General features: G+C 36.6%; 1 protein-coding gene across 2 annotated transcripts; it reads right to left on the bottom strand.

Moving 5' to 3' along the window:
• Positions 1–30,111: 30,111 nt before the first annotated feature.
• LOC140156424 (uncharacterized) lies at positions 30,112–66,854 on the bottom strand. Of its 2 annotated transcripts, none has more exons than XM_072179371.1 (4): positions 47,117–47,210; positions 46,317–46,489; positions 32,343–32,427; positions 30,112–30,333 (listed from the first exon to the last, which is right to left on the bottom strand). In XM_072179371.1, the coding sequence occupies exons 1-4, from the start codon at positions 47,156–47,158 to the stop codon at positions 30,145–30,147; spliced, it is 489 nt and encodes a 162-aa protein (XP_072035472.1). In that variant the 5' UTR covers positions 47,159–47,210; the 3' UTR covers positions 30,112–30,144. The 2 variants fall into 2 exon arrangements, with proteins under 2 accessions (XP_072035472.1, XP_072035473.1); XM_072179372.1 differs by lacking the exon at positions 47,117–47,210 and adding an exon at positions 66,670–66,854 and having other exon boundaries at positions 30,117–30,333.
• Positions 66,855–72,089: the final 5,235 nt, after the last annotated feature.

The raw sequence follows: 72,089 nt of genomic DNA, 5'->3' as shown, positions 1-72,089 counted from the left end.
TAAAAATTCATTTGCAATGATACTTTAAATTAACATTTTGTTATCTGGATTAACATGGGAAGAGAAACGGTAAACGGAACAGCCCTCTATTATACCGCGTATACAAAAATGGTGTGGTTTTGGACACACACAATGGCTTAGAGCTATTGTGGTTTGGAATATTACTCCCTTTAAACTCACTTAAAAATGTTTTGTTTCAAATCGTTTTCCTCAAGTGTGCCATTCGTTGTCGACGGAAATAATTTACATGCTTAGAAAGATTAGTATTTCAGCTAAATGGTGGTAGATCTTGATTTTTCAAAAGGCCTATATTTATTGATTTATGAGGGATCTTCAACAATCCATAAAAATAGGTAGTAGCTCTTAAACGAAGCAATATTTATTTTTTTAAAAAACCGATGGTAGTCACAGAAAGGTTTCACACACCATATATCAAAAATTCAAACAATTGTGATAAATAGCACATATGAGGAAATTAATTTTTCGGCATGGATGTTTGCCAAAATTGAACAACTTTCATGCGCGCGCTTTTCAATTTACTGTTATGCTTGCATGCACAGTGTGGCAGAAGTATTGTGCAGCCACTGTGACATGCCTACTATTATGATCCATTTTGTTTGTAACAAATCGTTATAGTAACAGTATCAATTTTTAATCATTTGCCATAAAATTTGTATTTTATCCCGAATTTTAAAAAAAATCAAAATTATTTGATATAAGAAGGACATTCCTCGTATTCAGAATGCAATTTGCTGCTGTGTCGTATGTGCTCTCAGGTCCCACAAAAAATACTGTGCAAACGTTGTTAAACGAATTTGCAACACAATGGCTTATGAAACCTAATATTACATCTAATCATGCATAACTCGCAAACGCACAAACGGAATCAACTGAATTGTTGGGAATACGAATTTTTCGTGGCTATCTTCTGTAAAAAAATGACATAAAAAGAGGATGTTAGAGTCACAAAATACGCCTTTAAAGTCATCATTGTTGTGTCTTTTGTTTTTCTCTTTTCATATTGTTTTAATTTCAGAGAAATTTCTAATTAATTTAAAGAGCCTTCGGCAATTGAAATGAACATCACAAGACCAGCATCTATCTTTAAAATTGAGTATCTTTATTAATAACTCTTAACGACATCTTACAAGAAAACGGGCTGTTCCTTTTGAAATACACACTCCCCTGGGAAAATTGATTGGCATACCAATCAAAATTTACTCATTTGGAGCCAAAAATTTGATTTGGTAAATATTTATGGTTCGCAACTGGAATTTAACGTAAAATGTCCAACTGCATTGAAAACAAAGTGTAACTGGAATTTAACTCTCTTCACGTGGGTGTCGACTGCAGACGACATGTTTCAATTTTTTTTTTATTCAAAAATTTCAGAAATATAAATTTTCATGACCATATTTGGAATCAGCATGAAAAATGCATTAAAATGAGTACAAACAAACCTAGTATTTGGATCAGTAGTTCTTAAGATAGCTCTTGATATTTTGAGAAAAAAATTCAAAACTCAAGATTGTAGTGTAAATCCATGGGGTGTGTGGATTTTAAACGGAATAGCACAATTCAGGGGTTGATGGTAGCTTGATAGGTTTAATAACGTACTTGGTTGCACTTTTCTATTATATCTTCCCAGGTAAAACCACATTATTTGTCAATTAACACTATAGGAGATACCGCCTATTGACTTGGGATGTAGGTGTTGTCTAATCAGTTTGCTTCTTAAGGGTACAGCTTATAGGAATAAAGACCAAACGAACATATTCTTGTTTATGCCATAATATTATAGTATATCAATACTATTACAACTTCAGCTGTATAACTTACCCGCTAAAAAACGATTATTTTTTTTTAAATTAAATTTAATTAATTTTAAATTTCTGAGCTTTTTGTACTGACCTATTATTTATTTATCAAAGCGGGTTACTTTTTTTATATCCACAAGTGACAGGGTGATTGGTCTTGTCAGGAGGTCACTAAAAAAAATAGCTCATTGTGGAGATGACACGTATGTATGGTTGCTAACAGCCCCCCCCCCCACACACACACCCTTCAGCATTGCTATCACCCAACGACCCAATTTGATTCTGAACACCTGGTTTGACACCCAAAGCCCCCCATATTTTTTATCGATGCGTCCATAATCATCCAGATGCCCTTGTTTTTCATTTGAACGGCAACTTTCATTATATTTCTATAGGCCTTAACTTCGGCCGCGAGCTTTTTTCGGAATTCATTTTTTAGCATTTCAAATTATATATAGTTTGCTAAAGAGAGATATTTCCCACCTTTGTAAGGCACATCGTGTGGGTCTATATATTATAGTTTTGTCAGAATATGTTTTGATTTCACCTTTTTCACACGTGACTGCCAAAATGTCTAACCAGCAGAAATAATCGATATTTCTATTGTGGCTTGCAAAATCATCCATCCATGGGTACATTCGCGGGTTAATTCTGACAAAATTGGTAGTCGGAATCAGTGGCGTAACTAGGGGCAAAGGGGCAACGTGCCCCGGGCGTCACTTTAGGGGGCGCCGAATTGATCAATTCAGCATCAATTCTGCCCGCGCGCATTTCAACACAAGTATCAATTTAGATCAATTTATGACCGAAATTCAACTTCATTATAACCAAAATTAATTAGTGGTATTTGTGCAAATTTTCTCGCGCTCCGCGAGCAATTGTTTCATAATTTTTGGGGGTTGAGGGGCTCCACTATGTATCCTTAGACCCGGGCGCCACAACTCCTAGCTACGCCACTGGTCGGAATAGAAAAATGGTGCAATCAAAACCGAAATTCTGACAAAACTATGACATATAGCTTGATATGATGTGCTTTAGAAATTTGGGAAATATCTTTCGTTAATAGCGAATTATGTTACTTTGAAAAGCAAAAAAACGTCGACCCAAATAAAAAGCTCGCGGGCAACTTGAAGCCTGTGAAAAAAAAAATCTTACACTAGAAACATAAAATTTCATAAAGCATTATAGGTTTCTTCTGACATTTACTGAAAAAATTAAAATTATTACTTTTCATTTGGCCGAGAAAATTAATTTTACATTGAAAAGGTGTAACTCGAAGCAGCCAAAAAATCGATTTTCATTATTTAAATCAATATATTATTGAAAAATAACACTTTGAAGTTTGCCAAAAGTTCATTCTACAAATTATATACTTTGAAAATTTGCTTGATTTATTATTGTTAATAAGTGATGTACGCTTTACAAAAGTGTTGTTTTTTCAGCCCTCTTTATAACATACCTCAAGAACCACAGGACCTATATAAGTATATTATTTGAATTTTATACACACTCGCTATAAATTGATCAATGCAATTTTAGCCAAAGCTCACTACCATTCGTAAGATGCTGTGAACTACCATATCGTAACAGTGTAAAATAGTTACTAGCATAAGAGTATGTTTAGCAGGTTTGCTACCATGAAGGTTATTTCCATTGAAATATGCCCATCGCCTCAGAGCCATCACTTCAAAGCTCAGTACGTGCCCTCACAACATGACGTCAAATAAAAAGATTATCAATATTTTATTCGATTTTAATACTTTTAAGCTACTTTTAAAGTAGTTTTAGAGCAACTTTAAAAGTGTGTTTTACTAAAAGCACGTGTTTGAAATAATGCGGTGACGTATAAATCAATAAAACTATAGGACCTGGAACAATATTTTAACGCCTTTGATGTAACCACTCCCGATTCCAAATTTAGACATAATTAAATCATGTGTAGACACGGTAGCGAGCCAAAGAAGCCGTGTCTATCGAAAGAGAACTAATTTACTTTATTTTAGATCCTTTGTACCTGACTTTTGTTATTTGTTTGAAGTATTATACTCTCTAAATGTAAAAGAGTGAAATTTTCACTCCCTGTCAAGAGTGAACTGATTTTCACTCTTATCGAGTAAAGTTGCCTCCTATTCGAGTGACAAGAGAGTAATATAATTCACTCTAAAAAGATTGATTAGTTTTCACTCAATTAAGAGTGAATTACCACTTTTTTTGAGTGAGAGTCATTTCATTTCCACTCTTTTGAGAGTGGGTTTCAGTCTTTAAGAAAGCACTCTTTTGAGAGTGAAATATTTTCACTCTTTACAAAGAATGATTTTCACTCTTAAAGGACTGGTCCCTAGAGTCACTCTTTGTAAGAGTTAAAATTCAATCTAAAAGAGTGAATTTTCACTTTCACTCTTTTAAATTAAGAGAGTAATACAGGGTGTACCTGAAAGAAGTGTATCGTCGGGAACTGATTTTTGGAGGTGAATTTTGACAATTGACCGCTCTGTTTTTGAAATTTTAAGAAACTACCTAATTTTCAATCCATTTTACTAATGCGCGCGAGGGCTTTGAGACGAATTTTTAAATCATCGATTGATATTTGAATCCGTGGAAAGGCTTAAAATGAGGGAGTTTCGTAAAATTCTTATAATTCAAGAACGGTATGGTCAATTGTCAAAATTCAAAACGTTGTGACAGCTGATTTATTCCTCAGCCGCACCAGGTATTTAAGCCATGTTTAGTTGTAGCGTTAAAATACCCAAACAATTTAAGTTTCCGACGATACAGTTCTTTCAGGGACACCCTGCACGTGTAGTACGTGATTCTGTATTGCATGTTTTTTTATTTGGTAATTTATGATTTATATGATTTTGAAGTAATTGTCATAAAAATGTTTTCAAATGTTATTACGTATCATTTAACCTCTCCACGGAGGGTCTGGAGGTTCATCTAGCCTGTGGATGGGTGGGTGATCCTAGCCACTCCCTGGTGGGCCAGGAGGTCCAGCCTGTGGTTGGGCGGGTGGTCCTGGGCGGTACATAGTACCTGTAAAAATAATACAGATATAATTATGCGTTTAAATATAATTCTTATTATGCTAAATTCACACTCGTGTACAGGGTGTCTTAGAATGATTATATTGGTCATATTAGTTTAATGTACTTTCAGCTTTCTTAGGAATTTTGGATTTTAAGAATTTGACCTTTCTTATTTTTAGGTAAGTTTGGCCAAAATTATCTCTATATTGCAATTCTGAAATAACTCTTATCGTCGGTCACATCACATATCGACAGCCTAATATGCTAATTGCCTAAGTAATTTTTACATGTTTCTCATTTGCAATTGTGATTTTCTGAGTAATAAACCCATAATTAATCAAATTTCCAGCCGCATTCTTCATTAACTTGTGGAATACATCAAAAGAGATATTAATTATGGGTTTATTATTTATCAAAATTGCAAATGAGAAACATATTTTTTATGAAGAAGGCACTTGAAAGTTTGAATTTGTGGTGAATTCTACATGCCAATCTTTTGAGTAACCTTTTGTAACATGCATGGTATTAAAGTTATAGCACTGTATGTGAAACGATTTTGTTTAAAATGGTATTAAACTTATAGCTCTGTATGTAATGTAACCGACGTTATGTAACCGTCGCCAATATTGACTTAGAGTACAATTATAGTTATAATTGCTTTTCTATATTTTCCTGGTATGCAATGGTAATGGATTCACCTGATGAAACAAAAAATTACTGAAATGGACCCAAAATTGAGAAAACGGTAATGGGAAGTACATTAGTTTGATGAACTCTGAGTCACAAATCTATTCCAGGCAGACATCAACAAATCAAACATCCTCAAAACGTTTCGAAAACTCATTTTAGGGCAAACTATTGGCAAAAAAGACCCAAAATGTGGAATTATTGATACTAATTTTTGTAAAATGTAATATCTCACATTGGGTTCCCTGAGTACACTAATGTGGTATTTAGCCAGCACGATATACTCGTGCGATACTCTCTTTTCATGTTTATTCCCCTGTGTAGGAACAACAGCGTGAAAACTGTCTCATTTACATAACAAGGCACAGATATTTTTAAAACCAACATCCTTTTGAGCAAGTTAGTTGTTATCTATTTTTTTTTGGCGCCTTTCAGTTTACTTTTTAGAAGTTATGTATAGTTTGATCAGCTCGTAATCGGCTAGACTGTCCCACAGTCTCGGTTCGGTCCGGCCTGGATAATGGAACGATACATAATTACATAATAGCCTACCAAAATATGCCATAGTCCTTCACCCCCCCGATTCTAAATACACAGCCCAAAACCAATTCCTCTCTCTACACAAATTAGCTCAAATTGATGCCACTACACTGATCACACCTCCTATATTGAACGCTAAAATTCAGTGACCGCTCCCCACGCCGAGAAGTGTTAGAGATTTCACTTCCAAATATTCGTTCAACGAAGCCCGGTGATTCTGATGTCAATTACGAAAGCCCCGCCCCAGTTTCAATTCAAATATGGTAGCACAAAGCTATGCCGCGGATGTGACGCAAGATCGGATGGGACACTTGTCATTGCTTGTCAACAACTGAGAGGTATTGAGCTCAAGTGGCACGCGTCTGATAGACCCATGGTACGCGCAATAATAAAAGGCAACCACTCGACTCGGACTTATAGGCCTATTGTCCATATTGCGTATATTATCGCGTGCGGTTTGCAAATATTTGCACATTATTTAGCTAGGGAAGCCTTTTCAAATATCCCCGCGCTGCCAAGCTGCGTTGATTGGTCGGATACAATATCGTTGTTTAGTCGCTTACACAAACGTTAATGTAGTGAAAACATGGACGTGGTATATAGAAAGATTGCGTGACTCCAAATCCGTAAAGTGAACTCCCAGCATTTTGTGGGAACTGGAAGTCAAATTGCTTACAGACTGGGAGGGTCCATGTATTGGGTTGATTTTTAATGCTATGTAATCTACATTACCAGTCGTTCTCCATGGACCCGAGGGAGGGTCTAGTAATCGGCGGGCCTTATAACATCGCGGATTAATATCAATCTATTTTATTTGGAGAATTGTGGTCTGACATCTCGCCAGAAGTATTACAAATTATTAATTGAAGTTCTATACTTTGTCTACTTTCTTTAACGCGTAAAATATAGACCAGACAGATCAACTATATCACTATAAACGTGAGTATACTTTTCAGCGTAGTGATAAAAACCTAATAATTCCCATCGATTTCGAGCTGTTCAAGTTCTATAATTTGTATAATTTTTATGACATTTTACAATGAAAACTTACCATAGCTCGACCCAATACAAGTACAACACAGATCGTAATCCGTGCGTACAATTGCGCCATTTTCAACTGTCGTCTGCTTCAACAACAAATCGCACGATTCTGGAGGCACCATGTACATAGATGATTGACAGCTGTCTTTAGGTAGAATAGCGTAGTCCGATTTATCTAGTTTATGAAAAATAACGGCAAATACATAATTATTTAATAAAGAAATCTGTTTTACATAATTTTATAGTTTTTTTTATAAATATCGTTTGGTCTTCACCTGTTTTGTCTTGTTGGGGTAAAAAATAATTTCTTAAACATATTTAACAGCTTCCATTCGCTTTTTCAGACGAAACATCACTAAGACGCCAAATGTTGTTTTGAATAGTATAGCATTATTCACACTCCCAAAAGACACTGACAAGCAATATGACCATTTCTTGATTATGTATCTAAAATTAGGCATAATACCGTAAAACTCCGTCTACAAGCTACATGAAAGCTAAATAATCCAGACGCCGTCCATCAAAAAACTTATAATATTAAGGAGTATGAGCAATGTACAAAACAAGTGCCTCGTATTAATTTAGCTTTGATCAAAAACACACTATAATGCTTGTAGACGAGGTTTTACGGTATTTCACATCTTTATGGCTATTGTAGCTCTTTACGTATCTATATCTACTTGACTTTTTCAATTAAAAAACGAGGTGATTATTCCAAATTTGCTTCGACTTCTATATCAACTTAATTCATTGCTCATTATTGCGAGAGGATTCGTAGATGGTTTAGAATAGATCATAGATTCTATAGACTGCCAAGTAAACTTCATTTCGCAAACTCTCCATTGCGACGTATTCTGGCAACAAGAGGCGAAACTGGGCGAGGCGGCAGCACAATAGCAGCAAGCACCTTTTGTAACCTGTAAACCCTACGTGCCCAGCGCCCTCTGAATAAGTAAGAATGCATAATACAGGGTGTCCCAAAATAAAAGAGGCCTTTCATTGCGCCCTCTTTTTCTCCTATTTCAGAAAAGTTGATCAAGTATATGTTGGTATGTAAAGAAGCCTTTACCCGTTAGCTTTAATAAACCGAAACAATTATTTCAATCGGCTCATAACTTTTGAAGAAATGTATCCGTTTTTCACTCTGTCCACGAAGGAGGTTTGGCAAAGTGCATATACCATGCATGAATATAAAACATTCCTCGATGATAACTTTATAAAATAACAACTTTATTTAAGGGAATGGGCTTTACCGGTGGGCTTATGGGTTATGGATTTTGTTAAGTGTCATTAATTTGGTCGAAATTGAAGTGGGATGGGACTTCTTTTGCTATAGTTGCAATTACTTATGTTTTTCTCGGTTATTTTATGCCTTTTGTTTTATTATGTTTCTTACTTTCTTACTTTATTGTTTCTTGCTTTTTTTTATTGACAACATAAGTCATTTCTCTTTTTTGGAATAAAAGGTAGCCCTGAAAAGGGCTGTTTAGTTTGTCTTTGGTTCTTTTGAAGTGAGTTTGTTGTCTCCTTGACGAATACAAGTTTCAGCCCTAGTCCTCATTGCATCAATTGCGTTGCGTACCATCCTTGTGCGCCGGATACTTGCGAAAGGTAGCCCTGAAAACATATTTTCTGTAAAATATACCAATTAAATTACGTTTATCACACCAGTGAATGTGTTCCAAGGCCTTATCTTTCCATGTCATTAACTTTTTTTTCATTTAATCTTTGATGTAGCCAAACCTCATCTGTGGACAGAGTGAAAAACGGGTACATTTCTTTAAAAGGGCATATCTTCAAAAGTTATGAGCCGATTGAAATAATTCTTTCGGTTTATTAAAGCTAACGGGTAAAGGCCTCTTTACATACCAACATTTATTTGATCAACTCTTCTGAAATAGGAGAAAAAAGAGGGCGCAATGAGGGGCCTCTTTTTTTTGGGACACCCTGTAGATGCAATTAGCAGGCCTACCCTTCAGAAAAACGCTCCATTCCGATGCCTCCGACATACAACCACCTTCACCAGGTACTGCTACACCTTCGTCAACAAATATCTTATACGGCGTACTCTCGCCGGGTGTGAACGGGAAACTTTGTGGCGGCGGAGTAAACTCGATGGTATCGGAGTTGAAGATTACATCCGGGCTTTTAACATCAACCTCGTACACGAGGTTTTTAGCTTCGTCTCCAATGCGAATAAAGGCCGATTTTCTTGGCCTTTGAATCTGGATAGAATTGAAAAGAGTGTGAAGAAAAATAAGAAAAATACCGTAAACGTTCGCCTAATGGCGCTTTTAGATTCTTAGAAATGTAAGAGCGCCATCCTTGTAAAATCTCAACAGCATTAAGGATACGTGTATGTTAAATTGAGCAACCTGGACATAATGCCTCAGAAAAAAATATCGTGACATGACCCAATACTTTAGGTCACTAGGTTAGTTGCTAGAGCAGCAGATGTTTTGGGGTTTCTTCAGGTATTCTTTCTCAAAGTGCCATTTGACTTAATTTGTAAATCGATTCATACGTTATACCTAACTCATTTTGGTAAATCTTTTTATAACATTGTAATTTCTTCATATTTTTTAATATTCTTCAGTTGAAAATTACACCCTGCTATTGTCTGACCCGTTAGCTCAGCCGGTAGAGGGTGCGCCTTGAATGGTGAATGGTACTTGTTCGAATCTTGATTTCTGCCCCCACTTTTATGTGAAGAAGTGTCAAGAAATGTTTTTGGATTTTGTCCCCATTTTACGAATGAATATTGTGAATTTTTTTAAATTTAATTTTAATTTTCTTATTTTTTTAGATAAATAGGCACTGCGAACAAACGGCAACAAAAACCGCTGACAAAATTTGCTCCACCTGCTACCTATCAATGCGTGATATATTCCACCGTTAAATGACCTTTGAAAAATAGAACGGTCTCAATGTTTCAAATTGTGTAACTACATTACTTTATTCATTTATGCATTATAAATGATCAGCTATTTGTTCTTTTATTAAAAGGAATGAACCCAAGTAGATCAGACCATTGATCATATAACTATCAGACCACGAAGTAGTTACGTAACTCCGTGATGGTATCGGAACCAAGCACTGTTTGTATGGCGATCATTACGATCACGCTATTTTGGTATGCCTTTTTTCTGTTCTGATTGTTTCGATCGTGGTTCATTACTTAAGCGCGTGATCCCGTTGACATAGTAACATTACGTAACTTCGATACCGGGCTTCGATACTGAATAGTTGTTGAGTGCACATAATATGGAAAGCCATTGGGGTATTGTGTGCCTTCCAAAGCGCCTTATAACATGTTCTCATTGTGTTGTGGAATCGTAGCCAGTATTCAATGATAGCTATCTGCGTTTATCGATTGGCTCCAAACAAAGGATTTGAACCGGTTTCTTCCCCGTAATCATGGCGCAGTGCAGTCCATTCAATCAAATGTTGTAATCAACCTATTTGATCGTAGTGCATTTTGTTATGTGTGTGAGACAAACTGTCGCGGTAGATGCAATCATGCTTTTGTTGAATGCATTTGAGTAGTCCGCAAAATTATATTTACGGGATGATACGTCACATGCACAGCCTCTATTCAGTTGGTCGTTGTATGATTTTTCGTTCACTCATTCAAATTTTATTTATATCATTTGAAGACTGAGCCTATTCGCCACTTGCACGGTTCCGCCATTATGCACTATATGCGGGGAGAGCCTCGAACTGGCAGCATACATGAAAGGAAGAATTACGTAACCTTACACAGAATGTTATATGACTGGTTCAATTCCCATTCATGTATGCTGCCAGTTCGAGGCTCTCCCCGCACATAGTGCATAATGGCGGAACCGTGCAAGTGGCGAATTATGATACATCCTCCGTGGAACAGTTTCAAACAAATATAGCTAGGGATTATTGGGGCAGAGGTTATCTTTTGAATCCTCTTAGAGGGCTATCATTTTTTTCTGAAGGGGGGTCCCAAATTTACAAAAATTCTGCGTCAATAAAATTGCGCACCCCCTATTTCGGCAACAAAAATTGTATGATCCCAAACCCCAAAATTGTATTGAAATCAGTCTTTTTGAATAAAATAACACACTTTCTGTGGTCATCGTGTGACTCCCTACATTTTGGTCATAAAACATTTTATGACCCCTCCTATTATTCTTTCCAAGACTGACCCCCGTATATTTGGGACCCCCCTTTCGAATAAAATGATATACCTCTTATGACCACTGATGCATAGGCAAGGACACTCGCGCGAATTGAAAGACTTGTCGCACACGACAGTTCGTCTCACACACATAGCAAATGCTTATACAATCAAATAGGTTCATTACAACATTTGATTAAAATGAAACGATAAAAACAAAGCATGAAAAAAGACACATACAAGATAAAATAATAAAATTATATAAACAATGTTAAAGATAAAATAGAGAATAAAATTTCCTCAAATCAGAAAAAAAACATTGACAGACATCATAATCTGTCAGAAATTACTGCATGAGATTCGAACCATCAATCTTCTCCACAAGTTCACTTTATCCTCGCACTATAGTCTAATGCTCTGCTCACTGGGCCACAACGTATCAAGTGAATGATTACCGCATTATCATGAACAAGTTTGTTCGATCTTGTTCATAATTGTATGTGTCGATAGGTTTCACCCTTTAACTACACGTACCCTTAATGATCAGTGATAATATTCGGCTTTTACAGGGATGGCGCTCTCTCATTTCCATGCACTCCATAGCGCCATTAGGCGAACGTTTACGGTATGAATTTACAGGATTAAAGAACGCCGAACTCAAATTGGGCTATTCAATCTAAAACCCACACTACCCCTGTGAAATATTTAGCTAAAGTCTTCCACAGAGGGAGTATGAGTTTCAAATAGAATAGACATTGGGTAACTTCCATTTGAAATACTCACTTCAGGTGTGGACGATATAGGTAAGCCATAATACAAGGGGAGTATGGGTTTCAAAATGATTAACCCTGACCAATTACATTTGAAAAACATACTCCCCCTGTCATGCCTGTCGAAGATATTTTCAAAATCTTCCACAGGGGTAGTGTGGATTTCAACTGGAATAGCCCATTTGGGTGAAAATCGTTGTTTGATCAAAGAGTCATATAAGAGACGAAACTATTTTATGAGTGCAATCCCCCCAAAGAGATGTCCCCTTAAACCGGCTTTACATAGAGTCGGGGGTTTTCACCCTTATACAGGGTGTCCCAAAAAAAAGAGGCCCCACATTGCGCCCTCTTTTTCTCATATTTCTGAAATATTGATCAAATATATTTTGGTATGTAAAGAAACCTTGAGTCGTTAGCTTTAATAAACCAAAACAATTATTTCAATCGGCTCACAACTTTTGAAGATATGCCCTTTTGAATAAAAGTACCCGTTTTTCACTCTGTCCACGGATAGCAAACAGAGTGGTTGGGATGGCTCATGCTGTGGAGTGGCCTGCACGATCACCAGACCTCACACCACTTGATTTTTTTCCTTTGTGGCAAAATCCAAGATCTTCGCAAACGTATTACTGAATGTATTCGCAAGTACCCGGCGCACAAGGATGGTACGCAACGCAATTGATGCAATGAGGACCAGGGCTGAAACCTGTATTCGCCAAGGAGGCAACCAGGTAGAGGGCAGAGCAGCACAGTAAACTCATTTCAGAAGAACCAAAGACAAACCAAACAGCCTTTTAGGGCTAACTTTTATCCTAAAAGAGAAATGACTTATGTTGTAAAAAAAAAAAAAAAAAAGCAAGAAAAAACAACGTAAGAAAGGAAGAAACATAATAAAACAAAAAGGGCATAAATAGCCAAGAAAAAATAAGTAATTGCAAGTAAAGCAAAAGAAGTCCCATTCTATTAACAAAATCCATTGCCCATAAACCCACCGGTAAAGCCCATTCCATTAATAAAGTTATTTTATAAAGTTATCATTGAGAAATGTTTGATATTCATGCATGGTATGTGTACTCCTTTTCAATCTTTGAAGTAGCCAAACCTTCTCCGTGGACAGAGTGAAAAACAGGTACATTTCTTTAAAAGAGCATATCTTCAAAAGTTGTGAGCCGATTGATATAATTGTTTTGGTTTATTAAAGCTAACGACTCAAGGTTTCTTTACATACCAAAATATATTTGATCAATTTTTCAGAAATAGGAGAAAAAGAGGGCGCAATGTGGGGCCTCTTTTTTGGGACACCCTGTATAGATAGATATTTATTTTTGACAATATCGTTATTGGTTATATTTATTGTTGTCGTTTGATGTTGCTCTTGATTATTTTTGTTATTGTTATTATTTACCTTAGTATTGAATCGAATCAACCAGGGCATTCCAATCTCATGTTCTGCGCCTCGTTCTGGTGTGCTTGTTTCTGGATCAGGTTTTAACGCTGGTTCGTCAGTAACTGTAATAAACGTGCAGTATTGTCCACTGGTGTATCTATAACATGTATAATAACGGTAATTTGGCGTTTACGATTAATTTTTGTATGATGCATATAATGTTATTTTGGCAGGCGATATTTTGTCATCATTGGTTCACCGTTTGATCCACCATCGCTTCTATATTAATACGGCGTTCGCCTAACGTTGGTTCAACCGCGTGTAATTTTGTAAGGGGCTAACATTAAGCCGACATTGACTAAAGCCTAACATTGCACCATTATACATGGGCCCATGAGCACGAACGCAATGGACTAATACCGGAATCCAATATTTGGTCAATCAACGCATATTGTGGTCGCATACTGAGCATTGAACGTTAAGAAAATAGCCATCAAGTTTGGATATCCTAACCCTAACCATACATCAGCGGTTTAAGTTGGTCGCAGCCTTTTCCAAAAGGGCCGAGGTACTTGCGGGAAAAAATACATCTCCGTGCATTAAAGTGCAAGGTACCACACGGTTGTTTGATGCGATCATTTATTAATTTTCCTAACAAAACATTATATAATGTTCAATTCTAGACCTGAATGATATACCAATAGCTATCACACTAACAAACTATATAAACACGTATATGCTGTAACATTTTTAACATAGATTTTCGTTTCTATATCAAATAATTCAAAATTTTCTGCCTTTTTCTGGTAATTTTTATTCTATAAACTGTACACTTGTGTGCAAATTGAGGGCGCTATTTACATATATTTTTAATTTAAATTATCCAAATAATATGAGTTATACCTTACATTTCATGATAAAACGCTTTTTGAAAATTCTTTTTTGTCATTTATTAGTCTTTTTGCTGATGTTCGAAAACCAATATACAAGTGTCTACCCCTGGTAAAGATGCAAACAAGATTTAAGATAAATAGCGCCATCATTGTTCAAGTTTTCTTTAAAATGACTCAGTTTTACATGCCATCATACAACCGTGTCGTACCATCGTATTGGTTATGTAACCCCATTTGGACCCATGATATCTTCACGCGCATTTGTCCCCGTAAAGTAATTCGATCATCAGGACGACTTGACGCAATTCACAGCATAATAATAATACAAATGCACCAAACATTTTTTTGTCTGTTACATATGCTGTATGCCACTGATACTTTTCGGTCAGTAAAAGCATTTGTATTATGTTGTGGGTGGCGCCATATTTTTGCATGTTGGTTGCAGAAAAAATTTAAGCGTCCTGGAACAGCCCCCATGATTGATAGAAACTGGTTGTGTACTTACCCATGGGAATCAAGAGCACTAAAACACACCGAGTGTTCCCTCTCCTGATGTAATGATGGTGTCCATGTTAAGGTTATGGCCATCCGGTATGGATATCCCGGAACAGGTTTCATTGGCGATGCTTTCATGCCATATGGCTTCTGAGAATTGATTCTGGAAATGCTGTAACAAAATAATACGAATTTGATGTTAAAATACTTTAAAAGGGCATGGTATTAGTGAGATCTATACTCTCCCCAACCAATTTTAACACATGTCACATACGTGGTCGTATGCACCAGTAACACATTCACGAGTTTCAGCTAAGGTGGGAAGTGGATGTACTATGCGGATGACGTCACATGGTATTGGCCCGCGAAATAATCACAGAATACCGCATCTTAACCTTAAACCTATCCCTAAGTCTAATTACAGCGTGCGGTATGTATTCTATAGATGACTCTCACGCACTGCCTAGAAACAGACAATCATCCACATAATGCGCCCATTCCACCTAGTAACTGAAACTCGTAATACTTTGACTGCAGGTGCAACGCCAACACTTCAAATCCACTCTATTGTGATTGATTTGAAATACCAATAGACAGCACGAGGTGTGCGGATGTAAACACGGAACGTAAATGCGCGGTGTCATGTGATGGTGTTGGATGTTGTCATGGTTGTGACCAATCGACATCCATAACCATAGCAAAATACGTACGGTTTCAAAGGGTCACCCGCTTCCGCCATTACAGTCAATTCAAACGGCTTCTCAGGAGGTGTACTTTTACAAGATGGTGGTATAATGATGGATGGTTTCAAGCATTCCTCACTATCTGCTGCTACGTCTAAAAGGAACAACAAAGGCACCTTGCTGTATGGTGTCTTGCATTTCTTATCGGGACAATCCATGATCATGATATTAACGGCGTGGTACCCCTGAGCTACGTCCTTTGTGTTGAAAATGAGAGAGCAATCTTTCTGTACGAAACAGAAAAGAAAGTAACTATTTTATCATCGGTTTTCACAGTACTGGTGTAGCCGAACCTACGGGAGTGTAAGCTTTCGTCAGATGTGTCTCTAACTTGAAACACATGCATTAAAGCAGCACTGTATTGGTTCTTGATACTGTAAAAACTCGATAGTTAGCATATGTGCTTACTATCGAGCGCTTTTGAAAACATGAAATTGTACCAAAGTCCGGCTCTTTACCAACTGAGCTAATGGGGTTGAGACACAAATTTGTAGGTTTACTAGTTAGTATCTGTGTATCGATGATTTGATCAATCTCCTTATTTTGTGGATGTGACAATTCATGTTAGCATGTTTTAAAAGCACTCGATAGTAAACACATATGCTAACTATCGAATTTTTACGGTATTTTGCGAAAATATCTCAAAGCTAATTGCATTAATCCAACTTACTTTGACGGTCAGTCCACTGGTTTCTATTCCACACGCCCTACTCCATTTCTTATCCGGATCCGGACACTCCTCGTTCTTCATATACCGGCATTTCAATCGGTCATTATCTGGATCAGTTACTATTAAAAAGAAACGAGGTGAAGGTGAAACAACTAACAATGATGCACATAAAGCCCCATTCCAGAAAAACAGAGCACTTCATTTGGGACTAAAAATATTATCATGTTCAACCAAATGTTTTGCCTGGGCCTCGTGGAAAAACATCCACTGATTGAGTAACCCATGCAAAAGAAAAAATAAGTAAAAACAAACAAACCTAACCCAATCATAAACCTTAAGTTGAAACTGGTAATAAAAGTAACATTCTAATAATTTGACAAAATTTTGGAAATACGGGCCAATCTGAAGATTTGACATCCATGTTAGGGATGAAATCAAAACACGACCGGCGGTGTTCCGTTCGGTTGGAGCCGGTCTCTATTGCTCTAAACAATGGAATGCGGTTCAACCACCGGTAACCGCCGATCAACCGGCGGTCGAGTTTTGATTTTATCCCTTACCAAATTTGAGAACACATACATTAGGAATTTTGAACCAAAGATACCTGCGATTCGTAGATCGTAAGAGCAGCCACGGTAGAACTTCTGCAGAGGAATTGGCGCTGACACAGGAGATGAATTGATGCGACCATCAGATTTACGTGGTTGTACGTCTATCTGCGTTACCATGTTCCACCCTCTAGCTCCGCCGCCCGTATCAGGACTCTCTACCTTCAACCAGCAGCAGTTCTCATGACTTCAGGAAATCGATGAAAAATTATCAGAGTAAAACAATGCATCACATTACCTCGAAACTTTTAAAATATTAATTAGATCAATTAATTACGTTAGATTCATGTATAATGTAAACACCACTGCGGATAATCGGCATCAAAGACGGTATTTCTTAATTACTGAACATCTTTTTCTACAACAATAGTGTACAAAAATATGTCTGGTAGACATCGAAACGTCCACAGTGAGTACTGTTTATTGGACTAGAAATAAGAAAATTCTACTATTATGGTATTTCTTAATGGCTTTCGATATATCTTGCTCTTTGGTGTAGCAATAATCAGAATTTGAAACATACCGGTCCTGAAAGTAGTATAACAAGTATAAAGTATATTAAAGCATATATCAATATTCGTCTTCGTATGTTTAAGAAATGATTTCAATTGAATACTGCAGCGGAATAAGTAGCCAAGTGAAATAATCCGAATAATGGATCAGAAAGTTTTTTTGTTTTTACGTCGTGGTGTCCCTTTCATTTATATATACCTACAAAAATGTTTCAAAACATAAATATCTCTAAACATAAAAAAAATAAAAAGATTGGACCATCTAGTACCTGAAAAGTGCTTGTTCCATTTAAATCTTCAACTACGCTTTACTTTCAATTTGATTATTTTTAAACTAAGCAGACACAAAATTTAAACAAATTCTTGATACTTTTCTATCCACACTCTCCTCTAGGGAATATTTTGGAAATATCTTCCACAGACGGAGTAAGAATTTCAAATGGAATTAGCACATTCATCAACACTATTTGACACTCACCCTCACTCCGTGGAAGATTCAGCTTAAATCTTTCTCAGCCGGAGTATGAAATATAAATAGACCTGCCTAATGTGTTTATTCCATTTGAAATTCATACTCCCCCTGAGGATGATATTGCTAAAATCTTCTTCAGTGGAATTTATACGGAATAGCCCCTTGATTCTTACTTGATTTCAAGTTGACTCTGTCCATTAGGCACGTCATAGACCACAATATTACCACCAACAGAAGAGTCTTCTTCCAGATCAAAGTCATCACAAATCCAAGTGAAATCTTTTTTTCTGTCAATGCTGTTACACCTGTGAGAACGTACAATTTTACATGATGTTCTATATAAAGTAATAATTTGTGGATTATTTACTTTTTCGGAAAGAAATTGAAAAAAATACCATTTCTGCAACCAAATTTTCATAAAATTGAGGGCCATCAATAAACCAAAATAGCTGAAAATGCACCCGAGTCTAAACGAAATGTGCCGCACATCGCCTTACACTCATTACCATTAAGACCCCCCCCTCCGTCACATTCCTAAACATGTTTAGCATTTAAGTTTGTTTAGAAACGGGGTTTAATTTAGTGTTTAGTCTAAACACAGTGTACAAAGACTAGAAAACTGGCAGAGAGATGGTCTTACTCATAGGAAGTTTACGTTACCTGTCGCACGTCAAGTACCCATCGGTTTCCAGAACTGTGCGGCTTTGTTGTGCTTCAGCTGTACATGATTCAAACTGGGGCTCAGAGTGATGAAACTTAAAGCCTACACGATATGTCACCTCCACCTGATTAAAAAAAACCGACAACAAAAAACAAAACAATATTCTCATGAGTAAGGATCGTACTCTACAAATTCTTCAAGTCAATATAACACCAAGTGGCTGCCAATGACTATCCCCTAGCTCCCAATGTTACACCTGGGTGGAGTGGGTCAAACGATATACAATATCGTGCCCAATGGACACAACACGTTGGCACTGACGGGGTTCGAACCTAGAACCTTGTGATCGTAAGCCGAATGCACTAACCGTGGCCTTGATTGACTCCTGCACTGTAATTTTTCCTTCTTACTTCGTATTTTACCTTATACACCCTACAATATTTTAGGTGTTCATAACGCATACCAATACTCGGAGTATTTGTTTTCCTATTCGCCAGTGAAGTGGTTACATAACTCCCTGGTAAGTGGATCACGCACCTTTTGGAATTGGTAGTACATGCCATAGACTTTGTGTTGCGATGATTTCGATCGTGGTGCAGAACTCAAAAGCGTGATCCAGTTGACATAGTGATAATCGGATTACATATAACACTTCGCTGGCGAATTGTAACTTTCGATGTTAGCTTGGTCATCTCCATTGATTAGCCCGGTAGGTGAGAAACAGATCAACCTAGGCTGGTTCGTTTCCTTTTATTGGAGGCAAATCCTTTCTCTTGATTGGTTACATGTTGAACTGGGTTTTTTTTGGTTTTTTTTTGGTGTGGAAAACTTTGTATACCCTACGTAGCTTACCTGTTTTCCGTTGTTCAAAGGTTTCCAACTCATAGATCCGCCGCGGAAATGTTTTCCATAACACGGATGCTGGGCAAAAATCACCAAAAGAAACGCAACTTGCAGAATATGTGTAATCGCCATCCGGAGCTATCAATGTCACCTCAAGTTAAGACACTTATACTCCAATTATGGTATCTTATACCAAACAGAACAACTAATTTGGTATGAACGAGACAAACAATTCCACAGTTGGTAATTCTGATGCAATCTTTGATCTTTGAATTTGAGATTACACTACTGTAATGTCGAAGGACTGGACAGATTGTGTTGTGTATTTGAATCAATCTTGACGAAGTATTGAGCTGAGGTTTGGGTGGTGATGTGTTCCTATAAACAATGTTGCAACTGTTTTTTAATTAATATAACATGGTCATGCAGTAGCGTTTTGGTCTACTGAATGTGACAAACAATTTTAAATTACAACATAATTTGTAGCTATACCTTTAATTAGGGCAATATATCATGTACAAAAAGCCGCAGTAGCAGTTGAGATTGGGTTAAGCAATTCCTTTCTTTTGACCCAAAGGCTGACAGTAAAATTGTTCACTTGATTGTTGGGAGTGGCCTTTTATCCTTGTTCTTTCTATTCAAATCTGCTTCTCACTCCTCTTTCTATGTAGTCCAGCATGCTTATAGAATTTTTAGCATGGCTTGAGAATTATTTGTTTGAACCTGGTCATCCAGGAACCAAATGTGTCTCCACATGGAGCAACATTTTTAAAATGTTGTCAAAATGTTATTGTAAAATATTTTTTGCAAATATTTTTGCCAAATATTTCGTCAATACTTAAATAACATTATGTGAACATAATTATTTTGCAGTAAGTTTTCAAACAATATTTTTGAATGTAATGAAAACATTTTATACCTTTTATATAACCTTTATCCTGACATTTTAGACGTTTCCTGGCAACCTTTTCTAACCTTTTGCAAGTAATGTTAAAAACTTTTTGTCTTGGGTGGGTGGGTGTGAATTTGGATAGCATTCATGAAGTTGAAAACTTGTGGTATGACCTTAACAGTAATAACTTTTATTCAACAACTCTTCCTATACCTTTGTACAGGAGCCAACCGGCGTTGTTAATCCGTGATGAACCAACACTTTTACTGTAGCGTATACGCGAACGCGAGCGAGACTACGCGTTACGCGAGAGCGCGTAAAATTCGTCATGCCTGGAACCTTTGTGCGTATGCCAGCTTACAAGTTGAATTCAGTATTTATCAGGAAGCGGCTAAACATTGCCGTTTGATTCTGTAGTTTTATTGCTGATATCACAAGAGAAATCATCGAAGGTTTTGTAAGGCTGAGTGGCAATGATTAACTGACATTCCTCGTAAAATAATCATGAATTATACGATTTTAGCTTCTTTTCGTTGTTGAAAGGGATTCAATCATGTTTCACCGTTGTTCATCACCGATTAACAACTCGCGTCTGGCGCGTCTGCGTGGTTTACATCGCTCGGGCAGCTAAAGCTGCCCTCGCGAAGTAAACCACTCAGACGACGCGGACGCATCGTTGTTAATCGGTGATGAACAACGGTGAAACATGATTGAATCCCTAAACGAATGTGGCCTTACATGTAAAATAATATTTGTAATATGTTATCATCTTAACGAAAATTTAGGATATGGCGGCGGATAGGGGTTTACGAATTAATTACTTTTTCTAATTTTCCAACCGTGTGATTTAGTACAATAATATTTATGCAAGATTATAGGGCACCAGATGGACATTAAAGGAAGTCTCCGGCAATCACAACATTATGCCGTATAGCTTAATATGTTAGGAAAATTATTATCAAGCACGAATCACGTGGTTTTATTTTACGCGATATTCAAAATTCCCGGGTGCCGAATTTGTCTGGTGCAATGACGTGCCAGTAATACAGTGGAGGCTGGCGACAGTTGAGAACAAATGACCATTGCCCTAGACAATTTCGGCGCGGGAATTTTGAATATCGCGTGTTGAGAGCCGACTGTTTTTATTCGGTTTTTTTATGGTCAATATGAGTTGGTTTTAAATAAAACGTGCTTGATTTAAGGCACTAATGTTGTGATTGCCGGAGACTTCTTTTAATTTTAATTACTGCTTAATCCCAACAGGCAAAAATTGTTTTATAACGTTGTAATCATGCTTCGGGTTTGGTCAAAAACGTTGAATTATTATGGGGTAGGCAGGGTCACTGCAGAGGATGATTTAAGGAAGCCCCATCATGCACTGCAAACGTGTTATCACTAGAGTTTCAACTGCCACTTTACTTTTCAAATCCCATTGAATTCTGTGCAAAAGATGTTGTTTAAGAATTGTGCGTGTGTCATTATTACTTGGTCGATTTCAGAACAAAAGTATAAAGGATAATTCACACCTCCTGTAGGTAACATAAAATGTGAAATCGACTAGCATTTTGAATGCGTTTTTATTGTAAATATATCAGTCCAAATACAAATTTAACCATGCCCGTCAATGTGTGTCATGTACACTCACACAGCTAGTCAACACAGTGGCGTGGTGGGAATTGCTTAAATCATCCTCTGGGGTCACTGTAAGAGGGACATTTTAGACATTGTCTTGTATAAGTAAGTACATAAAAGTGTACATTTCAGAAAGGAAATGATGCAAGGAATCAAACTAGCACTAGCAGATTTCTGAGAAAAGCACCAAATTTGATTTTTCAAACCCACTACAATTACGGTCAAAAGTAGTTGGAATTACACTTGTGTAAAAGTAAGACTATTTAAACCTCAGGTTCGATTTTTGATTGTCAAATCCAAAAATACTCACGTAACCGCGGGATGCGAAAATCGCCGGAGGAAGCCATCAGTCAAGATGGCGAAAGTCTTAATTAAATATGTAAGTATTTTTGGATTTGCCAATCAAAAATCTAAGCTGGTTTCAATTGTCAATCCTACAAATGCATCTATTTCATGAGTATCCCATTCCTTTGGTGTGAAGTCGGCAGTAGCGGCGCCAGGATTTTTATCCGGGGGGGGGGGCATTGAGGGGGCAAAGTGAACTTCGGGGGGAATCAAATTTTGCGCAAAATAGCAGCAAAAACTTTTCGTTTATGTTATGGCAGCGCGGAGGTGGTCACGTGTGTATTTATAAATATAACCGAAGTACACTGATAATCAGGAAGAGCAGTCGGACACCGTTGTGGACCTTGCTGAATACTATAATCACTACTCCCGGTCACTACTTAATAAATAATCAAACAAACGAAGCTATATTCTTGTAATTTTGTGCTGATTTAATGAAGAAAAATAACATCAATGATTTATATATGGTGTATAAAATATTTCTTACATAAACATGTACCAAAGGTTACAATTATTGTCATGCAATACTTCTTGTATCGCTCGCTGGAAAGTTGTGGGAGCATTATGAAGACCAAAAGGCAGAACATGAGAGCATCAATAATGCAGTTGTCCGTCTAGAAGTACCCACGACAGCGCCCAAACAAGCACCCAATCTGAGTACCGAGTCTTCCTCATCTTATATAATTATATGGTGTATAAAAAGGTACTAAAGGTTATAATTACTGTTTTGCATATTACATTTAAGAGCATCAACGACGCAGCTGTCCGTCTACAGGTACCCACGACAGCCGCTCCCAAGGGAGCACCCAGTCTGAGTACCGAATCTTCCTCATCTTAGTGCTTTGGGTGTTCAGTTGGGTGGGCTGGCGAGGGTACTTCTGGACGACGGACTATGAGGTAGTCTCCTCCGTAGCCGGTTTGTTCCGCTGACTGCCAATGATAACATCACAAGAGCACACAAGCCCTTTTGATTGGCCGAACTCTCTCCCATGACGTCATCAAGCACAAATTGAAACAAAGCTTTTAATACGATAATCTACTACTTAATATTTATAAGTTGTGACCATGTGACTTCGAACTCGAAGTTCCCGGATGCAGAGCGAACTGGATCAAACTGGCGACGGAGGAGACTATACTTTGATGCAAAAGCTCAAGGTGGACAAACCATCTCTGGCACAATAAAATACTTTACGTTAATTTTAAAATCAATTCTGTACAAAGAGCCAAACTTGATTGCTTTTTTAAACTGTTTTTAAAAGTTGTTTTCATTTTTAATCGCGAATATACATCCCTAGATCCCTGTTATAATAGATATTCGTCGGTAACGGTTAAAACCGTATTGTAACATTTGTTAAGGAGGAGATCCTGTTTTTACACGATTAAAATGTAATTTAGTGAACTAATATACTATTATCCGGAAAAATCGAGGTTATTAAGTGCTGTAGTTGTGATAAAATCTGAGATTTTGAATAAAACGCCGGACGGAAAACGTCGTTTAATCATTACGATCAAAATATCAGTCGAATATAACGGTATGCGGTAGGGTCATAGCAAACCAAAAGGACCGAATTCAGACACGATCGACAGATTGGCACCCACTGGCTACAAATGCCCTGGTATTAAATAACGACTTTCTTTGATTTGTTTAATATGTTCGGTCCAAATTTAATAGGGGACATTTTACAGTGAAAACTAACATTTTTGGGAAAAGAAATACAGATCAATTTTTATGGAAATGTTACAGCATAGCTTTTATAATAATTATTGTCAAATTAAACAACTGGTGTTTTTCTGAGTAGGTAAATTCGATTCAGATCATATGACAGTACCGGTTACTCAACGCAACCACGTAATATGATATATAACAATAATAATAAATGACATAATTTTTATAATGAGCTTTAAAGAAATGAATTTAATATTTAAATGTTTGCATTTGGTGCATTTTTACATAATGAAGAGTTTGGATCGAAAAGGCTAACTCCAAAGGCTGCATTGTGTAAAATTCATTTGAAGAAATTCCTGAGGGCAGGAACATTGCCAATCTAATAACTAGAATAGTTAAAACAATTTTTCGGTTATCTTTAAAAACATAATTGCAAATCTCTTTAACCTCCCATCTGCGAGATTTTTGTTTTTGTTTCAAAAGGAGCTAAATCCAATGGCAGCATTTTTTAAACTTTGCATAGGAGAATTTTTAGGGGACAAAATAATATTGAAAATACTTATAAAATAAGCTAGAGTTACAATTCGTTAAATGTCAATTAAATTTAAAATTGTTAAAATAAACCATATACCAGAAAAATGTGACACAATGCAGCTATTGGGTTTAACGCCTTTTGGAAACAAGCTCTTCATATATATCGTTATTAAATAGTCTTAGAGTAGAATATACAAGCACGTACCTCACGCACATCCAACCCTTGCACACATCCCATCCCTACACCCCACCCCACCCCACACACAAACCCTACACCAGGGGCGTAGCCAGCTTTTTTGGTCAGGGGGCAAAATAAAATTTTTGGGGCACAGACGAAAAAAATGACAGTTGCATCATACAATACATAGAGACAAAAGGCTTTATTGGGACGATGTGCGCGCGTAGCGCGCAAAAAAATGGTATTTTACACTATTTTCGCCCATTATCAGGATGGAAAGGGCTTAATCTTTGCAATATGCGGGCGTAGCGCGGAAAAATTGTGTATTTTCGGGCTGAATTTCGGTAGAAAAGGGCTCCTTGCTCCTTTTCTTTTCCTTTGGCCTCCTGATTTTCCCTTTTTTTTTTGTCAGAGGGCACTTTTTTCTTTCATTTTTTGTTAGGGGGGGCACTCTGCCCCCCCTGCCCCCCCCCCCCGCTGGCTACGCTACTGCCCTACACACCCTACTACGACCCTCCCACCACATCACAGACATGCCTTTTCACACACTAGCACGCAACACCCACACTGACCCACAAATGGACAACCCAAGACAGACACCCTCTCCACACAAGCACAACGGCATAGATACCAACCTCCATGCACACACACCCACACCTATACCCCTACACACAATCCTTTATCAAAAAGCATTTGATAAGAATGATGACTATTAAATCCTTGTTACACACCCCATACGGTACTAATACACCCCAAAGGTAACATACTCGCACGGGCCCGCGCACACCCCCAACCCACCCCTCTCACAACTACACCCTTATACATACACACCCCCACACTCCTCATATATATTTTATCGCAGAGCATGACCCTTTAAAACAGATCGGCATTTATCAAAAATGCAAAAACACCCCTATTTGCAAAGTACACTCCCACAAACACCCCTAACACTCACATCCACTCCAAATAAACACTGAATTGTGCTTTTTTTTACGTTACACTTCACATGTATAGATTAAATATTATTCCTATAACTTATTGTATTTTTCATTTATGTGGTTGTACAGTGTTCACAGTAATTAAGGTACCCGTTTTTCAACATTACCATACAGTCCAATTAAGGGTACATCTCAAACATCACGGTGACCATAATAAACCCAATCGGCATTATAACTTCCGGTTTTTCAGAGCAGTTTTGGGACACTTTGAAGAAGAAAATGTTATTTTGAATTTTCTAAACTTAGTCAAGCAAGGGGAAGAGCATTTTTGGCAGGGCAAAAGGTGGGGTAAGCAATTTTGGGCAAGTCGGAAGGAGGGCAGGCGATTTTTGGGAAGTAAATATGGGGGGGCCAAAATTGTTGGCACACATTCATGGGATACTTTTTAAATAAAAAAGCTCTGAAGAGGCTTAGTAAAATAATACGGAAACGTTCTATGCGACATTTCTCGCTCGCTACGCTCACATTACGTATCTAGACCAAATTCTCAAAATTTCGCATGTGCAAAGGGAAGGATTACTTGGCATGCAGAGAAGAGAGGGGCAAAGGTTTTTGTGGCATGCGACGAGGTGGAAAGCATTGTTGACGACCCCGGGGGACAGATAATTATTGTGCAGCCGTATACGTTTGCAATACAGTATGCGCTTCTTTTAATTTTCTACCCGACTATAATGTTATTCTTTATGCCACGTGTACATGTTGAGCGAACCGGAAGTAAAATTAATTCACAAACTGACTCAGCTATACTACTTACTAGAATAATGAGATAAGACACTCTGTAGCAAATGCCCAAAAAAACTACATGTACGAGGACACAAAATCGCCAGTCCTTCTACTAAATAATACTATTATAATACTATTTAATTAACAATAATATATAGACATGCATTTTTTAAACTAAAATTGACGGAGATATTTTCATCGCATTTCGTCAACACTAGCATAAACTCAAATACATGCGCAGTGTAGACGACTGGTGGATTTAGACTAAAACTCTTCCTTGTAGCAGGGAAATCCCTTCATTAAAAGGAGGACCATGTTGTCCTCTAACTGGCGGATGGAGTATTACGTACTTGACACTCGACTGCATGAGCGTTTAAAGTCATAATATAAGATTTCAGTCGAATCTTAATTTTGTTATTCTTTGCTAAAGTTTATGAAATAATATTAAAAACCACTGTTAGAAGGGTTTTCTTCAAAACAAAATAATGAGGTAAAATGAAAGAAATACGCTTGCTATTTTCATATAGCTGGTGTTAAAATCATGTGGGATTTAATGTCGTAAATAATTGCTCGGCTGTCCTACAAACACATCAAATTTGGCTACTACCAATTAATTAAAGGCATATTCAGTGATCCCAGCGAATATTAAAGTTGTTTATAAATTGCCTAAGAGTGAAGCATTAGTCATTACAATTGTCATTATACGTATTTTTGCTATACTATGAAAAATTTGGCAAAAAAGACGAGGAAAAGAGCAGTACTGACATAGTTGAAGCCCCATTCAATTGCATACATGGCTTTTTTGCAGTTAATTTTTCTACTTAAGTATAGAAATTACAAATTAGTGTAAAATATCTTATTTTGTCTACAACACACAGTTTTCGGCTTAACCCCTAGCAGACTATCTACATGTATGTTAGCATATCTATGACAATGATAAAAGGTGCAAAAATCTGAATTTTGATGATTTTACGATTCTCCGGATAAGCAAATCAATGAATGGGCCTTTAAGTGTAAGTTGGGACATTGGCATACATAAAGAATATGCCAAAAAATCAGGTTTATAAATTTATTTCAAAAGATCATACATTATGGCTTTAAATAACCGTGGGCAAAATAATGACTGAATGATTGCAAATATTCATAAATACGTAGGCAAAAGAAAAATCTCTGAATTAATACAATTATTTACCTTACAATATAAAATATATACTGCGCAACAAAAAGCATCTTTACAATTAAAACGAATGCGATTTCTTAAAGACAATAAAACTAAATTTCAAAATAAAATAGTCGATAGATACAGAATTTTATTCTTTATCCTCCCAACTTATGCCAATTTATTATATGGAAAAAGAGAGCATTTCAAAAATGAAAATATTTACATAGACTCTAGACTTAAACTCGCCATTTTGTCATTCAAATGGATATAACTTGTGGGGAATTAAGGCAAAATATACAAAACAAAATTCTACATGTATCGACCGCTGTAGTTTGTGATTTAGTTTAAATGTATTTAAGGGGGTACTACACCCCTGTGGTAAATGTGTGACTATTTTTGCATTTTTCTCAAAAAATAATAACACAATGGTAACAAAAGTTATGTATATTATTGGGGCAAGGAATCCAGTTACTACACTGAAATTTCAGTGACTCAAGACAAGGGGTTCATTATATATGATAGGAAACAAGGTACATCCTTGCGGTACCTCTTTTCTTATCATAAATAACAAACCGCTTGTCTTGGGTCACTGAAATTCCAGTGTAGTAATTGGATTCCTTGCCCCTATAAAATACGTAGCTTTTGTTACCACTGTGTTATTAGTTTTGAGAAAATGAAAAATAGTCACACATTTACTACAGGGTGTAGTACCCTTAAATACATTTAAACTAAATCACAAACTACAGCGGTCGATACATGTAGAATTTTGTTTTAGAACATTTATCGAGGGGTGTAGTACCCCCTTAAGAAATCGCATTGCTTTTTTAGCGTAAAGATATTTTGATGCGCAGTATAATAGAATATTTATTGTTACAATGTACATGTACTTATTTATACAATATTCTTCATCGGCAGGTATGAAATATACAACAAGCTGTACTCCTCCATACTAAATTCTTTCAAAATCAGCCAAAAATACAGGTACAATAATATGCTTGTATCCTATTGTATCAAAATATGAAGTTGAAAAGAATACCCCAATTAACAATCTACAAAAGACCACATACCCCTTTACCCTTGACACTACATGTATGTATAATATTTTAAATTATGTGATACATCAATTACAGTGCAGTATTTAAGCTTGTTTATAGTGTGAGCTGATGTACGGTACTTTGGCGTATAAATTCTGTGCGGTCACAAATTGTCTGGAAACACTTCACTAAAAACACTCGCCATGTTATGTACCGTACATAGTCTCGGTCCCAGCTGGCTTGTGCTCCTTCGTCATTATGTTTAGTGAATAAGCACAAGCCGGCTGGGACCGAGACTAGTATATAATTATATAAGAACTGTCTTAAACGATGTGCTCAAAACTCGACCTATACGGTATATTTTATCATATACACACTTTATGTTACAATCTTTGAAAATGTGCGCGCGCCACTGGCCCGGCACATTAGAACTAAACTACTACCTACATATATTTTGGACTGATTTGCATATCTTACATTTGCATCAACGTACTCATTGACTTTTTTTAGGAAAAATAACTTTTGTGAATAAAAAATAAATAAAAAGTCATATATTTGTTGCTTACCCTTTAAGAACCTAGTGCATTTGCAAATGTATTTTACGATTCCTTTCAAAGGGTCTTTTTCACTATGATCTGTATGTTTGTACAAATGTATAAACCCCGGTATAGTGCCGTCAAAAGGGCTTGATGACAATTCCAAATTCCGATTGCATTTTCCATTGCAAATTCTAATTGCAAATTCCAATTGCAATTATTTCATTTGCATATTTCCAATTGCAAATTCCAATTGCAAATTCCAATTGCAAATTCCAATAGCGAATTCCAATTACAAATTCCAATTGCAAATTCCAATTAATAATTCCAATTAAAATTCCAATTACAAATTCCAATTGCAAATTCCAACAGCAAATTCCAATGGCACATTTCAATTGCAAATCCCAATTGCAAATTCCAATTGCAAATTCCAATTGTAAATACCAATTGCAAATTCCAGTCAGTCGATCACAAATTCCAACGATTGCGTATACATGTCATTTGCATTGGACAGATATTGTGTGTTTTTACCACTGATTTACACAAATAATTCTACTGAGCGTTTGAACATTAAAGGGGCATTTCGTGATCCACAGCCTCATCTCCCACTTTTCTTATAAAAAGGTTGACATCTTTATACCATCGGAAACCTCTGGCAAAAAAAAAATTGCGGATTCATTCGCTTTGCAAATATATCGTCAAACTTGTATTAATGTTAACAGAGCGAAATTACAACACAGTGGCCTATGGAACCTAAACATGATCATGCAAAACTCGCAAACGTAAAATCGGAATCAACAGTAATTTAGGGAATAAGCTTTTTCGTGGATATCTACTTTAACATACCATAAAAATGGATGATATAATCACAAAATGCTCCTTTAATTAAAACAAATGACTGACAATATGATTTTGCCTTCTTTTCCTATATTTTTTTAATATTTTTTTTTTATTTATTTATTTATTTATTTATTTATTTATTTATTTATTTATTTATTTATTTATTTATTTATTTATTTATTTTGTTAGTTAGTTATTTTATTTATTTATTATTTTTTGTTGTAAGCACGTCACCTCAGAAGTTGAAAAAAATATTTATTTTATGAACGCGACCAAAAATAATTTCGCTTTACTTTCCCCTTGCTTCTTGCTTCGCCCTCTTTTTCTCTTCCTTTGCCTTCTTCTTTTCTTCTTTTTTCCTTTGTTTTTCTTCCTTTTCCCTCTTTCGTTCTGCAAAATATTCTTCTCTCTCCCGTTCTCTGATTGCTTTCTCTTCCTCCTCTGTGTAAATCATCTCATCTCCCTCCTGTTTCAGACACTGCAAAATAACAACACAAGTCAAGGGGTTACCAAGAATGACCCATCCTTAAAGGGAGTCTCCGGCATCGGCAATCCTAACATTATGCCTTATATGTTAGAAAAATAATTATCAAGCACGAATCACATGGTTTTACATGTATTTAAAACAAACTCATATTGACCATAAAAACGAATAAAAACAGTCGGCTCTCAACACGCGATATTCAATAATCCCACGCCGAAATTGTCTAAGTGCACTGACGTAATGGCTATTTGTGCTCAATTGTCGTCAGCCTTCATTGTATTACTGGGAAGTCATTGCACTCGACAATTTCGGCGCCCGGGAATTTTGAATATCGCGTGTTGAGCGACTGATGTTTTTATTTGTTTTTATGGTCACTATGAGTTTGTTTTAAATAAAACCATGTGATTCGTGCTTGATAATTATTTTTCTAACATACAGGGTGAGTCAAAAAAAGTGCAATAGAGAAAAGAATCCATTTTTATTTAAGAACCGAGTTGAACCTTTTAGATTTTAAAACCTTTTATAAATAACATATCCATTAGTGATCTTGTGTGAAAAAATCAAGGACTTAGCATTTAGCGTTTTGTTTTTATGACACATTTTATAGCGATACCCAATTTTAATGTTTGTCCAAGAGACACCTAAAATTTGAATGTCAGCCCACTCTGTGTAAGGTAGATTTGGAACCACTGCCAGTTTCTTAACCTCATTGGCATTGAAATAAAATGAAGCACCCAAAGCCTTATTGTCCTTGATCTTGTTTAAGGAGAAGAAACATTATCTGTTGTTATTTTCATTTTCCCTTTATTTTAAAGATGTTTATTCTCTATCAAAACCATATAAATTTGTAGGCTGGTTTTTCAAATGTCGAAATGAAATACGCGCAAATTGGAGTGAAGTGAATTACAAAACATCCAGTAAGTTGGACATATTGGGATTTATAAAACTGGAGTTGGAGTCGAGTGAGGTATGAAGGACTTAAAGTAATGTTAGAAAGTTTGTTTGAACAGAAAAAAGAAATAAGAATAACGCAAAAATCAACCCTATTTATGGTAAAGTCAGTTTCAGAGCTGGGGCATTTATCGTGCAATGTGTGCTCCCATTCAAAATGCATGGTACCTCGTGGACAAATAATGAAATTGGGTATCGCAGCAAAAGGACTCATAAAAATTAAACGGTAAAAGCCAGTCACTTCATTTTTTTTACAGAAGGTGACTATTGAGTGTGGCATTTATGGAAACTTTCAATAATGGGAAAGTTCAACTTGGTTCTTACATAAATATCGATTCTTTGCTGTATTGCACTTTTTTTGACTCACCCTGTATAAGGCGTAATGTTGTGATTGCCGGATATTTTTTAAATGTGTCCAAAAATAGAATGCAGAAATTGTCAAATATCAACAGGGCAGCTATTGCAGATTGGACCTTGTTTTACTAACCCCACCATACTGAAAAAGTACTGAATAATATTAAGGAATTAGGCTATTCCATTTAAAATCCATACAACCCCTGTGGAAGATTTCGGAAATATCTTCCATATGGGTAGTATGAATTTCAAATGGAATGAACACATAATAGGCATTTCCGATTGAATTTCATACACCCTCTGAGAAATATTTATCCTGACTCTTCCAGACGGGTTAGCCCAAGATAGAGTTGGTTAATTCCATTCGAAATTCGCTGTGTTAGATATTTCCCAAATCTTCCACAGGGGAAATGTGAATTTTAAATGGAACAGCCCATTATCCGTTGGCACCACAGATATTGGAACACAACATTATGTGGTAAGACACACTGCATGTGCAGATCTCTTCGTGTTTTTTTGTTTGTTTGTTTGTTTGTTTGTTTGTTTCTTGGGGTTTTTTTGAGAGAGAGAGAAATTATCATATCATCAAAATAATTTTTTTAAATCACCGTAAAAATGCATACCGCATTTTATTTCCGACTTCAAGTGAGACCCACAGAGACACAATGTTTTTTGACATAAATTGCATTTATACTTACGATCGCCATCCAGACGAACATATAAGGCGGGAAAATGGCGCAACACAAAAAGTGAAAGTTGTGGCATGGGTCCCCACATATACCTCTGAAAAATAAAATGGAAAAATGTACTTGTGTTAAGGGATCTGGAATGAGCGTTTTGAGCGTTTTGACAGTATTTTTTGTGGGACATGAGAGCACATCAGACATATCGAAATGCATTCTGAATACGAAGAATGTCTTTCTGATATGAAATAATTTTCTTTTTTAATTCACGATATAATAAAAATTTTATGACAAATTATTAAAATTTGATATTTTTCAAATTTTTGATATATAATAGTCCTCGAAGTAAATTTTATAAAACTAATGATATATTCTTAAAGTGTATGTAGTTGGGAGGAAAAGCCGACGATCAATTGAAAATTTTGACCTTTCATATTGAAGATATTTTTTTCCCAATTTTTTTTGGTGTTTTGGGAAAAAATCCATATCTTCAATACGAAAGGTCAACATTATCAATTGATCGTCGGCTTTTCATCCCACCTACGTACACTTTAAGTATAAATCATCAGATTTATAAAGTTTACTTCGACTACTGTTAAATATTAAAAATATCAATTTTTAATCATTTGCCATAAAATAATGTATTAGGGCCTATATTTCGAATTTATTTGATATCAGAAGGACATTCTTCGTATTCAGAATGCAATAATTCGATATGTCTGATGTGCTCTAATGTCCCACAATAAATACTGTCCAAACGTTCATACCCCATCCCTTAAAGGGGCATTTCGTGATCCCTCATCCCCCCCACTTTTCCAAAAAAGTTGAGATTTTTACACCACTGGATACCTCTGGCTACATAATGTTTATGTACCAAATATTTCTTGCAGATTAATTCGTTTAGCAAAAATATCGTTAATTTGAATTTCGTTCTGGTGCACCAGAACGAAATTACAACACATTGTCTATGGAGCAGTGTAATACACATAATCATGCATAACTCGCAAACGCAAAATCGGAATCAACTGAAATTTTCGAAATAAGCTTTTTTCGTGGATATCTACTGAAAAATGTCATAAAAAGAGGATGCTAGGATCAGGAAATCCTCCTTTAAGTGTTATATAAATATTTTTAGTTTCCTTACAATATTACCGTATACAAAATGCTATGGTTTGGGCCCAAGTCTTTCGCTTTGCTTTTGCTTTGAAATCAAATAATTTTGATTTTTTTTTTAATTCGCGATATAATACAGATTTTATAGCAAATTATTCAAAATTGATATTTTTGACATTTAATAGTCCTCGAAGTAAAACTTTATAAATCTAATGATATGTACTTTTTGTACAGTCGTGACTATTTTACCGAGGTCACTGACGGACATATCACCCCAAACCCGAAGCGAAGGGTGAGAGGTGATAGACTCGTACACTGTAAATTGGCCAGAACACATGGAACGCGTTCATTAATGTAACAGTTTTTTAACACATGACACGTGTTCAACTTATTTGGAGAACACTAGTGTTAATGTAGAGAACACAGGTGTTATTACCTCAGAACACTAGTGTAACATGTTCTAATCCTTTAAACTCTGGTGTTCAAAATTACTATCTATGAACACCTCGGACACATGAAAGAAATGTACCAGTTTTTTAACACATGACACGTGTTCAAACATTGATTTTCAGAATGCTGGTGTTCAACCTTTATTTATACATTTTCAAAATCTCATTACTCGACAATAAACAAATACATGGTAGTATAAACAAGATAATGGCGGTGTTCCGAAGAATTCCGAGAGATGAAATCAGAGAGTTTTCACCTAAGGCAAGCCCAAGGCTCGAACCCTCGCCGATCGTATCTCCCGGCTGACAGCGCAACGCATTTCAATGCGATTTTCCTGCGATTAAAATCGCTCGGCCATAGTCACCCTCTTGTGTCCCTCCTATGCTTGTTCATCGCTGTCCACAGATATACGGGCTCCGAGTCGCTCCCAAAGTTGCCCTGAATTTCATTCTTCTCTAAATCCTTCGAATTTACTCTCACTATCATCCCATTTGTCTTGGAAAAGACAGTTTGTTATAGCGTTTCCCGGAAGCGTTTCCACGTTTCATCGCCATTGTTGTTGTTACTTATATCCCTCCTTCAAAGGAGCACCGTGTATTTCTCGCTGACACGTCGCAGCTCTCCAACGCCTCTATCTGCTCATCCGTTCCATTTTTGAATACCAGTATTCAATATAATCATTCAGAACACTTGTGACATGTCTGATCAATACGATGTGTTCTACATTATACTAAAAGAACACTAATGTGCAAGGCTTATCATATTTTCAAATACACTAGTGTTCTAAAGAGACAATTATGAACACCTCGGACGCTTCTGAGAGGCGTCACGTGTTCGGGAACATTTGCAGTGTAGCCAGTATCGAGCGAAGATAATGTACCCCCCCGGTACCTATTTTCCCCTCAAACTATACGTAGTAGTATTTTTATGATATCTTCAAAGTAATCATTATAATTGCAGTGACCATGGTGAAACTTAAAGCAATAAAGTGACATAGCAAAAAAAAGTCCCGGGGGGGTCACTCCCATTGTGACCTGTACACCATCCGCGATAATCAACTTTTGAAAAGCACCCTAAACAAGGATTTAACCCTTGGTTAAAACGATATCCTTTTTACACCCTAAACAGGGATTTTATTCCTTGTATTAAATTTCATACCCTAAATTTCATTTCCGCGTATTAGCAAATGCAATTTTGCTACCCTTTTTTCCAATTTTTCATGTTTTTGACACCCTAAACACGGTACGCGTGTATCGTGCCTACCCACGAAAAACTACCCTTTTACGCGTTTTCATTATCGCGGATGGTGTACAGGCCACAATGGGAGTGACCCCCCGGGAAAAAAGTGCGAGCAGCTCCAACATTTTCTTACATTGACGATATGATTTTGCCTTTTAAAAGGGCATTTCGTGATCCACAGCATCATTTCCCCCCCACACTTTTTTCAAAAGTTTTAGGGCATAAATGGAGAAATTCGGGAAAACAAGGGGGAATCCGATAATTTTGAGCGGACGCAAGGGGAAACACGATTTTTTTTGGTCGATATTTTTTTCCAAAACGCCCATTCCCCCCTGTCGTAAATAACGATCGGTCCCTTATTTTGAATTTTTCATAATGACAAACAGTTTAAAATACAGAGGCGACATCGTCGTCCGACTGGATTTGTCTTGTGCGCCCTCGTTAAGTCTAACCGCATGTATGTAATCGTTTTTACCGCGGGGTATTTTCTTCCTTGCCACTGTGCTTCCTTGCTAATTGTATTGGTAATCCGAATACAGGAAAACCCACGCTGATGTCCAAATTGTGCAATGTACATTGAGTAGTATGTGTGCTCAATTGTGTGTGATTTCCTCAAATAGGTGTTATTTGTTCAATTAATCATTCCTGTTCGTCTTGAATTAAAAACAATATAATAGTATGTCCTCAAAAAAGACTACCACGGCACTATCCATAGGCCTTCTCAGTGTTAGTGGTGACACCAGAAATTGTTTAGGGGGCCAAAGTGAATTTCATACTGCAGTTACTGTCCGTTTTCCTATACACAATACACAGTGCTCTTTCCCATTGACGCGTGACCTCTACAAATAGCCCTACGTTAAAAGTATGGGGATATGACTAGTTAACGTCGCTGTTTGATAAATAACCGGCCAATATTAAAAGTACTCTTCTAAAGTTCTAGAAAATATAGTTTTTTAACATGTCCTAAATTTTTAGCTAATTTAGATGTTTGAAATATTCGTACTTTGGTGTTTTAGTTAATGTTATAGGTAATAGTACATTGCCTAGTTAACGTCGCTGTGTGAAAAATAACCGGCCAATATTAAAAGTACTCTTCTAAAATTCTAGACAATATAGTTCTAAATTTTTAGCTAATTTAGGTGTTTGGAGAGGGTCGCACTTTTGTGTTTTAGGAAGGATATGTAAACGACAGATAACACCAAAAATATGAAGAAATTATTTCCAAACCGTGTTAAGTCAACAATCATTATGTTGCTCATTTTCAAGAATGCTGGTTTACAAAAAGCAGCCCATTGTCTCATTTCGTGAACAAAGGTACACATACCATTGTTTCCTTTCGTTTCCTTTATAATCGGTTACCCAACTGAAGCTATAAGACCAGCTTTATTGCGATATCGCACATGAAAACAGACACTTGTGCACAACCAGAGAAGATCCGATTTAATCAGTTGAGCTGTTTCAATGAGTGTTATCTTGGTTTAATAGCTTTTAATGGGGTTAAGTCCTGCAAAGGTCGAGATGAATTCTACTGTAGACATGACTGCATCATGTCAGGGACCGAAATGATAAGAAATATTTTTCATTTTACTTTGCCAGGTTAAATTGCGTGGCATTGAAAAAGAAATATTGTAGCTAATATGGACTGACATCGTGTATGTCAATTGCTACTTACCAAGGTCGATATAACATCGATCCCAAGCTTAAAAGCTTAGAAAAATGCCAGTAAATGCTTAACTTTGACTATGTAATGTATTTGTTATTGTGTTTTTTGAATTTCACTTCTTTTGTAGACTCCTTGGTATACTCTAGTAGTCCGTCTCTTTGTGCATTTATTTATTTATATGTTTGTTTGTTTGTTTGTTTATTTATTTATTTATTTATTTATTTATTTATTTATTATTTCTAAACCATCTACATGAAACAAATTTGTATTACTATATGTTGAAGTTCACTAGTGTATTTTTAATATTTATTTATTTATTTATTTATTTATCTATTTATTTATTTACTTATTTATTTATTATTTCGCCACCTTACAACAGACGAGTGTGGATGGGTTAAACCATCTGCACGAAACAAATTTGTATTGTTACGTGTTGAAGTTTACTAGTGTATTTTTATTTTTTCATTTTTTTATTTATTTATTTATTTATTATTTATTTATTATCTATTTTGTATATTAAAAAAATATTTGCGACACTTAAACGAGAATAATTATGAGGATATAGGCGGCTGAATTGCCCCCTCCACACCCACACCGTATTACTGCATTGTGTTGTACCATATGATAAGGTCCATATTATAGGAAAATTGGTCAATTTGAGATGACTTAATATCTTGTGCACAGCTCACCACGGAGGGGGCATAGGTAAAAATGCCCCCTAGTCAGGAATCTTGCCCTCCCTATCGTTAACCACAGCAAAAAACCCAAATTACGAACATTTCCATTTTTGCGGCATTTTTGCAGAAATTCGTTGATAAAAAAATTAACTTTACACCCTACACCCCCCCCCCCCCCTCCTCGAAAAAAATTCTGGTGTCGCCACTGATATTATTATGGTCATATTCTTTTGGCAAACAATCTCTCTGAAACCCTACATTAATAATCTCCCGTAGCCATGGTTATTAAAACTTTCGAATATAGCTGACATGTACGTGTCATTTCGTCAAGCAAGACTATACCAAGGATTATTAAATCAGGATGTGACACTTCATAATTTGCATGTGTCCAATTCATATGTTAATAGCATATTGTTATTAAAATGATGGTCTGACCTGGCCAGAGGGCGTTAATATAATAGACGTTTGATCAAGGGACAGAGTAGTTGCCGTTTGTATCGGCTACCGAACGAAACATAATTATTATGCACATTCCGACCAGACTAGCTTTGCCAGGCAGAGTAGGCCATGACGTGTAGGTCTATGTGCCGAACGTACATTGTAAAGTATTTGCATAACTCTTTTGCATGAAACTGTACTTGTCATCTAAAACAAACAAACAAAAACAATATTATTTGAAGTTTTAATTTTTTTAAAATTACCCTATTTTACTACGGTAAATTAAGATGGCGCTAAATTACCATGTAAATTAACCGGTAATTTACCGACTCACAACACTGACATGAATACAAGTTTTAGTATTATTTAATAATATTATTTCCTCTATCGTTTGATGTACAATGGTACAGGTTGGGGGGGCAAAATAGTTTTGTACTTAATATGAGGGTGGGGTCATAACAGTTGTAGGTCCATTAACTTGTGAGACCGGGGCTCAACAAAGTTTTGGGTTCACGAAGAGGGGATAGGGGGTTAAAAATTTGTAACACGAAAAAATATATTGTCCCCCACCAAAGTATTTCTGAACACTCCCTAAACTTAGTAGATTTTCAGCAAATGTTATTTTTCAGTGAGTTTTGCTTTTATTCTGTGTTAAATTATGGCAAACGGAATCAAAATATTATGAAGCAAGGAAACAAATACTATAATCGCTCCTGGGTGTCACCCATGCATACTTTTTGCATACCGGTAGGGGCCTATTGCCAATCACAAAGTTTGAAATTGTAATTGTTTAATGTAGGCTACTCCCTAACAGAATACGTTTATAGGCACGCTGGCGACGTGACGTATTTAAATCGGATTAACTACCATAACAATAGATGAATACAATTTTGACTATATCGCCCGCACTCACGTTCATGCAGTAGGACCTACCGATGCATTGAACCATAGATGTCAAAGAAATGCTAATCACTCATGCACCTGTAAGATTAGTCTCTTTGAAAAGAACGGTATTGTATTCAATCTATTATATGATTGAAGACAGGTAGTAACAAGCTGTAACAGACGGCTTGACGTGAGCCTATGATTTTTTTCTGGGGTCTTGTGGTGTACGCTGGTTATCATCGATGTTGAAGTGCCTATAATAGTTCAATGTAAGAAAATGAGCCAATAGACGTGATGAATAAAGATCGGATTTTTGGATTATTAGTGGCGGTATACAATTAAATGTCAAAATTACGGTGCTTTTCTACTTTTCAACAATAATTCATACTGGCAGGCTACACCAATAAGTGTATTTAGTGCAGATTGATATTTTTCGGGATACTTTTCCACAGGGAGGAAGCACATGGCAAAAACTATTGCCGCGGGTGCCATTTTGGAAGGTCACGTGATTTTTTTACTTCAAATACTCACTGTATTTCATATCTTATGCTTGTCGTATATTTCCTTTGTATTATCGATAGTTAGTCTCAATTTCGACATTACTATATCAACAAGACATTCCATTATCAAATTAAAAGACTTTCTTGCAGAAACAAATCACTGTGGCCTGATGGGATCCTAGTAGTTGACCCACTTCCGCCCGGTCTAACCTTGCTTGGGGGCGCTTTTTACTATCTTCAACAGGTTCGATTCGCTAAACTTACGACACCTTTATGTGGTGACCTCAATCACATGGGCTGAGTAAGAGTTGATGTGAATTATTCATAACCGATCGATACCTTGCCTCACTTTGTTGAGAGCAAGCCAACAAAATTTCCATAGGTTTGCGTGGCTAAATAAAAGCCGTGAATTTAGTGTCACCCCCCTGACTATACTCCCTGTTTTATTGATCCCTTTCTGATTGTTGTATTGATTTCATCACAAGAGTTTTTGCGGTACTTCTATAAGCAGGCACTTAGAAGCAAAGCATTTTGTAAAGTGCAAAAAAAATATAGCTTTTTTTTTTTTTAATTAACTGCTTCTAATTGGAAATTTGAGGTACGTTATGGTGAATTTTCTTTTCTTTTCCAGCTATGAGCTATATGTTATTTCACAGATTTCGTACAGTATGTTTGTTTGTTTGTTGGGGTGTTTGTGTGTGTGTCTTTATTTGTTTGTTTGTTTTCTTTCTGTTTTTCAAAATGTGGCTTAATAAGTTACTGTATTGCATAAACTTCCTTTGAATTTTCAGCTTTTAAAAATTAAATGCTTCTAATTGGAAATTTGAGGTACGCCATGGTGTATTTTTTTTCTTTTCCAGCTATATGTTATAGGTTCTACATTATTTTACAGATTTCGATCAATTTGTTTGTTTGTTTGTTTGTGTGGGTGCATGTGTTTGTCTTTATTTGTTTGTTTTTTTGTTTTTGTTTTCTTTCTGTTTTTCAAAATGTAGCTTGCTTAATAAGTTCATAAATTACTGTATTGCGCCAAACTTTGAATTTTTAGCTTTTTTTTTTTCTTTAATTTAATTTCATTTCATTTTATTTGCCAGAAAAAACATATAATACAAAACAAAATTCTTACAATATAAAAGTACAATACAATCATGATAAAATACATTAAAAGAGCAATTAACAAAAATTTTAAAGAGGGAAAATTTTATTTTATTTTAAATACAATCACTAAATTTAATCAAACAATAAATTGACATTCCTACCAATAAAATATCAACAACAAAAGAGAAAAAAATTTAATGCTTAGAATTGGAAATTTGAGGTACGCCATGGTGTATTTACTTTTCTTTTCCAGCTATATGTTATAGGTTCTACATTATTTTACAGATTTCGTTCAATTTGTTTGTTTGTGTGTGGGGGTGTTTGTGTGTTTCTTTATTTGTTTTTGGTTTTCATTCTGCTTTTCAAAATGTGGCTTAATTCGCTGTCGTATAGTACACGTTAGTAACCATTGGTTATTGCTCCCATGGCATAGGCTTTGTGTTGTGGTCATTTCGATCATTGGTTCGTAAACAAAGAAAGCGTGATCCAGGTGACCTAGCAACAGTCATATTCTAACGTGCACTACGACAGCGAATTAAGTTTATTGCGCCAAACTTTGAATTTTTTCGCATAACACTGGGCATAGTGTCATCGCCCCGATATCTTCATGGCAGGAATCGCCATGGTAGGTTGAATCCACAGCCACGCATGGCCATTTTGTTCTGACCTTTGAGACGCATAATGAGCCGAGGGACATCCGACTAAGGCTACTGATGATAGCCTGGTAATTGGCCTCTCTGTGTGTGAGTGAGCATATATACGCCATTATGAGGTCAATGGTCATATGATTTTAGAGTGCTTGCAATAGTGAGTGCAGTTAGCCTACGCTGCACTATAGTTCGGCACATTTAAAATCAGAATATTTTTGTCAGTTTTTGAGTTCAAGACGCTATGGTTCTTTCTCAAGACGCAAGCTAACGACTATCATATCCGTTGAACACATCTATTAAAGTGCAAGGAACAAAATCTGGCTTCTTTAGACTAAATCAATTACGGGAGATATTCATCATTTTCTACCCCGGTATCCAAAGATTTATCGTCTGAATATCAAATCGTGCATAGCACATCACGTGTATCGATCCCGGGTATTCATTTCAGTGTCTCTGCTGTATAATGTAATTATTAATCGGGCGATGTCGGTGTGCTGGGCTCTATGACATGATAGCAATTCCCACCAGAAGTTAATACATGAACTATCGCTGAAAGCGAACATTCGTAGATGTTCCAAAAAATCAATTTTCTACACCCCCTAATTTTGTGACTAATTTTGCGGGGTTTTTTTCAAAAATAACTACACACTTGTAACAAAAGTTATGTTATAGGGGTAAGGAATCCAATTACTTCACTGAAATTTTCAGTGATTCAAGACAGGTGGTTCATTATAATGTTAAGAAATTAGGTACATTCTAGCATACCGTTTTTCTTATCATGAATAACGTACCGCTTGTCTTAAGTTACTGAAATTCCAGTGTAGTAACTGGATTCCTTGCCCTATATACATAACTTTTGTTACCAGTGTGTTATTACTTTTTAAGAAAAATGCACAAATAGTCACAAATTTATTAAAGCCATTATAATAACATTTACTGAGGAGAACGCCCTTCAAAAAAAATTTAACTCATGCTTTTAAACGATTGTAATGTACTTTAGTAAACAAAGATTCTCTGCAAAAATCAAGACTTTATGTGCTGTAGTTTTGTCAAAATCCGAGATTTTGAATAAACCGCCGGGACCGTCGTTTTATTACGATAGAAATATTAGTCGAACGCGTATGCGATGTTCATAACACATACTACGTACACGGCGTACGGGGGACACACACACACACACACACACCCCACCCGCCAGAGGATCGTACCGTACTACAACCGCCGGAGTAACGTAATAATAGCGCTAGGAAATTCCAATTTTCTTTGCTTTACCTACTTGTTCGGCTCAAAATTAAAAGGGGATATATCTGACAATAAAAGCTAATATTTTATGGAAAATAAATACAAATCTATTTTTAAAGAAATGTTATAATATGGCTTTAAGGGGTGTAGTACCACCTTAAGTTATTAGAACTAAAATTTCAGTGTTCAATGTATTATCTTGCATATACCTTGTATTGATTGTGTTTTAGCTTATGTTTTTGATCAAATCACCGCTACTATAAATTGAGCGTTTTGACCAGACCATACTTTGTAACTTTGCACATGGCTACTGCTTCAACCTTATTTAGGCCTGTAATAGTTGTGTTAGAGACTGGAATCAGTTAAACCTTTCTCGTTACCCAAAAGGCTAGATCAAATATTGTACTGTCCAAAAAGGATTGTCAAGATGCAGGTCTTACGAAATGGCATTTCCTGAAAGACGTAAAAGTTTGTCGAAATTGGCCTACTTGGGCCAGCTTGGCGTAGACCGGGGATGGGGTAGTGCGAGCCGTTAACCCTCTCCGTTGTCGAGTTCCTACGGGAAGATCATTTAAAACAAACAAACAAACATACTCAAGACATGTTTTTGAAAAAATATTCCCAGGGCTATCTCAAGAACTACTGACTCAAGACTAGGCTTGTTTGTACTCATTTAAATGCATCTTTCATGGTGATTTCAAATGTTGTAGAGAACTGTAATCTTAGCAATACTGCAAAATGTTCAGAGTTGTCGACACCAATTATGGTATGGACCATAATGGCCTCATCCCAATGGCATAGTTCAATAACCTCAAATTAACAATCAGTGTGCAAAATTTGACCTCAAGTTGCAGAGTATGAGTTTTTGTACCCACATTTTCAAAGGTCATTAAATGAATGTACAAATCTATAGGGGATTTGGGGTTAAAGAACTGTGTCATGATGAATGAGAATGTTGTGGATCCTAGTGACTCGATATCCGCGCGCAATTACTTCTCAACAGCTTATATTGAATACAACTTTACTAATTAAAAATAAGGAAAACATGTGTCTGTTTTACCTGTGCGGTATCGCAATGAGCTGGTATTATAGTTTCAGTTGGGTAACCGAATTTGGGGTTAAAGAACTGTGTCATGATGAATGAGAATGTTGTGGATCCTAGTGACTCGATATCCGCGCGCAAGTACTTCTCAACAGCTTATATTGAATACAACTTTACTAATTAAAGGAAAACACATAATATAAGAGACTTCAAGGTCCAAATTGGTAAATGGTCAGGTTACCACCGTATATAACGATCCCCTTGGCGTTTTTTGACAACGTTTATTATTTTCTATATATATGTCTATATATATTTAGCGACTGGTAGCGCTTCATTGCATCTCACAGGCACGTGATGAGCTAAATTTACGAATCTTTCTTCTGCTTCATCTTTCTCTATTTATTTTCTCTTCTCTCTTTACATGTTCTTTGGGCGTGATTTTTAGTTTTACAAGAAATGCATTGAAACAAGCTCCGCGATCATCTTAGAAGCTGCAACTCGCAGCATGAGCAAATGCTACTTATACATAGGCTAAGTTTGATGAAAATTGATTTGTATTTTCTACAAGAAAGAGCTGAAAATTAACCTTTTTGGTATTATCAAATGAAAACAAATATACAAATAAGCTATTCAATGTGCGCATTTGAGGAAGAGCCACAGTATTGTCCAATCCCACGTCCATTTTGCCGACAAGATAATCCATAGCCCAGAAGCCCGCCGGTAAAGCCCATTCCCTAAATAAAGTTCGTTATTTTATAAAGCTATCATTGATGAATGCTTGATATTCATGCAACTCCTTTTCAATCTTTGAAGTAGCCAAAGCTCCTCCGTGGATAGAGTGAAAAACGGGTACATTTCGTTAAAAGAGCATATCTTCAATAGATGTGAGCGGATTGAAATAGTTCTTTCGGTTTATTAAAGCTAACGAATAAATGTGTCTTTACATATCAAAATACATTTGGTCAACTTTTCAGAAATAGGAGAAAAAGAGGGCACAATGACGGTTCTGTTTTTATTGGGACACCCTTTATTATCTTAATTTTGTGAAAGAATAATAAAATTAAAATATGACAATAAATCAAATATTATGGCTTTCCCCCTCCCGGATTTTGGGCGTTTTCCCACTCCCAAGTAAAATCATGCACATGAGGTGGAAATGATATCCCTTATATCAAAGCCTTGGGATCTTGATCCTTTATAGAACCTACTAGCTATTTATCTTGTGTGTCAGCTTTGTTTGTCTCAATATTTGAGTGTAAAACAGCGCTAAGGTCATGCTTCCCTCCGACCCACCTTAAAGCTATATTGTAATATTTGCTGAGGAGGATGCCCTCAATCCGAGATTTTGACGTGCGGGACACAGTGTCATCGCCCCGATATCTTCATGGCAGAAATCGCCATGGTAGGTTGAATCCACCGCCACGCATAGCCATTTTATATCGACCTGTTTAATAGTTTTATGTCGCATAAGAGCCGAAGGACATCTGACTAAGGCTACTGACAATAGCCCGATTAGCCCGGTTACTGTCCTCGCTGTGTGTTAGTCAAGCATGGTACACCATAGGTCATATGGTTTTAGACTACCTTCACGATTGGCCTATACACTGCGCTATATAATTCGGCACATATAAATCAAAATTATTGTCAGTTTTTGACTCAAGACACAAGCTAGTATCTTAAAGCGCAAACTAACGACTATCATATCTGTTAAATATATATATTCAAGTGCAAGGAACCACATCTGGTTTCTTTATACGAAATCATTTACGGGAGATATTCATCATTTTCAAACCCGGTATCCAAAGATTTATCGTCTGAATATCAATCGTGCATAGCACATCCACGTGTATCGATCCCGTGTATTCATTTCAGTGTCTCTTGCTGTATAGTGTAATTATTAACCGGGCGATGTCGGTGTGCGGGACGCGTTATTTCTTTCTGCAACCATAAGGCTGAGTTCACATAGAAGTATACGGTATACGGTATTCGCTATACGAAATACGCTCATTCGATCAGGCTGAGTTCATATAGGAGTATACTATGTGAACTCAGCCTAATCGAATGAGCGTATATCGTATAGCGAGTATATGTCAGTTTACCCATTTTCTTCGTCTTATCAAATGCTTGTAACTTTACTTCTTGAGGTCACATTGCATTCAATGAGGTGTCATAATGTGCAGAATTAGACAGTGCATCTATTAAAAAAATAAATCTACCCACATATGGTTTAGGTTTTTAAAATTAGGACGGTATACGCTGCACTAAAATCGAACACGCACGATTCCCACTATACTATACTATACTATACGCAGGTATACGGCCTTTTCGAATAGTGACCCGGTACTATGAAATTACCTTGCTCAATTTAAGCTATACGCGTGCATCTGCAAAACGTGCATCGTATACCCGAATAGTATACTTCTGTGCGATCGTAGCCTTATGTGACCCGGTACTATGAAATTGCCTTGCTCGATTTAAGCTATACGCGTGCACCTGCAAAACGTGCACCGTATACCCGAATAGTATACTTCTATGTGATCGCAGCCTAATGGGCCGCAATGCGATAACACATAGTACATACATGTAATTAATAGGCCTATGAGGCGGTTAGTGATATATTGCAGCCCATTATGGTTGCAGAAAGAAATTACGCGTGCGGGACGGTTATACACACATCAAAGGATCGTGCCGTATGACCGACAGAGTGCGGCACACTGACGACATCGGCGCTGGTAGTAAATATCCTATTTTCTTTGCTTTACCTCAGTTGTTCGGCTCAAAATTGAAAGGGGATATATCTGACAGTAAAAGCTAACATTTTATGGAAAAGAAATAGCATACCCATCTTTTTATGGAAATGTTACAATATGGCTTTAATGTATTTTTTTCAACATTAAGTTTCAACCACTAAACACACCCAAGTCACGAGATTGCCAATAATGACTTGATCGATGGCGTTCAATAACGTTGGTATAAATAACTTAAAACTTACGGTTTTTCTTCTTCGGGCTCTTCTGCTTGAGTAGCTTCCTCCCCCTGCTGACCATTCTCTGTGTTTTCTGTTTTAACTACCTGTATGGCTGATTGATCTGTTATCACTACTCCCTCTGTATTGCCAGGTAATACTTGTCCTGACGAAATGGTGCCAATACCCCCTGACGAATCCTATAAAATATTTAAAAAAAATATTACAAAATTATTTTCAAAATTCAATCAATTGTTTATAAATCACTGACCTGGTTGCAAAATGGTAATCAATGCCTCAAAGTCCAACGCGCGTTCGTTTTTCTTAACGCGTCCATATTTCAGTTGAAGCACATTCAGTTTTTATATCCTTTTTTGTTTGTTTTTGTTTTTTGCCGTAAAAACGTAAAATCATAAAATTCTGAGAAATATTTTGGAAAAAATTTACTTCTATTATTCAATACGCGCATTGTTTAGGTATAAAGCAATTGATATTTTGTACTTCAGTTGTGTAAATGAACCACAGTTATATCTGTGTACTTTTGAACGCTCGCAAATGACATCTTAATTAAAAATTAAGGTTTACAAAAATCTTTTTAAAAAATAAAATAAAAAAGCGCATTTCGTATTCGCTTTTGAAATTCCAATGAGCTTTGAAATATAACATTATTTTTTTTAGCCTAAAACAAAGAAATAGATAACTCTCAGAAATTTCTAACAGTGTTTCTAATTGGTCAATTACGCTATATATTGCTCTGAGTGACCAATTGAAATACAGCTTCTAAATATTTTTAGCTTAATCCTCTTCAGCCCTACCACCATTCTTACCATGTTGTTAACAAAATCCAATAAAATCATCCTGCCGCTCATTATATATATCCACTGATACCAGAATCACTATTTTGATGGAGACAAAGTTAATATAGTGTTGTTCATCAGACAATTGCTTTTTAAACATTGTTACAAATTGCAAGTACTTTTAATCATACCATATAGGTTTCATCAGCTCTGACGTCATTCCTGACGTCACTAGTCATGCTGGCTGAGGAGGTTGATGGACATTAAATGCAATGAAGCAAATAAATCATCATCGTACATTAGGTAATTAAAATCAAATTGTGTGTAATCAATCAAATGGCGTAATTTTTGTCCTCTTGTTTTTTTACCCTCTCTCACTTTGTCCAAGAATCCTCACCGTGGCCAAACTTATCAAATGAGCTGCATGAATACGTTGTTCCTTGTAGCACCTGCGACTCTTGTACCACCTCAGTTTCTTCCTTCCTTCCTTTCTTCCTTTCTTCCTTTCTTCCTTTCTTCCTTTCTTCCTTTCTTCCTTTCTTCCTTTCTTTCTTTCTTCCTTCTTTTCTTTCTTTCTTTCTTTCTTTCTTTCTTTCTTTCTTTCTTTCTTTCTTTCTTTCTTTTTCTTTCTTTCTTTCTTTCTTTCTTTCTTTCTTTCTTTCTTTCTTTCTTTCTTTCTTTCTTTCTTCCTTTCTTCCTTTCTTCCTTTCTTCCTTTCTTTCTTTCTTTCTTTCTTTCTTTCTTCCTTTCTTCTTTTCTTCCTTTCTTCCTCCCTTCCTTCCTTCATTACTCCAATACGTGTTGTGCCGCAATTCATTGGGTATTAAGGTGGTACTACACCCCTTGATAAATTTGTGACAATTTTTGCATTTTTCTCAAAAAATAATAACACACTGGTAACAAAAGTTATGTATATTATAGGGCAAGGAATCCAGTTACTACACTGGAATTCCAGTGACTCAAGACAAGCGGTACGTTATTTATGATAAGAAAAGAGGTACTGCTCGAATGAACCTCATTTCTTTTCAAACAGCTCTGACACTATAACCGCTGTATGTCCCGAACCACGAGACGCATCACGTACACAACCTGCACGTGCTAAGCACCTAGTTTCTTGGAACACCTTAGGCCTATCTGCCTGCCTCCAAGGCTTAAAACAGTGATCGTATTATCATGATTATGTAAGGTCAGTTTAAAGGAGAGCAAATGGATACGGTGCCAAATCCTGCCCTCTGATTGGTTTATTGCAAGCTGACAACCCATCAAAAGTAGGCTATAAATGGGCGAGAAATTTGAGTTGATGAATCTTGACTCTGGCAACCAGTGGAATGGTGTTGGTCAGATTGTATATGGTTTCATTTGGAATCCGGTCCACACGCTTGATGTTTAACATGACTCTGTAGCAAGATGTTGCAAAGGCATTGATCTTGTTTTCCATGTCCTTGGTGATTACCCATGACTCGCACCCGTACACTAAGATAGTAACAAATAAATAAATAAATAAATGTAGATATTTATATAGCGCTTTATGCCGTAAACAGCCTCAAAGCGCTTTACATTTTGTTGTCTCAAACAGCTTGATTTTACAGGTTTAACAGGTATAATTATTTGTTCCTCTACACTATTAAAGGGAAGACAAATAAAATGGTCAGGGCCGGATTTACCTTTTTGGGGGCCCTGGGCCAGGCCAAAATTTGGGGACCCTGAATGCACGGAGGAAGGCATGTGCACTAAAGTGACCAAGTTTTGGTTCAGGAATAAGATCGAGAGTGGCGGCGGGAGCATTACAATTTAGAGGGAGACGAGCATGATTTTGTTATGATATAGTAGCGCGCGAAAAATGTTCAATTTCAAACTATTTTAGCCCAAAATGAAGGTGAATATTGCTATATAACGGGCCAGTGCGCGCAAAATTGTGCAATTTTACCCTATTTTGGCCCAAAACATGGTGTTTTTCTGGGAAAAAGGCAATTTGGGCCCGGGCCCATCTGGCCCAATGGTAAATCCGGCCCTGAAAATGGTCCTGTGTTTTCAAATGTTTACTGTGGAAATTACTGCAGGGTATTGTAGCCTTAGTCATACTTATCGCTGTTGATTTTCTTGCTGTAAATATGAAGGTGGAAATAAAACCTTAAGGTCCGTGTGCACAAAAGAGTTAGACCGGGTCTAAAGTTAAACCTGGTCTAATAAGTGGAATTTAGTTCAATCAGGAATGATCCTTTACTCTTATTTCCTTCCTAAAGTAGTTAGCAGATTCTAAAGATTTAAATTCAAAGTTCAAAAATAATACAAAATAACTTGGAGCAAATGTAAAGGAAAATGTCCTGGGACTAAATTCCACTTAGACCAGGTCTAACTTTAGGCCTGGTCTAACTCATTTGTGCATACGGACCTAAGAGGCTACTACATCACGCATAATGCCGCTGTGATTTGGAGTAACTCGTCGCTGCCCCTCTCCAGTTACCTGTACTTTAAGTTTGCCCAGTAGCGTAGCCAGCGGGGCTACGCTGGCTAAAAAAAAATGAAAGAAAAAGTGCCCCTCTGAAAAAAAAATGAAAGAGAAAATCAGGAGGGCAAAGGAAAAAAAAAGGGTTACAAGGAGCCCCTTTTCTAGCAAAATTCAGGGCCAAAATAGTGTAAAATACAAAAATTTTCCGCGCTACTCGCGCACATTGTAACGGTAAAGCTCTTTTTTAGCCGGATAATGGGCGAAAATAGTGTAAAATACCATTTTTTTGCGCTACGCGCGCACATCATCCCAATAAGGCCCTTTTCGGGAAGCTCGAAGACATACAGTCTCTATGTATTGTATGATGCAACTGCAATTTTTTTCGTCTGTGCCCCCAAAATTTTATTTTGACCCCCCCCCCCCGACCAAGAAAGCTGGCTACGCCCCTGAGTTTGCCCATACCCCAGGCTTTAATCGTATTCACAAACAGAAAGAATAATGGTGCATTTACGCGCATTTTGATAAGCAATGTCGTTTAATATTAACATGACAGTTGTGTTTAAAGAAAAATGCCCGAATTATTATTGTTTTACATGCCAAAATGGTTGGGGTTATTTTTCTTTTAAAACACAACTGTGTTGTTATACGACATTGGATATAGCCTATTCAATACGAAAGGTCAATATTTTTAAATGATCGTCGGCTTTTCCTCCATGCAGCTACATACACTTGAAGTACATATTATTAGATATATAGGGCGAATTTCTCGACGGGTGGCTTAGCAGTTGGCTAGTCTAGCCTGAAGGCTTAAGAGGTCGTAAGACCAGGCTTAACTGAAAACACGTTCCCCGAAACACGGCTACCATAGCCTCGAGGCTTCGTTAGCCTGTGGGCCAGGCTTGTAGGATTAGCCCCAGGCTTCGGTAAAATTTGCATTTCTCGAAATCAGTCTTCTGTAGCCGTAGTCTCACGCAAGCCTGTTAGGCCAGGCTTACAGCGGCTTTTCTTGGCCCTGCCTCAGAGCAGGTCTTAGGTCGTAAGCCTTGGTCTATTTCAATTGACAAATTGCTTAAATTGTAATGCAAAGTTTTCATGGTTTTTCTTTCATAGTTTGAACCAAAACAGATGCTGTCTTTCAATCAACATAGAGTAGGCCCCTACCCCTAAGTAATAATCATTGTTCGATTTAGTTGAACATTTCACCTCTTTCTTTCTCTCTCTTTCTCTCTTTCTCTCTTTCTCTCCTTCTCTCCTTCTCTCTTTCTCTCCTTCTCTCCTTCTCTCCTTCTCTCCTTCTCTCTTCTCTCTTTCTCTCCTTCTCTCCTTCTCTCCTTCTCTCTTTCTCTCTTTCTCTCCTTCTCTCCTTCTCTCCTTCTCTCCTTCTCTCCTTCTCTCCTTCTCTCCTTCTTTCCTTCTTTCCTTCTTTCCTTCTTTCCTTCTTTCCTTCTTTCCTTCTTTCCTTCTTTCCTTCCTTCCTTCCTTCCTTCCTTCCTTCCTTCCTTTCTTTCTTTCTTTCTTTCTTTCTTTCTTTCTTTCTTTCTTTCTTTCTTTATTTCTTTATTTCTTTCTTTCTTTATTTATTTTTTATTTATTTATTTATTTATTTATTTATTTTTTTATTTATTTTTTTTTATTTTTTTTTTTTTTTTAATTTATTTATTTATTTATTTATTTATTTATTTATTTATTTATTTATTTATTTATTTATTTATTTATTTATTTATTTATTTATTTATTTATTTATTTATTTATTTATTTATTTATTTATTTATTTCTCAGTGTAAACACTGTTTTTCAGTTTGGCCCAGGGGTCAAACTTAAAACATCAAAAAAATAACCAATACATATTAAAATACATATCACCTTTCTTGATACATATCACCTTTTATTTATTTTATTTATTAAAACACTTTTTATTTATTAAAACATTTTATTTTAGTGTTCATTCGAGTCAGTTCAACCTGCTGTTAGTTGAACATTTCACCATTTTATTTGAGTGTTCATTCGAATCAGTTAAACCTGCTGTGATATATAAAGGCCTACTCATTTTGATATGGGCTTTCTTTTGCAGCAACGGTGCCAAAGGGGTGCAATTAAAGCAAGACGCAATCTTCGACGTCAACTTGCTATCGTGAGCGTCTTCAGGAGAGGAAGGATCCTTTTCTGAAGTATTCGTATACCAAATTTAAATCACGCTGCCGATTCAGTAAAGGCAATGTTTTAAGGCTTACTGATCTGCTTGAACCTAACTTGTAACGGTCAACAAATAGAAGTGCCCCCCATGTTTGACATGTCCTAAAATCTTGACCTTCCACATGAACTTGCTCCCATGCTTTCCTCTTTTTTTTCTTTTTTTTATTATTCTGTAAACATGTACATTTGTTGCCTGAGTTCGACTTCACTTCGGAGGCATGCTGAAAGTAATCATGGTAATAATGATTATATTTGTGAACGGAGTCGTTTCGTTAACATACCCGAAGGAACAGTTCTTGAAACGTTTGAATGATAAAAAAACAAAACTTTTTTTATCATCATCATCATCATCATCATCATCATCATCATCATCATCATCATCATCATCATCATCATGATAAACTATGCACTCATGCTAAATTCGCAAATAGAACATGAAAATATCAGCAGTAGATAGCACACGCGATGGTGGTCAAATGCTTGGTTATGTTTTTGTTTTTGCACCAAAATTATCCTTAAATAATGATTTACTTTTGACAAACATGCGTATGATTTGTTTGAAGTGTGAAACAATTTTTGCTTTAGGCCTACTTTTAGGGGAATCGAAGTTTCCTTTTCTGTAGGCTTGCAGTTTGACCCTTTTTGAAATGCAAATAAAAAATAAAAAATTAATGAGTCGAGTAAAAAGTATAGAAGTATCATTCATGCAAGCAGGACTCATAATAAAGAAAAGTGGAAATAAAATAATACATAAAAGACACAAAAACAGAAAAAATACTAGTCTTGCATATTAAGTTGTGTACAGTGGTGTAAGCCCAAGCACAAGACCGCCGGTCTAGGCTAGTCTTTGCGCTGCTAAACATGTTAGTACGGTAAACCGTGAAGGACAACAGCGTATGCACATCTACCTCCAACTGCCTATACAATTAAGTCACTGGTAAAAAGGGACGAGGTTGTCAAGCGTTAAGCCGGCAAGGCCACTAAGACCAGGTTGAATTTGCGTTCAAGAAATCCGGCTACTGTTAAGACTCGGGATTCGAGAGCGGGCTAGGCTTAGTAGCCTCAAGGCCACCTTAAGCCAAAGGCTTACTAAGACTCCTATCGAGAAATTCGCCCATAAAGTTTACTTCGAGGGCTGTTAAATGTCAAAAATATCCATTTGCCATAAAATTCGTATTATATCGCGAATTTCAAAAATCAAAATTATTTGATATCAGAAGGACATTCCTCGTAGGCTTATTCAGAATGAAATATTCGATATATCCCACAAAAAAATACGTGAAAACGCCGCTATCCGAGCCCTTAATGCTCTGCGTGCTCGCCATGCGCTTCAACGGATAAAGTTCAAGTGTTGAAATATTTTCTCAAAAAATCAAAAGCTATCTTAAGAACTACTGAACCAATACTAGGCTTGTTTGTACTCATTTTAATGCATTTTTCATGCTGATTCCAAATATGGTCATGAAAATTTACATTTCTGAAATTTTTGAATTTAAAAAAAAAAATTGAAACTTGTCGTCTGCAGTCGACACCCGCGTGAAGAGAGTTAATGGTATTATAATATGATTGTGTTTAACGAGTAGGCCTACTTTAATTCCTGAATTGCTAACCAGAAAAGCATTTTTTCGTAATTCCTAATATCTAATTCAATATGTGTATACGATAAGATAATGAACTTGACATTATTACGCGCTAGAGCTTTTTGCTTTATCAGGTATTTTCAACAAACATACGAATTTGTAACAATACAATTTCCCATTAAGGTTTTTTTCTCCATTCTGATAATAGCAGGTCCACGAAAGTAACTATATGATATAATGGATTTAATTTATCGTCGATCGTTGAATCTAACAGGCTGTTCCAGTTGAAATCCATACCCCTATGGAAGACATAACCTTAATCTCCCACATAGGAGGTAAATATTTCAAATGGAGTCACTCATTCACTGGTCCCGGGTCCCCGACGTGTCCGGATAACCGAGGTTGGACTGTAGTAAGGGATCACACCACCAGAAGGCACACGAACTCACTATAGCTTTGTGGAGTAGTGTTGAGGTTTATCGGTTTACACAAAATTTGATCATCGCTCCCCCAAAGTTTACCTCATAAATCAGGAGATCAGACTACCATTAAAACAAAACAGCAAACTTTAGCAGGGAATAACGATGAAAATATTATGTAATCATTTCAGTTTTATTTTCACCACATAATGAATAAAATGGCGAATACTTGGTGGAAATAAAATGTCCTGTCATCAAAACCAGATCAAGATTTAAAGTGCCAATAATGTTATCAAGGTTTTATAACACCACAGAGTTTACACAATAACCAAATTTATTTGACATATTTTTTCGGAAAGTTTCCGGAAATATGTGTCTCAGGTTTCCCAATAAGCAGCATTATTTAAGGAATGTTGGCGTAAATTTCTCCGATTTTAGAAACACTTATTTTTCTCAATTATGCTTTTATGAGAATCACCGATAATGCTAGTGACTTTAATGCTCAGTGTTTTAAAATGTGCCGAAGAAGAGCTTTATATTATTAGATTCCGAACCAGATAAGTATTTCTAGCAATTATTAAATGCATTTCTTACATATGTGACCATCCACCACAAACCTGCCGTAAAGTCAGTACATTGTATTCTGAGTTACAGTGCAAAATGTGCATAAAGGTTCTATTCATAGGCACTTCAAGTTGATGCTATGTGTATCTCATTTTACTAGTGTCAGTCAAACACCTTTTAAACCAATCAATGATCATATTGTTGAAGAGGATAATAAGCATATGTATAGAATTTTTGAATAGCTCTAGTCTTTGTTTGCATTGGCTAAATCCTGTTCAAGTGGTGGAGTACAAAGCATTGTATTTTGTTTAGGTATGTATTTACACTGTGAGGACATTCCTGGACCTCCTTGACTTGCGGATGATTTGAAATGACCGCCAATTATGACGGTTTGATATTTATATATCAGCAGTGTGGAAAGTGGAAAAAGAAACATATGTAGCACCGAAATAATTTCAACAAACTATAACCCCGCTTCTGGATATCGTTTGGAGTCAAATGATATATCATTATAAAGCTTATGATATATATATATATTCAAAACATGAAATAAAACCAAATTGGCCGGGCCGACTTTACGGCCGTTTCGTGGTGGACGGTCACATATAATGTATACGTTTGCGCCAAAACGTTCTCGCTTTAATGTTATCAACAACAATACATCCTTGTATCATTTTAATTTCCTATATTGGTTAAGGGGTTGGTCAGCAACCTTTGCACATTATATTTTGTTGGACCTGAGAGCACATCAGACACACCAAACTATTAAAAATATATAAAAAATATAAATTTCTGATAATTTGCCATAAAATTTGTATTATATCGCCAATTTCAAAAAAATCTAAATCATTTGATATCAGAAGGGCATTCCTTTTATTAAGAATGCAATTTGGTGTGTCTGATGTGCTCTCAGGTCCCACAAAAAATACTGCGCAAACGTCGCTATCCAAGCACTTTTTTCTCCCATTTTTATATAGCACAAAATAAAAGTAGCATGTCCAGGAGAGAACTATGTTAATTTGATAATGAATTTAATTTATCGCCGAATCTAATTTAATCCGTCTTTCCTTGTATATATGAGTAAGCTTAGCTCATAATTATTTTTGCAACCTAACACCTTAGGTCAGTTTACAAATTACGATTCGGTTTCAAAGTAATCAATTAAATGTGAAACTAAAAGTGAAAACCTATATTGCGTCTATGTGACGCGCAAATGTAGACTACTGAGAACCAAAAAACGTATTTTGCCTGGGGAAACCTCTCTTTTGCCTGTTGGCATGTTTGGGTTTAATTTGTCAAGACTGAGTTCAGCTTGATAATAAGGATGTTCATTTTTAGATAATATATGACCTGTCCCGCCACAAAAGATAGAACTTGTCGACAAACCTTAATTTGAGATGTTAGCCAATATGGTAATAATATCGGCATCTTTTAAAAAAGATGCCGATATTATTACCATATTACCCTGTTTTGTTGTTTGTTTATTTGTTTGTTTGTTTGCTTGTTTTTCGTTTTGTTTTGTTTTTCCCTCAAATGAAACATAGCTAGCTAAATACTAATCCTTTAGTCATAAAATTCAAAGACTTTTTTCATGTATATCTTTAATACTGAAGGTCAAAATTTTCATATGATGGGCGGCTTTTCATCCCAGCTACATACACTTTAAGTACATATCATTAGATTTATAAATTTTACTTCCAGAACTATGTCAAAAATTTGTGAATTTCATCAAAATTAAATTATTTCATATCAGGAGGACATTCTTCGTATTCAGAATGCAATTTGGTAAGTATGATGTGCTCTTATGTCCCAGAAAAAAATAATGTCAAATGTGGGTGACCGAGCCCTTGACACGTTAAGAAATCACTTTTCTACCAGGTAGGCAGTGGCAACCAAGGAGGATAGATAGAAATAGATTACGTAATGCTTTGTTCCTTTGATGCCGATTAGAGATTGCGACAGGCTATTCATAAAGTGGTACCATTGTTTTGAACAAAGGGGTTCCGCCATTAAATTGGTCACTGATCCGGCATCATATTAAAGCAGTATTCAGACTTTTTATTGTACGTGAAATATTGTATGTACAATATGTACGTTATTTAATCTATTGCCATTCTATTTCCAGTAATGTTTAAATTCTAACGAATGTTTGATGACGTAAAATCGATAATATATTTCTACTAGATATTGTATGAAACATATTATCGATTTTTCGTCATCAAACATTCGTTAGAACTTAAACATTACTGGAAATAGAATGGCAATAGATTAAATAACGTAGCTATGTTGCATACAATATTGTACGTACAATACTCGGAGTCTGTGGAGCGCTTAACGCTTTACCCAACAGGCGAGTATAAATAAGTGACCACAATACAGTTATGTGTAAGGGCAGTCATGTGTAAAGTGGTACCATTGTTCTCACGTATCCCAAATGTGCGCTTGTGCGGGTCTATAAAGGAGGCTTTAGTTGTCGATATAATCTTTATTATCACCCACCTGACTTTAGGCGCTTCATTTAAATAAATTGAATGCCCTTGCTGATCGACTACACATCAGAATGTATTAGCTGCCAGGTCCACATTTCTATAGTATTCTATAATGGTAATCGCTGCGTATAGGCCTATAAGGGCGAGTTTCCCGACAGGAGTCTTATTAAGCCGTAGTCTTAAGGTGGCCTTGAGGCTACTAAGCCTAGCCCGCTCTCGAAGCCCGAGTCTTAACTCTAGCCGGATTTCTTCAACGCAAATTCAACCTAGTCTTAGTAGCCTTGCAGGCTTAACGCTTGACAACCTCGTCCCTTTCAACCAGCGACTTAATTGTATAGGCTGTTGGAGGTAGATGTACATAAGCTGTGGTCCTCACGGTTTACCGTACTAACAAGGTTGCCGTCTCATTATCGCAATGTTCCCGGCGCAAAGACTAGCCTGGACCCGCGGTCTTGTGCTTGGGCTTATACCGTACACAACTTGATGCAAGAATATTGTGTCTGTTTTTGTGTCTTTTATGTAGTATTTTATTTCCACTTGACTTTTTATGAGTCCAACTTGTATGAATGATACGTCTATGCTTTATACTCGTGATGTTTTCTTTGCATCCCAAAAAGGGTATAAAACTGTAAGCCTAATGGAAAAGAATCTGTGATTCCCCTAAAAAGGAAAGCAACCAACGTGCTATCTACTGCTAATATCAGTAGTCTTCTCAGATCTCACATGAAGTTATCTGTTGGTAAAATATTTATAATTATTTAAGTAGAAGATATAGCAATATTATATGCATCTTATCCGTAAATTCAATTTTAATACTGCATGCATTATTGTTTCGTGTCAAATATTTACTATATCTTTACCAATTTTGTCCTTCTTCTATTGTATTAAATTGATGTCCAACCTGGTATAATATAGGCACTCCAAAATAATATTGTAATAGGCCTGCTTATGAAAAGTACGAGTATCAAACTATTAAGGCTTGGATAGGGACAGGTGGTATCATGGCTTCATGATGATGATGATGATGATGATGATGATGATGATGATGATGATGATGATGATGATGATGATGATGATTATTATGATGATCATGATGATCATGAAAGAATGTTTTTTTAAATTATATTCGTTGTTAAAAAAATCATCATTCAAAATGAGTAGGTCTTATGATAGCAACAGCTACTTAAAAAATTCAACTAACTCAAATGAACACTAAAATAAAATGCTGAAATGTTCAACTAAATCGAACAATTACTTACCCACAGTGGCGTAACTAGACATTTTCATTTGGGGTGGGGTGGGGAATGCGGGGCAAACATAATAAATGAGGGGCAGGCATCGTTCATGCTGTTTTGGGTTTGTAAGGGGTGGAGTGGGTCTGAGGAGTTATGGGATCTGCTTGGAATGTGTCCCCGGAACATTGGCGTAGATTTCTTTTTGACATGGGGGGATTGAAAAAAATTATGGTACAAATGCCATATTTAAGCTATTAAAGCTGGTGACATATAGGCCAATGGTACAAAAGTGGGATAATGCAATTTATTTAACCTTAAAATTGAGTTTTTAAGGTTAAAATGACCAAATATGAGGTTAATTAATAACTCTCAGAAGTAGGCCTAATTTACCTTTTTCATGGGTGGGTGGGTGGGGCAAGAGCTCCCCGCTCCCCCCCTCCCCCCTAGTTACGCGACTGCTTACTCATGTTAATTGAAAGACCGTCAAAAATATGAAAGATAAACTTTGCGTTACAATTTAAATAATTTGTAAATTGAAACAGACCAAGGCTTACGACCTAAGACCTGCTCTGAGGCAGGGCCAAGAAAAGCCGATGTAAGCCTGGTCTAATAGGCTTGCGTAGACTACGGCTACAGAAGACTGATTTCGAGAAATGCAAATTTTACTGAAGCCTGGGGCTAATCCTACAAGCCTGGCCCACGGGTTAACGAAGCCTCGAGGCTATGGTAGCCGTGCTTCAGGAAATACGTTTTCAGTTAAGCCTGGTCTTACGACCTCTTAAGCCTTGAGGCTAGACAAGCCAATTGCTAAGCCACCCGTCGAGAAATTCGCCCTAAAGGTTTTTTTCACAAATTTCCATTTATTCTTTTAAGAAGGAGATTGGCATAGAAATAGCGGCGGTGTAAGGGGGGTGGGGCAGATTCTCCCCTGTGAGAACTCTTGAGAGGGGATATGAGGGAGGAAAAGGGGAGGAGGTATATGGAGAATGAGGGGGAGGAAGGGAGAAAGAGGACAAAGGAAGAGAAAGAAATAATAATAAGAAATAATAATGAGAAGTAAATAAATAGAAAGATAAGGACATATTTATATTGGAATGACAGGGAGAGTGAGAGAGGACAAAAAGAAGGGGGGGGGAAGAAGGCAAGAGAGAGAAGGATAGCGAGGGAGTGATAAAGTTAGTGCAGGCCTAGGAAAGAATAAGTACAGAGAAAGAAAAGAAAGGAAAATAAATGTAATAATAATTATTGTAAAACTTAACACATAACAGCACTAAGCAGCCATTCGATGTCGTTGTGCGTTACGTAATTAAAGAGCCCAGTCAGATGTATTTCGCACCTGCCAAGCACAAGTCACCCAATTTCGAAAACTGGACGTTGAATGTACACTCTTATGAATATTGATTGGCAACATTTTCCAATATGTCAGCGCTCTAATAAGACACAATAGAACAATGAACGTTGCAGCCCGCTGGTGGCAACAATATAATTTGGATCCACATAAATTGATGGAGCTGGTTCTTCTCTTGGATTTGGATAAAGGTTAAGGGATCGGATATCAACGTTAGCGCAGTATTTTTTGCGGGACATGAGTGCACATCAGATATATCGATTCGCATTCTGAATACGAGGAATGTCCTTTGATATCAAGTCTTTCCCAAAAAGTCCTAAATTTTTCTTTTTGGGAAAAAATGTATATCTTTAACACGAAAAATTAATATTTTCAAATGATCGCCGGCGTTTCCTCCCAGCTACATATAGGCCTACACTTTAGGTACATATCAATAGATTTATAGATTTTACTTCGTATATCGAGTTTTTTTCTGATAACAACAACAGTATACGTTCTTTGCATTGAGAGGAGAGTGTTTACAGTCCATTCTCTCAAAGTGGGCACATTTCATTTCATGACATGTTGTCCGAGCAATATATATGCCCTTTAAGGCCAGTTAAACCTGTGAATAGTACTGACCTCTGGCGAAAATGGTTGGGTTTATTTTGAAGCGGGCTTGAAAAAGAATTCAAATATCACACTTACAATTTTCTAGATCTTGTGGTTTTTGAGTTATGGTATAAACAGCGTCGAAACGAAATATCTTCATTAAGCGACACATATCTGAAGAACCACAATGCATTTTAATGCATTTAATGCATTTAAATGCATTAAAAAATGCTTAAAAGCATTTTTTTTAAAGTTGGTGTTTTGCATTCTGTACCCATTCAAATCGTCAAGGTGTAACTTTTCATTAATCTCCTAACTGCCTATAGACGAATCCAAATACACGCATTCCTACACCTGACTAGCAGCCTTTAGTTGGGTAGCCGTCGGCTACAATGCACTCAAAATGTGAAATGGTTCGGCCTTGGCGGAAATTTTAAACTGCATTCCATCACCCGTTTTACACCTTCCGTGAAAACACAGGCAGACAAAAGAATAACACAATACAGTTCCCTTCGACAACACACAGCATGGTCTATTCGCTGTTGAAGTGACATAATAATCGGATTAACTACACGTGATGTACTTGCGAACAAAGGGACTATAATGTATGAATAGATGCGACGGGATTACCTGCGGAATTATCTCCATTATATATATTATTAGCTATTATTCTATTAACCCTTCTCGTCCTTGCATCTTCTCTAGGTGTTAGGCGGCTTTTATTTGCACAATTGGACGCTCAAAGGTTGGTGCTAGCGGCTACCCAAAGATGTCCGACCAAATCCTGACCATGACTTGGCTACTTGGATTCGTCTATACTAATGAAAATTAATTTTTGAGTTAAACATGTTAAACGTCCATGACTACTTAAACACTCCGCCATACGTGTAAAAAAATATCCGAAATAGTAATGACACGTCTAGGTAGACACTACAGATATAAATAAAATACCAGCTAATAGGTAATAATTTTTCAATAATATTATGTTATTTATATATTTCACCACCTTTTGGTATATTCTGAAACCAGTGATCTGCTGTCATGAAATGAGCATAAAGTCGGAAGTTGGGAGTTTCGAGCCGTTCTAACGGTTGAGTTGATGTTCTTTGTTTGAAGACACCTGTATTGATAGTGGTATGTCCTTTGTGAGGACATAATTGCATACAGAGTACACCATAATCCCCATTCACAAAGGACATACCACTCTCAATAGAGGCCTTGCATGAAATTATCGATTGGCTCCAGACAAAGGATTTGAACCGGTGTCCTTCACCGTAGTTATGGCGGAGTGCAGTCCATTCAATCAAATGTTGTCATCAACCTATTTGATCGTAGTGCAGGGTTATGTGTGTGAGACGAACTGTCACGGTAGATTGCAATCATGCTTTTGTTGAATGCATTTGAGTAGTCCGCCATATTTACGGGATGATACGTCACATGCAAGGCCTCTATATAGGTGGCTTCAAACAAAGAGCAGCAACTGAACAGTTGGAATGTCTCGACATTTTCAAATTGCGACTTTACGCTCATTTCATGGCAGCAGGTCACATATTTGACATAAAAACCGACTACCAATCAAAATGTACAGAGATATCTTTAAAACAAGAACGCGCCACGGATGAAGTACCTGGAATGCCGGTAATTCATTTTGTGAGTAAAATAATTAAACGGATTTTTAATTTTAAAATGTGTGCTAAATACATTAAATTGTAACAATTCCACCCAGTTTCATGACAATCAACATTCAATTGATATTCAGATGACCTTGAAATGACCTTGAACATTTTTGCTGCTCAAGGATTATTACTACCACCAAGTTTCATTACAATCCAACGATCCAACAATTGACCTCAGATGACCTTGAAATGACCTTGAACATTGGCGCTTAATTATGATCACATCCACACTATATGCTCAGTTGACCACATATGACCTCAATAATAATTATTGTGATCACATCCAGCAAGCTTCGCGACAATCTGACAATGTATGACATTTCCGCGCTCCGACAGACCATCATGGTAATATATACCCAAAACACATCAAACCAAACATTAACTGCTACAACGTTATGTTAACTGTCTAATTCAAACTCCAGGTTTTTCTTTTTCTTTCTTCCTCCCTTTCTTTCTTTCTTTCTTTCTTTCTTTCTTTCTTTCTTCTTTGTCTTTTTCCTTTTCTGACTTTTACCAGTGTTTACATGGTTGTTTGATAGCATGTAAAACTACGTCATTTTTAAGAAAAGGTGAACACTGATGGCGTTTTTTTTAATCTTAAATCTTAGTATAATGTCATTAAAATCTTGGTATAATGTCATTAAAATATCACCAAAAGAGTAACAAATAACAAAATTTTCAAAAAACTTTTGATCATGAATTGTTACGAAAAACTTATATCATTTGGCTGAATTAAATTTAAAATATATGCAAATAGCGCCCTCAATTTCCACACAAATATACAGTTTATAGAATAAGAAATATCACAAAAAAGCAGAAAATAATGTATAAGTTAGAAAAAAGAAAAGAAAATCTATATATTAAAAAGAGCTGGAAATATATGTAAATATTAGTGTGATAGTTGTCGGTAGTCCAGATCTAGAATTAAACATTATATGTTTTGTTAGAAAAATCTAATAAATGATCACATCAAACAACCGTGTTTAGTGTTAATAATTGCATTGTAGTTTTTTGTTTATATATGGCTAAAACTGAACAAACAAATGGCCCTTGTCACCAACTTGCCTTAGAATCGTGACATTTTATTTTTGTTAACATATGTGACCCGGCAGCACAAATGAGCCGTAAATTCCCTAAATTGTATTCTGAGTTACGGTGTAAAATGTGTACGAAGGTCATATTCATCGGTAACTTAAGCTGTCCTGACATCCGTCTCATTTTGAAGTCAAAAACTAATCAATAATCCTATTGTTGAAGTGGATAATAAGCTTATACCTTAGATGGCTATAGAACTTTTAATAGCTCTGGTCTTTGTTTGCTTTTGCTAAATCCTGTTCAAGTGGTGGGTTACCAGGCATTGTATTTTGTACAGGTATGCATAACCAACAATTAACAACTTTCTTAAACCTCGTTGATTTGGGGATGATTTGAAATGACCGCCAATTATGACTGTTTGATATTTATTGCCAACAATATGGAAAAAGAGACATATGTAAAAACGTAAAAAGCTATAATTTTGTTGAAGGAGCAAAGTTTATCAAACCATAACCCGCTTCTGGATATCGTTTGAAGTCAAATGATATACCATTTTTAAGTTTATGATGTTTATTTTTAAACACGAAATAAAACAAAATTGACCTGGGGAGGAATTTACGGCTCATTCGCCGTGGACGGTCACATATTATGTACATACCGGACCATTGTTTTTGGTAAAGTACAAACTATATGTGTAATTTATTGGAAAACAATTTATTGGGGAAATATTGGGGAATCATCAACCAAAAGTAAACTTTTTTTAACATAAACATAAACAATGAGTTTATAAACCACTTTACAAAGTAGACGAAAAGACTTCACAGAAGGAGAAAGGGAGAGCAGTGCAGAAAGAAGGCAAACTACAATCTGGAGAAGAGGTGAGATGTATTCAGGGCCGGATTTACCATTGGCCTAGATGGGCACGGGCTCAGGGCCCCAAATAATTAGGGACCTCCAAAATTGCCCAGTGCATGTTCCGTTTTAACCCGAAAACACTCGTGTTTTAGATCAAATGGTAAAATTGAAAAAATTCGCGCGCACTGCATGGCCTTTAACATACCAAAATTCACCTTTATTTTGGCCTAAAATAGTTTGAAATTGAATTTTTTTCGCGCGCTTCGCGCGCAAATGTAATAGTAATATCAGAACAATTATGCTCGTCTCCTTCTAAATTATAATACTTCCGTCGCCACCGTCAATCTTATAGTATTTGTAAATCAAAACTTAGCCCCTTTGAGCGCACAAATCTTCCTCGCGGTGAGTTTTGGGGCATCCGAATTTTAGCCTGGCTCAGGGCCCAAAAAAGAATGTATTACGAAAGCATCTGAAACTTTCAGTGAAGATATAGTGATATTGTTCTGGTTTACTAATATTAGTAGGTAGTTCATTCCAAAGGCGGGGGCATCAATAGAAAAGACCAGGTCACCAGCAAATTTCTTGGATTCTTGTTTCAGAACAAAAGTGTTTGAAGGAGAGTCTCGGACTGTTGAATTGGATACTTTAGGCAACAGGTAGCCAGTAAATAGCCTGGTGAAGAGGGGAGGCATGTTACGTTCGGATTGTCTGAAAATAAACCGTATTGTATGCCAATTATATATACAGTGAAATACTTGTAAAATGATCGCTTTTATGGTAGAATTCTGGCAACTTTAGTTGCCGGGCATCCTACCGTACAAATGACGGTCAATATCAGTGTAGCTCAATTGTCGGCTATATCTTGCTGATTTCAGCTGTTAATATAATATAAATTTTGGATTTATAAAGCGTCTTTCTCCAGATCTTAGAGGACTCAAAGCGCTGTAATTTCGCTGCAATGGTGAATCATCACAATCAGATCGCATCAACTAGGTTGCTGCCGAACGGCGCACACCTATCCGCATTTAGATTGTAACATCCACCAATTTTCTGTGCAGCTCCCCAAATTCCATTGGGTGAAGGAAGTTTTTGATTACCAAACAACTAATCACCGATTTTTGCGATACAGGAGGAAACCGGAGATCCCGGAGAAAACCTGCGAGAGCGAGCATGGAATCGGGATAAACCAAGTGCACATGATTCCTTGGGCTGCGCCGGGGCTTGAACCCGGGACCTCCGTGGTGCAAGGCGAGGGAACTACCGCTGCGCCAACTCGCCATGCCTAGATATTCTTGAATAAAAAAAAAAAAAAAAAAATACGTTTCATCTAATTATCATGTCGTGCGGTAATATTGCCTTAACGCAGTGGGGCCGTGTTATCTGCAGCCAGTAGCGTATAGTAGGCCTACCTGGCTGAAGGGGAGCGACCGCCCCTGACAAACATTTGGGCTCGCCTTCAACCAGTTGTATGGAGCTATTTATTTGTAACATATGCGTCATTACGATATTAAGGAGAATTATTTTATTAAATCACGAAATATTGTTTTATAAAATAGGTGACTTAACTTTCCTTGTCAGTTTTGAGGACTAAGTTAACTCTCTTCACGCGGGTGTCGACTGCAGACGACAAGTTTAAATTTTTTTTTAAAAAGTCAAAAATTTCAGAAATGTGAATTTTCGTGACCATATTTGGAATCAGCATGAAAAATGCATTAAAATGAGTACAAACAAGCCTACTGTTGGTTCAGTGGTTCTTAAGATAGCTTTTGATATTTTGAGAAAATACCTGAAAACTTGGACGTTTTATGTTGAAGCCTGTGGCTAGCATGCAGAGCATTAGGCCTAAGCCTCCGCCCCTCATCTCATAATGGATTGCAATATTGTAATTACCTGCCAGATTCGCCTTACAAGATGCGTATAACAATTGTTTTATTATTTTTTCCATACGAACCGTCAAGAAGCTGTCAATGGGGCGGTTACACATCATTATAAGAAGATCTTTTAAGAAGTGACATGTTCGAGAACTTCTCGAAAATGTCACTTCTTTTTCAAAAGGGACCAAGATTCATTGGTCTCATTTAGAAGGATTTGGCGTAATATCAGAAACCAATCCGCCCACAAAATCAGGTTAGGGCTAAGGTTAGGTTTAGGGTTTTACGGTTATCGTTTTTATACGGACTATATTCTGGAAATTTACCATGGATTTATTAGATAGCGTGTAATTGAATCCTTGATATTAATACGTGCAAAAGCTTGAAGATAAAACCAATGAAATTTATTGACACTCATAATATTTGGCTGAACCAGAACTCTACAGAGTTAGTTGAGTGATTCATTTTGGGTATTACGTGAAAAAACATCTTCATAATGGTAAGAATCAAATTCAGTTGCGACAAAGAGAAATCTGGGAGCAACAGTCTGAAATTTTGCATGAATTATTTGGCATTGTTAGTTCACGATTTGGGATTTTTGCGACTTTTGTTGTTCTGATTGGAGTAACGGGGGACAGAGCTATATAACCCCTGGTGCCGCCACTGCTCAGATTTATGAAATTGTTGGAACTAGTTGATTTAATAAGCCCTCTTCACGCGGGTGTCGACTGCAGACGACATGTTCCAAATTTGCTTTAAAAGTTCAAATATTTCAGAATTGTACTCTTCAATGACCATATTTGGAATCAGAATGAAAAATGCATTAAAATAAGTACAAACAAGCCCTTTATAATTTTGGTTCAGTGGTTCTCGTGATATTTTGAGAAAATCTCTCAAAACTTGGACTTATGTTGAAGCTAGCACACAGAGTAGAACTTTTAAAATCTCAAATTATTTCCAGTATTGAAGTGAGATATGTTAGCAGCAATCAGAGCAAGGTCCCTAGTTCCACGTATACTATTGGGATACCCTTTCTGTATTCTAATGTACAGTTGCAGCGCTATGGGGGCATGGGACATTTCCTCCACCACCCACCCAATTTGGGTCCTCCCACCACCCCCGGATATCGCCAACCAGAACATCAAAAAATCATCGCACAAAGCACCATTTTAGGCAAAAGAAATGCCATATAATGGGCTAATGCCCAGACTGCACTTTGGTTCCCCTCCCGCCGCGCCCTCCCGCACCCCTCCCTCCCCGCCCCCGCTATTATCTTACCTTCTCATTGTTTAAACCCTGTCCTCCAGACATCACTTATTCCAAATTTATTCGAAAATCGCGAAAGGAATAAACACGAAACCATCAAACACTGCAATATAAAAAGCAAGTAAAAGCTCTCGAGCCTCGCGTCTCTGGATCTCGCTATGGATTATAACTTTACAACGACAACTTGCCCGCAACAATGATTGGTAAACGCAGCGTTAGGAACTAATGGATTGCGTTTTTCTTCCAACAAACACACAATGCATGCAAGCAATTTGGGTGTAGTCGAACCAAAATGATGGATACTTTTTACACCGGTAACTATGGTAACGATAGCAATAGATAGAAATTACGTCTCTGGGGTTTTTTCTACCAAATCGCGCATGCAAGCGTGTCACGGCTTTCACACCAATGAGTGCATTATATTGGCTCATCAGCAGCTATTCTAAATTAGAATTGGTAAAATTATTTGAACAGAAAACACGAAAACAACAGACACATAGAAATCTGGTGTTGTTAAATGGATTTACCCGTGACGTAAAATTCCATATTTTTATACCAAAGCCAGAGATTCTAACCCTTTCCACACTAATATCGATGCAGACGACATAGGTCCAAATTTTCTTTAAAAATTCAAAAATTTCAGAATTGTACATTTTCATGACCATATTTGGAATCAGCATGAAAAATGCATTAAAATGAGTACAAACAAGCCTAGTATTGCTTTAGTGGTTTTTGAGATAGCTCTTGGTATTTTTAGAAAATATCACAAAACGTGGATTTTTTTTATGTTGAAGCCAGGCTATTATTATCAAATTCACGATAACATTAAGTGCTCCTCATACCAATACTCCAATCCTTTTAAGCTGTATTATTAGTGTTTTATTGAATATACAATAGGATGAGATTTGTACAAAGAAAATAACACTATTACAGAGCTGTACAAGGTGAAGTACATTATTGTATTTATTGGTAAAAGGTCGATCTCAACTCGGCATCTAAATATTTGTATCATCAGGATTATCATTATGGTTCTTCGAATTTTTTTGTACGAGGATGTGCCAAGCAGATTTTCTGATGGTGACTTTCTCATGCCAATTTCTCACAAAAAGCACCTCAAATCTAACCAAATTTGGTGCTTTTAAGGACACTTCTAAACAAATACACCCTATTGGTCAGTAGCGCGAGCGTAGCCCAGTGGCGTAGCCATCACTTTTTCAGAGGGGGGGGGGGCAAGACAAATTTGAAGGGGGCACCTTTTGGCGACAAAATCAGTTAATGTTACAAATGCGCGCGAAGCGCGCGAAAAATTTTGCCATATTGAAGCTAAACTGGTGAAATATGGTACAGAAAGTGAATAGATTCGCTAAAATTGGCACTTTTTAGGTTAAAATGGCAAAATATAATGTAAATTTGATCAGAAACACAAAAAAGTCTTAAATGTCGGGGCGGTCACCATCCCACATGTGGGGGGGGGGGGGCAAGACTTTTGCACGGGGGGGCAGCTGCCCCCCCCCCCTTGTTGCGAATGAATGACCCTTGTTCCAAAATGTTTGATTTTATGACACATTTGGGATATGCATTCGAAACCGAATTTATTTCTGCGCATTAATATGACATCTAATTTGTTGCAATGGTTCCAGTGTTGATGTAGCAGCGTGCATTTAAATTTAAAGTAATCCCAGATTTGAAAGTTGCAGTAAAACCCTATTGTGTTGTATTGAATGGAAGGAAATGTTGGCGGCTCTCATTACATTGTTCTCCTTGTTTTATGAATTTGCATAAAGTCAAGACATATCCATAAAATAATGTCATTATTCACATCAGTGGTAATTGTTTACTTAATCCAATATTGAAAGCTAGTATTAAAACATGACAAATTCAATGTTCTCTGCGACCCAAGAAGATCAGAAGAAATGAAAGACCAAGAGTTACATTTTGTTGGTAACACCTCCCAATAGCCTTTGCATCGGGGCCTGAGATTGGAATTCCAGTTTCCTTTCTCACGAAGTAAGGGCTAAGAGTAAAATTGTACAATTGTGTTTGGGAGTGGCCTTCTCTCTTTTCTCTTTTTCCTAGCTATTTTCTTCCATTTCTTGCTTTGTTTATCAAAGCTATCTAGGCCAACATGCATATATTAGCCTACACTGGCTATCCAGGCTTGTGCATTTGTATGAGCTTGGAACGGTCCATGGTTTTCCATGGATTAGCATGTGTTCCTCACGGACCAACCTGGGTAAACAAACAAACAAATCAGGAAATTTTGAATCGAACTTTACCACTGAAAGGACAACTTGTAATTGTAGGCCATCCAGGCCCTTGTTGTTCAGAAAAAATATTGAAATTTCGTGTTTCAATTTGACATTACGTGAATAATGATTACTGAATGTGAATGACAATAATTTTCATTCACATCAGTAATGTTCAATAACAATTATTGTTATTGAACATATCATGTTTTGATCCCCTCCAACTGCAAAAAAAAAAAGAATAATCCAATGAGAGCTGAGTAGATTTCCTTCAAAGATACTGAATACAAGGCAATATGATTCTGCTGCATCAATATATAAGGCAGGGTCACGTGACACAAAAGTTCGGACGCTCTGAGAGGCTGTATATCAATCTTCTGTCACAGTTCCATAACAGGGATTAAAGAGTGAAGTGAAAGCAGCAGGCGGAGTTGGGTGTATGAGGCTATTATTGTCCAAGTGTCCAATATTCCAATATAGTTTGTTTATTTCTTTATCATGTAGGCCTACTTGTACACGAAATTAGGGTCAGGGTTAGGATTAGGGTTATGAGTAGCATTAGGGTTAGGGTTTGGGTTCGGGGAAATCATTTACATGAAGTATCAGCTTAGAATTTAAGTTATTAAGCATATATAAAGATCTTATAAAACGATTTTGAAGAAAATTTATTTTCGAGTCCCAATTTTTTTTCTTGAGAAAAAGGCAGTTTTGTGATTTTTCTTCCATAAATGACAATGTTAAAACTATTGTTGCTGTTATCCGTTTGTCAAAATGGAAACTCGGATGGCTTTCAAAATACAGTACCACGTGCCCACGGATATGATGATTGATATAAAAAGTTTGAAATTTACCATCAAAATCCGTAATAGTTTTCATTTTATACCAGAGAGATTTTCCAATTCAGAACAAAATATTTGAGCCTCATTTTACGAAAAATGTCATTTTTAAGTTGTTGAAATTCAAAACGGAAACAAATTTCGTTCCTTCAGGTTGCAAGAGATACGATGTGCATAGAAATGATCAAAGAGTGTGCTTTTATAGCACTTTGGAGAAAATCATTTTTTCAAATTAATGCAGATATCCCGTTTCGGCGTTTGTGTAGGCCTATACATTTTCAAACATTGAATATGGATAAACTAATGATTGATTATCAATAATCGATAATTGATTATCGATAATCGATAATCAATAATCAATTATCGATTATCAATTCCCTCACCCAACCCCCCAGGAGATCATCCTTAGCAATTCCTAGTTTTGTCGGTTGCGGAGGCCTATACATTTTTCAACAATGAATATGGATAAATTAATGATTGATTATCGATAAATGATAATTGGTTATCGATAATCGATAATCAATAATCAATTATCGATTATCAATTCCCCTCACCCCCCATGCCCAGAAGGAGATCATCCTTAGCGATTCCTAGTTTTGTCGGTTGCGGAGGCCTATACATTTTTCAACAATGAATATGGATAAATTAATGATTGATTATCGATAAATGATAATTGATTATCGATAATCGATAATCAATAATCAATTATCGATTATCAATTCCCCTCACCCCCCCCCCATGCCCAGAAGGAGATCATCCTTAGCGATTCCTAGTTTTGTCGGTTGCGGAGGCCTATACATTTTTCAACAATGAATATGGATAAACTAATGATTGATTATGGATAATTAATCATCGATAATCGATAATCGATAGTCAATAATCAATTATCGACTATCGATTCCGCCTCACCCCCACCCCCCCACTACCCAGAAGCAAATCATCCTTAGCGATTCCTTGATCATCATTTGCGTGTTTGGGTTTAACTGAACGTTTATAACTGATTGATCATTGATTATCGGTTATCGACTATCTGTAATTATATATTCTCCCCACCGCACCAACTCTAGCACTACTTTACAATGGCATCTACTAGCGTGGTGGGAAAAGCTTCTGATTATGAAGTTGGGGGGCAGACCGTGGGCTATTCCAGAAATTAACGGCACCTACCCTAAAGAAGACATGGGATTCCCAATAAGTTTGCGTTTTCCCATGTCTTCTTTAGGGGTAAAAAGCAGTCCTCAGCAATTGCGAGCATCAACATGCGAGGGGTATACACCCCCAAACCCACACACGCATTTGAACATGAGAGTCCGTGATCATTATTTTTAGAATCCAATTAAATATTCATAGCTGATTGATCATTGATTATCGGTTATCGACTATCGATTAACACCATCTCAAACGCTGCTTACCAGCGTGCTAAGGTAAGACTGTGATGAAATCCGTAGGGATGATACTCTATGCACTACTGCTGGCTATATGATCTGACCTCATTGTTTACGAGGTCAGATCTTAAAAAAGATTAAGATTTTCCCATGTCTTCTTTAGGGGGTGGGCCAAAAATATCTGGATGCGCCCATTGGGACTAATGCAACAAATGAGGTGTCGTACTGCGCAGAAATAAATTCTGCTTCAACTGCATATCCCACATTGAGCATACGATCAACCGTTTTGGAATAAATGGTCATTCATTAAAGCCATATTATAACATTTGCTGAGGAAGACGCCCTCATTAAAGCCATATTATAACATTTGCTGAGGAAGACGCCCTCACTGAATTTTTAAAATTCCTTTTTTACACGATTAAATTGTACTTTATTAAACCAATATACCCTGCAAAAATCAAGACTCTAGGTGCTGTAGTTTTGTCAAAATCCGAGATTTTGAATAAAACGCTGATTCCGGCGCTTTATTATTACGATGGAATTATTAGTCGAACGCATACACGATGTTCATAACACACAGTACGTACACGGCGTGCGGGACGGTGATATACACAACAAAGGGTCGTACCACAACATGACCGAAGGAGTGGTACGTATTGGCGACATGTGCGCTGGTAGTAAATTCAATTTTCTTTGCTTTGCCGTAGTTGTTCGGCTCATAAAGGCTAACATTTTATGGCAAATAAATGCTAATCTATTTTGTTTGAAAATGTTATAATATGGCTTTAAAGGGTGATTACTTTTTGGTAGCAAACTTGTTTCATATGATAGATCTGATTAAAATAATCAATAATTCAAATGTTGAGCTCTCAAAAATAAGGCCAAAAAGTGGGAAAATGTGTTTTATTTTTCCTAATTTTACACTTCCCAAGAAGTTTGGCCAATCGGCGTAATAAAGATAGAGA

Source organism: Amphiura filiformis, chromosome 7, assembly GCF_039555335.1.
Source record: "Amphiura filiformis chromosome 7, Afil_fr2py, whole genome shotgun sequence".
Lineage (NCBI taxonomy): Eukaryota > Metazoa > Echinodermata > Ophiuroidea > Amphilepidida > Amphiuridae > Amphiura > Amphiura filiformis.
This window is presented reverse-complemented; position numbering and strand designations above follow the sequence as displayed.

What these genes read in the sequence shown, in the direction of transcription:
- LOC140156424 (XM_072179371.1), bottom strand. Translation starts at nt 47,158, where the DNA reads ATGAGCGGCAGGATGATTTTATTGGATTTTGTTAACAACATG. An exon ending in TGGATTTTGTTAACAACATG is followed by an intron (nt 46,490 to 47,116) that starts GTAAGAATGGTG and finishes AATATTTTATAG; the next exon opens with GATTCGTCAGGGGGTATTGG. An exon ending in TGTTCGTCTGGATGGCGATC is followed by an intron (nt 30,334 to 32,342) that starts GTAAGTATAAAT and finishes GTTATTTTGCAG; the next exon opens with TGTCTGAAACAGGAGGGAGA.